At 47.4% G+C, this 70,157-nt stretch overlaps 2 protein-coding genes across 2 annotated transcripts; one reads left to right on the forward strand and one right to left on the reverse strand.

Moving 5' to 3' along the window:
• Positions 1-686: 686 nt before the first annotated feature.
• Positions 687-7,447, reverse strand: ADPRM (ADP-ribose/CDP-alcohol diphosphatase, manganese dependent). The gene is made up of 4 exons (XM_086624334.1): positions 7,278-7,447; positions 2,075-2,631; positions 1,473-1,589; positions 687-1,216 (listed from the first exon to the last, which is right to left on the reverse strand). Exons 1-4 carry the CDS (start codon positions 7,445-7,447, stop codon positions 921-923), a joined length of 1,140 nt encoding a protein of 379 aa, XP_086480460.1. The 3' UTR covers positions 687-920.
• Positions 7,448-25,518: 18,071 nt separating this feature from the next.
• Positions 25,519-51,676, forward strand: LOC104377717 (myosin-3-like). Its single transcript, XM_086624278.1, has 41 exons — positions 25,519-25,547; positions 25,636-25,688; positions 26,268-26,479; positions 28,711-28,854; positions 28,941-29,097; positions 30,024-30,051; positions 30,134-30,242; positions 30,774-30,866; positions 31,189-31,252; positions 31,334-31,432; positions 32,749-32,852; positions 32,933-33,071; positions 33,622-33,740; positions 33,939-34,088; positions 34,542-34,712; positions 35,348-35,657; positions 35,833-35,903; positions 36,914-37,001; positions 37,093-37,210; positions 38,944-39,067; positions 39,162-39,298; positions 39,375-39,630; positions 39,813-40,055; positions 40,426-40,602; positions 40,683-40,828; positions 40,914-41,004; positions 41,377-41,766; positions 41,876-42,002; positions 44,242-44,360; positions 44,870-45,066; positions 45,275-45,458; positions 45,696-45,861; positions 46,488-46,612; positions 46,820-47,128; positions 47,214-47,417; positions 47,552-47,677; positions 49,014-49,184; positions 49,282-49,386; positions 49,463-49,558; positions 49,682-49,819; positions 51,653-51,676. The coding sequence occupies exons 3-41, from the start codon at positions 26,276-26,278 to the stop codon at positions 51,674-51,676; spliced, it is 5,823 nt and encodes a 1,940-aa protein (XP_086480404.1). The 5' UTR covers positions 25,519-25,547; positions 25,636-25,688; positions 26,268-26,275.
• The last annotated feature ends 18,481 nt before the right edge of the window (positions 51,677-70,157 follow it).

Here is a 70,157-nt window from a genome sequence, read left to right on the forward strand (position 1 = left end):
GTGGCTGGAGAGCTGCCTGGCGGAGAAGGACCTGGGGGTGTTGGTTGACTACCGGCTTGATATGAGCCAGCAGTGTGCCCAGGTGGCCAAAAAGGCCAATGGGATACTGGCGTGTATCAAGAATAGTGTGACCAGCAGGAGCAGGGAAGTGATCCTGCCCCTGTACTCGGCACTGGTGAGGCCGCACCTGGAATATTGTGCCCAGCTTTGGGCCCCTCGCTTTAAGAGAGATATTGAGCTCCTGGAGCGAGTCCAAAGAAGGGCGACTAAACTGGTCAAGGGGCTGGAAAATAAAACTTATGAGGAGCGGCTGAGGGAGTTGGGGCTGTTTAGCCTGGAGAAGAGGAGGCTGAGGGGAGACCTGATTACAGCCTACAAATACTTGAGAAGGGATGGTGGGGAGGTGGGGGAAGGGCTCTTTACATTAGTGATGGGTGACAGAACAAGAGGAAATGGGTATAAGCTTAGTCAGGGGAGATTCAGGTTGGATGTTAGGAAGAATTTCTTCTCTGAAAAGGCTGTCAGCCACTGGAATAGGCTGCCCAGGGAGGTGGTTGAGTCCCCATCCCTGGATGTGTTTAAGAAAAGGGTGGATGTACTGCTTAGGGATATGGTTTAATGGGAGATTAGGGACGGTTGGACTGGATGATCTCTAAGGTCTTTTCCAACCTAGAAATCTATGAAAATTCTGCATTCAAGTATATTTATTTCAAACATGGTTACTGGCCTCCTCTATTCCTTACGAAGAAACTAGATCTGTTTTCTTACAGAAACACAATCTCTAAAATTCTGTATCCAAATGAAAAATGTTTGAGTTAAAGCTACAAGGACCAGTCATGCACATCTTTCTACAAGCAAATAATAAGCTGAATCCCTTGCATTTTCGTCCCAGTACTTCCTGAAGAGCAATATGTGTTTGCTTACCATTTTCGGAAATGCATAACTCTGTCTGAAATTCTGCCCCTTCCCTTTAGTATCATCTTATCTTCATAGACATAAATAGTTCCAAAGGCATTGCTTTGCGGTGGAGTTTCAATAACCCCCTCCAAAGTCAGATGATGAACTCCATGAGAGTCTAAACAATAGCCACCATCATGCAGGTGTCCTGCAAGAAAGCAGACCACGCACTGATGGGAGTGTATGACCGAAAGGGCGTCTTCATAATTCCATGCAAGGCAAACTCTGTTTGAAGCATCTGGATGAATGGGCACATGACCTGCAGTTGAGAGGGAAAGGAGCAGGAGAGTTACTTTAAGCATAACCAAACTCTCCCTTCTTTGCTGGGGAGTTCAGGCATCTAACTGTATACAGAAAGCTCACCTGAGTGTGAGAGCTGGTTACTATTCTACTTCACAGGTTACCTGTGTACCTCAGTGGAGCTACACAGCTGCTAAATGTTTTGCTCAGCTAACACACACTGGCTATATAACATTTTGTGCATACATCCCCATATATCTCCCGTACCCACCTACCCGTAACTATAACTTTTTCTTGGTTTTCGTCAGAGAACTTGAGGACTTCATTGAACCAGTCCAGCTGGGCTTGGCTAAATCCTCCGTTAAACTGTACAAACCAAGGTTCTTCAAGTCCTGCAACGAAGAAGGTTAGGCATAGGTTCATACACCTCTTGTGGCTTCCCTACTTGCTTGCCTTATGTCAGTCTGCTCACTCTTGTTTTTATTTGGTTTTTTTTTTTCATCTCTTGGATCAAAACTCCAGCCTTCTTGGAAAAACAAAATAAAATTGTTAGTGTTTTGGGGGGTTTTTGGTCATGCTGCACACTTAAGATTTCCACTCTTGGGTTCACCCCCCACCGGCATGGGATAGGTTGGGCATCAGCCAGCGCAGTAGCAGCTGCACCAACAGCCACCTTTGGTTCTGCTGAAGCAGGACACACAGCAAACATAAACCCATCCCAAAAGCACCGCAGTAGCACGATGGGTATGGAGGATCATCTCCTGCACCCACCTAGAGACCCAGGCTGGCTGTCAGCCCCCTGGGAACCGGCGGCCAGCCCCAGGAGCTGCCTTGCCACCCCAGGAAGCGGCGTCCCGGAGGGCCGAGCCGGGGGTACCTGCGGGGCTGTTGAGGTCGTCGTTGGGGTTCTTCTCCCGCAGCAGCTGCAGGGACTCCCGGTAGCGGGGGCTGCCCGGCTCCCGGCCCAGCACGCTCAGGTCGTAGGCGTCGAGCAGGACGACGCGGAACGGCGCGGCCGGGCTGAAGTGGTAGGCCTGGCAGTGCCCGGCGGGCGGCCCGGCCGCAGCCCCGGCCGGGCGGCTGCTGAGGGCGGTGTGCGCCAGGCGGGCCCGGCTGAAGTTATAGAGCTCGTGGTTCCCCCACGCGTGGTGCACCGGCACCGGCAGCCGCCGCAGCACGGCCAGCACCCGCTCCAGGGCCCCCTCGGCCCGGCTGCCACGGGCGTTGAGGCCGTCGATGCAGTCGCCCAGCTGCAGCACGAAGGCGAGCGGCGGCCTCTCCGCGGCCCACGCCTCCACAGCGTCCCGCAGCAGGTGGAGGCTCTGCCGGTAGTACCGCCGCCGGCACCCCTCGAAGTCGTACCCATCCTCCGCGTCCGCGTACTGGATGTCCGCGATCACCCCGAAGGCGAAGAGCGGCGGCGCCGCCTCCCCCATGGCGGCCGCTCCCGGGCGGGGGCGGGCGGAAGGGGCGGGCGCCGCCGAGCGCGGATAAGATGGCGGCGGCGGCGGCGGCGGGGCGCTGCGGGCGGGCCGCGCTGCTCTGGCGGCTGCCGGCCGCGGGCCGGGCGGCGTTCGCCGTGCCGGGCGGCCGCCCGCTGTCCCGCCTGCCGCCGGGCAGCGGCCCGCGGGCGGGCGCGCGGAGGGTGAGTGAGGGAGACGGGCCGCGTCCCTCCGCGGGGCGGCGGCGGGGCGGGCCGCGCCGCGACCCCTCTCCTCTCCGGTCACTAAACAGCTTCTCCTCAGCAGCTGGTGTCGTGGCGCTCGCTGGCGGCCACCTTCGTGCTGTGCGGGGGGCTGCTGGCCGCCATGAAGGCGGTGAAGCGGCGGAAGGAGGAGGGTGAGTGCGGCGGGCGGGAGCGGCCCCTTCCCGGGGCGGCGGGGCGGGAGCGGCGCGGTTCGTGTTCAGGTGACGTGGTTTCTGGTGGGGATGACGTGGTTTCTGGTGGGGATGACGTATTTTTTGTGTTCAGGTGTGTTTTCCCCACTTGGACATCCCGCTGAGTCACGGCATGCTCCGCGCCTGTGCGTGTATAAATGCCGCAGAAAACCTTCAGAAATTAAAAAAAGCTTTCAAGGATCAGCGTTTTGACATTCTTAAATGTGGTTTTACTGCCGGAATAGTCGCGTTTGGGTGTGCTCGGTGCCGCAGCACGGACACGGGTGGGCTGCTCCGCGCACGTTGGCTTTCGCCCGTGTAGTGCACGTGTGTGTCTCTGTCCTGCAGTAACTGCCCACTGGCTTCATTTTCATGCTTTTAATGATGAAAAGCAGCGATATTACCACTTTTAGGATATGGTCAGTTTGCAAAGGATGCTAATCTTTGTGACACCGCACGAGGTATCTCTCTCTTTTTTTTCCTCTTTTTTTTTTAAATAAAAATACAATCATGTGATAGTGTTATGTTTCAGAGGAGTTTAGCGGTATATTTGATTTTGACCAAAACAGAATGCTTTTTGGAAGTCTTGTCTGCACTGAGTAGTTGATATTTCAACACCCAAGGTCGTGACTTGGCGAGGCTGCCTGCCTCCTGACTGCTCCTGAGACTCGCCAGGGAAGCAGCGTGGATCATGGCATGGATGTGATTTGTTCCTTCTTATTTTTTGTAGAGCTGGAGAGGGAACGCAACCGAGGCATTGGGAAACCGCTGCTAGGAGGACCCTTCTCACTAGTCAACCATGAGGGACAGCCCAAGACCAACAAGGACTACATCGGCCAGTGGGTGCTGATCTACTTCGGCTTCACACACTGCCCTGACATCTGTCCTGATGAGCTGGAGAAGATGATTGAAGTGGTGGATGAAATTGGTATGGGAATTCGGTCGGCGTAGTGGTCTTTTTTATGGGAGGTCCAGGTTGATTGTGGTAAAGAATTGCAAATGGTAATAAGTGGTGATATTTCTTCAAAAATGCTGTAGACCGCTATTCAGTAGTTGAATTAATTGCCAAGTGATACATACATCAATCTACTTGTCACTAGGATCTGATATTTAGAGCGTGACAGCACTGGTCTTTCTGCAACAGGGGATCTCTTGGTAATAAAACATGACAGTGGCAGGTTACAGGGAACAGTGCTTTTGCGTTTTAATTTTTGCCAAGAGGTGGTTGTGGGATCTATTAGAATTTTTTTTCTCTCTGTTTTATTCATTCTGAAAACAAACCTCAGAGTCTCTTCTGAGAGTGACTGTGCTGTGGAATGGAGATTGGGGGAAGGATGTGTGATAGAGGTGTTTTCTCAGCCTGCAGGCCCTGAAGAGGAGCCTGGAGCAGGGATAATAGTAACTTAGCAGGTGGGGACGGGACTAAAGTGAAGAAAATAGAGTGAAAGCTGTGGCTGGAACATGACGGAACGAGCCCAAGTCACCTATCCCCCTGCTGCATCATCACAGACATGCTTTCGTTGTGTCAGCCGTTGTGCCTTGATCATCAATGCCATGGCATTTTCTGCATCAGAGCCAACTTGTCATCTCTCCTAAGCAGGGCAGGGTCTCCAGCTGAGAGGCTGGAAGCGTAGCTGCACCCAGCACAAGCACAGAGCGTTGAATTCGACAGCATTTGCTTCCTTCACAAATTACATAAATGAAGCTGCACAAAATGACCTTTTTTTGTCACTTGGGGTGGCCTTGGATTGATGTTACAGTAGCTTGGCTGTGAGCTTGTTTGAAAGGAGGTGAGAAAAGATTTTTAGTTTTCTAAGATAAATAATAATTTTTAATGTCACAGATAGAATCTCATCTTTGCCTAATCTGACCCCACTCTTCATCACCATTGATCCTGAGAGGGACAACGAAGAAGCCATTGCCAGATATGTTAAAGGTATTTCTGTTTTCTTCCTTGATGTTTTATAGCATGCACTACAGGGCACTGGAAAGGAGACTCGTAATGGGATTATTTTCACTGAAATGTCTAAATGTCCTCTTTCTGTCTAGAATTTTCTCCGAAGCTGATCGGTTTGACTGGTACCAAGGCACAGATTGACCAAGTGGCCAAAGCTTACCGTGTGTATTACAGCGAAGGTCCCAAAGATGAAGACAGTGATTACATAGTAAGTAAATGGAAGGCCTTTGCCTAATGAAAGACTTTGGATAAGAGCAGGATAAAGATTTTAAAATCAGAAGGCAGCTGAAGGACTTCTGTGCTGAAGTCCTACCTGACAGAGCCCTGTTCCCCCAATGTGTTAAGCTCTGTTTTAGAGGTCTCAGTCAGAATCAAGGTACTTTCTTACAAGCTCACTGAAATGTGTTCTAAAAATGTACAATCTCAGTCCTGCATACTAACAAGCCTGACAGTAATTTGAACTTTTTTCTGTTGTGTAATGTTTTTGCCTGTGTGTTTTTGCACATATTTTCCTATGTGCTCAAAAGTGAAAACGGAACTGGGAAATTAAGGCAATAGGAAGAGGGGAAAAATGAGTTTCCCTGCCAAACTGAGACCAAGGAGTGTGGTTTTCCTGGCAAGAGACTTTGATGATGCAAAGTCTTCCTGCAGATTCTGTGTGTTTCTTCCTGCTATGTCGAATGTCCTGAAAGAGAGAGCGTCTTAATGCTGAATTAAGTGGGAATAAAGTATGTAGTGTAATAGTGTGAAGGGAAAAGCTGAGGTTTAAGTGAGGCCAAACTGTGTAGTCAAAGTCTTACTCTCTGGAAGGGAACAGGACTGATCACAGGGCTCAGAGCTGCTGCCAAGGCCATGCTAACTTGCCATATCCTGAGCAGACTGCAAAAGTAAAGTAGGTACAAGTGAGGATACATGTTATAAGCTCTTCATTGTTTTTGCTTCGTTACAAGAATCAAGGGCACCAGAGAAAACTAAAAACAGGTTCAAAAGGAAAGGTGATGGTTTTTGTTGCGATTGACGTGTGAGAAGTGGAATCCCTCACTACAGATGCAAATGGTAGAAGCTTATGGGAGTTCACAGGGAGAATTGTTGGTCTTTGGGAAAAACCATCTGTTGAGGATTATGAAATGTACAGGAGCCTCACCTAGCTCAGAAAGCCCGTCAGGAAAAATATTTGGAAACTGGGAGGTAATAGAGGAAGACAGCATATTTTTGGTTTTAGTTTTATGCTCTTCTTTAAAGCAACCATTGTTGGCCACTATTTGAGGTAGGATGCTGAGGCAGACTGGTTTTAGTGTCATCCAGTATTGTCTATTCTTAATCTGTTTTTAAAAACTACCTAACTGCAGCAAATAGATTATCCACATGGACAAAAAGATTGGTGGGACAACAAAGTGGTGCATAGGAAGAAACAGCAAGAGCAGCACATGATATCAGGAGAGAGAAGGTGGAATCGTACTGGTGATGTGCACTGCTCTGCACTGCTAGAAGGGATGTGAAGTGGGAGGTGAAGAACTTGTTTTAAGTGGCAACTCAATAGCTACAGAAGTCTGTGTCTAAGATACTATATTTGAATGGAGGAGAGAAATTTGCTGGAGAGATTCAACACCAATTTAAATAAATGGAGCATCAATCTGAAATCAACCTAAAAATACTGTTTAAAAATGGATTTATAAAAGGGGGCTGGTGGAAATGCAGGAATAGGCTATAGGAACAGGGTTGGCAAAGGATGCCTGCTCAGGAGAGGGAAAAAATCAGTAGAATCTGATGCTAAATGAGTGAACTGAAGTTGAGGAGAGATGATGGAAGGAGGCCAGGAAAGCTGGAGGGGTGCTGCTCCTTGTGAAGTAAACCACAATTATATTCTAGCAAACCATACCTGGATTCTGGCATGGCTGTGAAGGGAAAGTACAGGGGTTTGGCCAAGGAAAATAACTCCATAGGAGACAGCAGCTTAGGGGGGGCTGGAGGGTGAATACAAGCAGGAGCATGTGACTACAGATGTACTGAAGCAGGAGAAGGGATCCAGGATCCAGGGAGAGCGTACCGCTGATCTGTTCTAGGGTTGTGAGTCTGAGCGAAAGGAAGAGCAGGGAATAAGAAAGGCCGGTGAACTGGGAGCAGGAGAGCAGCCCGGGAGCCCCGGATGTGGTGCCAGGGAGGAAGAGCATACCTGCATCTCTTTGGGATTTACCGTGGGCTCTTGGTTCGGAGAGGCAGCGAGCTCCCTGTGCTCAGGGCAGGAGGGCCAGAGGGCACCAGTCTCTCCGATACCAAATGGGAAGAGGGTAGCAGCAACAGCAGACCCGGGAGGCAGAGCTGGAGGCTGGTTTTGTGCCTACCTGAGACCTGTGCAGGTAACTGCTGCTCTGTCATTTCTTCCAGCAAGGCTTTTTCCCACGGTATGTCCTGCATGGACCTGTCGTGCCCGTTGGGGGTCAAGACTGTGGCTTGTGCAGGGGCAGGTTCTGTTTCCCGTGCAGGCTGCTGGGAGGTGGGGAAGAGGAAGAGGTCCACTGCAGCCAGTTCTTTGGCAACAGCTTTGCCACTTGTTATGACTTGGAAAGAGCATTGAGATGAGCATTTAGAAATTATAATTTCTAAACATCTGCATTTTTCAAGTATGACTCGAATATTACCAGTTCCTATTTAATAATCTCAATTTTATAATTCTCAATATCAGAATTTTGAATTTACTTGGTTTATTCTGAAGTTTAGAAGCTTGCATTGAGACTCAGATGAAGATCTGATGCGCGTGCCGTGGGAACAGTGCAGGCTTCAGGCACAGCCTGGAAAACTGCATTTTTCCACACAAACCGCGCTCCATCCTGGCGGTATTTAGTCTTCCACAGGCTGCAGAGTTAAGATGCTCTGAGCAGGCTACTTGATTTTTTTTTTTTTTCCCCCACTAGTTTCCAATTGAAGGATCTAAATTGTTATTCAGATTTCTTAAAAAATTGTGTTCTAGAACTTGATTTTGTGATCTTATCTTGAACATTTGAAACCGGATGGAAATATTTGAATTAAACCTTCAACAAAATTTTGAGAAACATTCTTTCAGTGGCAGAGAGCCCATGAAGTTTAATGCATCCTTTTAGCTTGTGGTTCTGGAAATGTTTATATGGTTTCTTAGTTTCAAACACAGTTGTAGTCTCAGGACTAAGGAAGTTTTAGGTTTTTCTCTCCAGTAGCAGTGAGACCATGTAGTCACTCGAGCAATCACAGCTCCATGGCCTCTATTTTCAATATTTTGTATCTTTGCTCATAAAGATGTTGTCATAGTTTGATGCAGACACTACTTGCAGAGGCATTTAAAATAAATACACAATGGAGTTAGTTTTTATGTAAATCAACTTGGAATACCTCAAACATTCAAGGAATTGTTACCGTGAACATTTTTTTAGGTTATTCCCATTCGGACAGCAGAGGGAGTCCCCTCCCAGCACACGCATTTCCCTCTGCACCAGCTCCTCTATCTGCAGCTCCTGTATCCCAGCGATGCTCTCGGTCCCGTTGTTTGCACTGACAGTGAACTTGGTTCAATGAAATATCTCTGTTTACGTTGGATTTACATCATATTAGTGTCAGGAGCTTGAATACCTTGTGGAGGTCATGGAGCACCTGAGAAGTTGAGGGAAACTGGGCAAAGTGAGGGGAAAAGACCATTAGCCCGGAGATTTGCCCCAGCCTTGTCCGTGCTGCGGGAAGGGCACCAGCAGCTTAGGCCAGACTTGTCTGAGTGAAATATTCCTTCACACGTTCTGAGGTTGCAACTAGTTTTCTGTTTATTTTCTTGGATAAAACAAGGAAAGGTTGCCGAGGGGATGCTGAGGTTTTCCTTATCTTGCTTTAGCTTGTCAGGCAGCTGAACCAAAAGCTGAAGGGGATGCTGCTGCTGCTGACCGAGATGTGCAGGATCTTTTTTACTGAGTTGTGATGTGCTCTCTTGCAGGTGGATCACACAATAATCATGTACCTCCTCGGGCCAGATGGTGACTTTGTGGACTATTATGGCCAGAATAAGAGGAGCACTGAGATTTCTGCTTCTATTGCTGCACATATGAGAAAATACAGATCCTAAACCACGAGATCTTCAAAGACTGATGTGAAGATCACCTGTAGGTTTGGCTGTAATTGGGCATTGGAGTTAAAGCAGAAACACGCAAGAGTAACATCCTGTCACCATTTGCCTCCTTTTTTCCAAATAAGAAAGGCAACCATAGTTCTGCAAGATACGATTTTCGAAAATTTCTATAGAGCCTTCCCCATGGGTGTTATTTACAGCAAGATCTGGGCTACAGAACAAAATTTGGGACTTCTCTGAAACATTGTTGGGAGCAAAAAGTGGAAAACGCTTTTCATTTGGGAAGAACATGTGTATCACTGGTAAAATTAATCGGTATCCCGTGGCAAGACATCAGCGAAGGACGGTCGCTGCAGGAGGATGAGTACTTGATGAAAAGCTGTGTGGGACGTGGCATTCTGAGAGGACCCCTGCCCTCTTTTTTTCAGCAGTTTTGCCTTCTGGGAGAGGCAGTCACAATATTATAAGCAGGAGAGCCTTAAGAGTACTTCTTTACCCGGTTAAGAGGGTGAAGAGCACCGAAAACATCAGCAGCTTCCATGCATGGGACCAGCCCTGTAGTGTGCCTGATCTCTTCTTCATTTGAATGCAGGAATGAAATGTTTTTTTGTTGGCGATTTTGCAGGTGAATGCTGTTCACGTACAAGGAAATGAGTAATGGGTTGCAAATAATGTTTTCTTCTGGTCTAAATGATTTTAAGTGCAGTTGGCGTGATTGTGTTGTGCTGAATAGTGACCTGGGGAAAGCAAAGGGAGCCTGTGTCCGTGCACGGGGCTGTCGATCAGATCAACTTTATGCAGTGCAGCATTTGCAAATAAAGATTGCTTTGTATAAGCAGTATTATTTTTTTCCGTAGTTAGGTTTGACTAGAATATCGTCAGAACTTCGTGTGCTGGTTAAGCTCACTGTTCTTGCTCTGTTTTTTCTCTTTTTAGAAAGCAGTGTTTCTCTGTGGTCGTGCAGACCATAATCTGAAGGTGCTGTTCTAAAGTAGCTGAACCCCAGAGAAGGACCCACAGAAGACAAACCACAAGAGTTCTTGGTGCACGTCCCAGAGTGTTTCAAATTGAACACAAATGTTCCTACTGGTATTCTGAATGTGGGGGTTGGAAGAGAACATTCCTGTCTGAGGGCAGGTGTGATGTCTATGGTAAATTTCCATCTTGCCAAAATCCTGAAAAACAGTAAACTTAACCTGTTCCAGTGCAGTTATAAAACGTGATGAAGTAGTGTAGGTCCACATCAGCTGCCCTGTGCTATAGTGACATCCCGAGGGTGTCGGGAAGGTTGCAGTGGTAGAGTATGTCTTCGACTGCACTCTCCTGATACAGCTCTGTCAAGGAAGGAAGATTACTGAAGTTCCAAAATACTTTTTTTTTTTTTTCCTCTCAAATACTACATAGTTTAAAGAAGTGATTTTTTTCTCTTTTAAAGGATCAGCAAGGATTTTTCTGTATCAGTTTACAGCGGGAGTTTTAAAAGGTGTTTTAGTGGAATTAAACTAAACAGCTAAAAAGGAATGGTTTTTTTTCTTCTTCCTTGTGCTGCCTGGCTTGATTGCAGTAGGTGATAGGAGTGGCTTCCAAGGGAAATTTCACACTTTAAAGTCTTCTATTGATTAGAGGCTCTGTCAGATCTAAGGTGTTATCAATAATATTAGTGTCTGTGATAAGTGGCACCTTGGTAATAATGATTTTATTTCCATGGAGTGGTTGCAAGTGTCAGCATTGTTTCCGAAGAGCCTCTCCTTGCCTTTTGTTGTTCCCTGCAATCCTGGAGGTAATTTATTTTAAAAACTTCCCTTACAGGGCTGACTCTTGGCGCTGCGTTTCTTCATCCAGGTGGCTGTGCAGCAGTTCCTTTTGAAACAAGACAGGCCATGGCGTGACCTGCTGGTGATAGTCCTGTGGGAGGCTGGACAGGAGACCTCTGGAGCTACCTTCTAACCAGCACTTCTGTGTTTCTGTGAAACGTGTCTTGTTGAGACTATACTCACTCAGTGCTCTGAGCCTCCCCGCTCCAGACGAGTGTGTGTCTGTGTCCTTTTTCCATTGTGACCTTTACCAGGGAAAGCCCCCTCGTTGTTGAACTTCCGATGCAGTAGTTTTGAGGGTGACTTCTGCAATGCAGCACATTAAGATCTGGAAGGTGGAAAATACATTTATCTGCTCTTGTGATAAAAGCAACATCAAAATACCACCTCGAGAGTTTCGGTGGCCCAACGCTCTGGCTGTTCAGTAGGGTCAATCTGTAGTTGGCAAGTTGTGCACATTAACTGGTAACGACCAGAAACCAGCAGTGAGCACTGCTAGTGGAGGTGGTGTTTGGAAGTGCAGGCCTCTGCAGCTTTTCTTCGTGCCCTCTCATGTGCTGTAATTCCCCAAGTTCTTACTTACTTGCATTGGGGAAATACTTTTTCCCCTTTTTGAACAAGTCAGAAAAGATGTGAATATTTTCCTTGGGGGTAGAATTGTCCTGCCTGTCTCGCTGCTGCTTCTGTCTTAACGAATCCGTCCCTCTCTGTTCTGTGTTTCTTGAAAATACGGATGTAGAAGACCTGGTGGGAATGCAGCTAAGAAGTGGAGCAGCTGATCTGGGAGGATACTGTGTTTGCCTCTTTAAAGTCTCTTTGAGCTCTTCTTGATTTCTCCCGAGCGCTTAAGATACGCTGTGGAGAAAAGATGAATTTTAATGCTTTACAGTGAATCATTAGGGACTGAAAATAATAATACATGTTTTTCAGCTGTATCTGTCTTCCAAAAGGGATGGGAAAGAGATGATATTTCAAAGCTAAAAATGCAGCAAGTTGATTGTGGGGCCTAGGGAGAGAGGGTGTATTTATTTTAAACCCATTTTACTTAACACCAAGGAGAGGAGTGGCTCAGATTTGATGTATGCAGTAGCCTCTGCCGCGATCGGGGCTTGGCCTGGGGACCTGTCTCTTCTGGCAGTGTGGGTGATTTCCATCAGCAGCAGTCACCGAAATGCCAGGATTTCGGATTGTGCCGTGCGGGGTTTCTCCCTGCCATGCCAGTGTGCAGCCTCCTGGGACTGAGGCTTCCCGTTGTGATTGGGGTCTCTTATTGCCCCTCCGTTTTCCGTAAGGAAGCATGTGTGAAAACTTAATAGTTTGCTTGAGTCTTCCCCTAAATCTCTGTGCTCATGGTGGTTTGGATGTAATGGAAGCATAGAAGGGGCACGTGCGTGCTCCCCAGCGGGAGGTGGTCTAAAGGGAGCAGGTGTAACCGATGTAAAGGGGACGCTCGTGCAAAAATGCGATGAGAGGGGCTGGGCAGATGGCTTGCTTGGCACGGTCATCTGCAGTAGGTTCTGGTCAGCCGTTACTGGCAGCAGGAAAGAAAGAGCGAAAACTTGATTCCTGTTCCTGAAGGGTTGCTGGATGATGGTAAAATGCCATTAAACACCTACTGCTCACCTCTCGTATCTCTGCCACGCAAACTGGCTCCGTAGTGGTGTCAGTCATACCACAAGATGCTCCTTTTTCCCGTTGTGTGACTCCACGTTACATCTCTCATACATTTATACATAAGTCGGATACTTGGTCTCTGGACAAAAGGTTTTCATGGGTGACACCTACAGGTCTCTCTTTCTTTCTTTGACCACTCGTGAGTTGTTTGTGGCTGTGGAGACTCTGCCCCATCTCTTGTCATCCGGTGGCAGCACTTCTCTACGCCGCATCCTTTGTCTGTACTTCTGGAGGTCTCTGTGATGATACCAGGCTTGTGTTTCTTTGTACTGCGTCAGTGTGTTAGTGACAAATACTTCATTCTGCACGGAGAACTATCTGTAGAAAACTAGAGTTGTATGAAGCAATGAGAAGTAAAAATAAAACAAATCAGCCAGAACCACCTGCTCAGAAGGAAAAAATTGGTATTACAGCTAAACTGAGTTAAAACAGATAGAAATCAGTAGAAGCTTGGATGAGCCAAGCCTGTCCTGAGGCCTTGCAAACTGGGTACAAAGCCTGTGGGCTGCAGCATGTGGAGGGTCACCCTGTCTCCATTTATTTCCCCAAAGCTGATTTGCAGCTGGCTCCTGCTGCACAGACAAATGTAAGGTTTCTGTCTTCTCCCAGATGTTGTGGCGTGTCATGTCCGTTCACTTGTTTTTGTGTCCTGAAAGGCAGAGCCGGCTGTCGGGGAAGCTTGTGGCAGCCTGGGGGCCCTGTGGGAAGGGCACAGAACGATTTTGGATGGAGAAACCGGCTGGTGGGCCGTGTCATGGCACTCAAGCGTGGGCCTTGCCTCCTGGCAGTGGGAGCAGCTGATGCCCGGCTTCTTTCTGCCTCTCAGGTTGACTTTTCCCTCGGCCTTTCCCAGGAGGGAAACTTTCTTTGGAAGTGAAGGGGGTGTGTTTCATGTTTGGTTTTTTTTTTTGTTGTTAAAAAAGATAAATCCGTTGTTTAGGCCACTGTTAGGCTTTCACTGTGCTGCCATGGAGCACAGCTCTGTTCCCTTTGTGTTTAGAAGGACCAAGGGCTGTGCTGAAAGCTCACCAGGAGGAGGCAGAGCTCTTCAGGGGGTGGGTATGTAGTGGGGGAAAAGGAATATGCTGGGAGGGCTTGGAGACCCTTTGTCAGTGGATGTCCAGTATTTCTTCAGTATTAGAGCAAACTGCCCCTGTGTTCATCACACCCGAATGCCCTGTGCCCCGGGGTGCAGTGCCTGGCCCAGAGCGGGAGCTCGGGGCTGGCAGGGGACGCGTCACGACATGGCTCCTGCTCGTGGCTGTGCTGAGTGTGACTGTGGCTCGGGATGCCCGCTCCCTGGGCGCGTCTCCCCGGTTTCACTTGGGGATCAAATCGGTTGGAGTCTGGTGCCGTGAAGGTGAACCTCTGTTACCTCAGGCACACGGGGACCCTGGGTCCCCTGCGGACAGACAAACAGACTGTGGGGCACGAGCCTGGCCGAGACCAGCCTGCAGAGCGTTGCCGTGCGTGCCCACACCACAGCCAGCCCCAGCCTGCTCGTCCCGTAAAATTCCGGTGGAAAATAGCATCTCTTCAGAGCAGCTGGCATCTGTAATACCCACGGCAGAGCCGGTGCCATCCCAAGCCGGGGACTAGTGACAGGATGTCTGAGGAGTGAGGGATGGCTCCGTTTGGCTCCACGTTGCTCATGTGCTGCACATGGAGGAGCTGAACCAAGGAGTGATACTTAAGCCACATGGGTGAAACTGGCTATTTCAGGGATGTTCTCACCACCAGCACGGGCAGAGCCAGGGACTGAAGAGGTGCCTTTAAACATCTGCAAAGCCCGATGTTGTGTTTGCAGTGCAGATCATGGAATAACTCAGATCAGGAGGAACCTCAGGAGGTCTGTAGTCCAACCTGCTCAAAGCAGTGGCAGCCATCAGGTCAGACCAGGTTGCTCAAGGTTTTGAAGAGCTAGGGCTTGAAAACCTCCAAGGGTGAGGGCTGCACAAGCTCTCTAAATGGGTAAAAAAAATGTGTTTCCTACTAGAGCAACTTTTTTCTTTGCATCCAGTCTGAACTTTCATTTCAACCAGCATTTTAACTCTTGTTCTTTCACCATGCTCCACGGTGAAGAGTCTGACTCCGTATTCTTGATAACCTCCTCGTGGGTACTGGAAGGCTGCTGTTAGGTCTTCCTGAAGCCTTCTTCCCAGGCTGAACAAGCCCTGTTCCCTCAGCCTCTCCTCGTGCTGTATGTCATGGCAGGCTTCAGGCCTCTGCCCATCTTGATCTTGGATTCTTCTCCACAGACTGCCACCTGGCCAGTCCATTCCCAGCATGTGTTTCTGCAAGGATGTTTTCCTAACTGGGTGCAGGACTTTGCATTGGTCCTTGCTGAACTTCATAAGGTTCCTGTCAGCCCACCACTCCAGCCTGTCTGGATCCCTCTGGATGGCAGCTCTGACCTGGAGGGCATCAGCTGCTCCCCCCACTATATTGCCATCTGCAAACTTTGTAAGCAGGTCTGTCATCGCCTCTGCCAGGTGGTTGGTAAAGGTGTTAAACAGGAAAGCTCCCAGCGCTGACCCCTTCACACCTGGCCTCTGAGTCTGGTGGCCCAGCCAGGGTCTTTAGCCATCTGATTGCCCACCCATCCAGACCATAGTCTCCTAGCTTGGAAACAAGAATATCGTGGCAGGTGGTTTTGGGAGCTGAGGTTGGGCAGCATCCACTGCTCTCCCCACATCCGTGGATCCGGCCATTTTACCGTAGAGGCAATTGGGATGGTCAGATGGGTTTTACCTGTAAAACTTAGTAAATCCGCACTGACTGTCCCAGTCACCTTTTCACCAGTTTGTGCTCCGAACACATTTCTGTGTTTTTTCCCTCTTCATTGAAATTTTTTTTCTGTGCTTAAAAAAGAAACCTATCAGGAATGCCAGGCCTGATTTTGGCTGGTGTCTCTGGAGAGGATGTGAGAGCCAGACTGGGCATCGGTCCACAGTCATCAGGGCAAAATCCGAATCAGGTTTTATTTTTCCATATTCTGTCACGTGTGTACTGCCAGTGTGAAAATACTTCATGTGCCTGCCATGGTAGCCAAAAGGGCTCATTCCAAATCCAGTTTTGATCTTAAGGAGAATTGACCTGGATCAAATGCCCTGTAACACCGGAATTTATCTGCTCCTCAGCTCCGAAACCGCGTGTGCTGCAGCTGGCAAGCTCCCTTGTGCCCGGAGGAGGCGAGTGCAGCAGAGAGGACGTGGCTCCCTGGCCTGATCAGGCAGTGCCTGGTCCTCAGCAAACAAGGAGGATTCAAGGATCCGAGCAAAACAAGGATCTTGTTTTGACCAGGAGCTGCTGAACAGCCCTGCTGTCCACTTGTACTTAGCTTGAGCTGTGCCCCAGGTGCTTTTGGAGCGGATCTCCAGCATCAGCCCATGCCTTGCGCTTGGGCAGTGAGGACTACCCGGGTCATGCTTGTTCATACAGTGCTGTGGCTGCAGTCCCGTGGTGTATCTGAATGATGGTAGTGTCTTTAACCACTCAGGGCTGTCCCCAGCCAGAGCAACCTGCTGTGCCCTGGAGGGACTGTCCAGGACGTTTCTAGGGCAGGTATTTCCCATAGTGCTGGATTTACCTGCTGCTTCCAAACCAACTCCCCATCTGATGGAGTAACTATCACAAGGGAGGGAAAATAAAGGTTTCTGCTGTCTGGAAACAAGATACGGTGTCTTAGTAGGCTCCAGATCCACAGACATCAGTCATCTTCCTTGACCACTTATATTCAGCACATGCTTCCTGATGGTGCCAGCTGGGCCCCTGTGCCTCCAGGGGGTGATGAGTCTCTTGACTACGAGCTTGCTGGCCTGGGGCCTGCAGGGTGCTCCTGGGTTGCTGGTTGAGTAGTCACCAGCCATGCTCTGCTCAGCACAGATTTGTACCAGCACCTTCTTTGAGAAAAGACAACCTCAGGAGCGCTCCCAGGCCTCTTCAAAGTGTGAACCAGCCAGCTTGACTCAGAGGCAAGCTGCAGTGACAGTGAGAGAGGGCAGGGAAGGAGGGCTGCAGAGCTCAGGACAGGTCTTCTGTGCTTGTTGCAGTAGCTCCTTGACTGGAAGCTGCCTTTGTGTGTCAGGTCCCTCTTCCTGGGTATTGGGGGTACAGGGAGGGAGCAGAGGAGGTTGCTGCAGGCACAGCAAGCTTAAGAACAGGCTAGAGCAGGTTGTGCAGAGGGCACCAAAAAGTGCTACCGTGAGGCCAAGAGATGGGGCAGGCTTGGGGCAACAGTGGGGTGCATGGAAGACCGAGGCATGGACCTGAGCTGACACCTGGCCATGTGGCTGTCACTGCTCCTGTCTCCTCCACTGTGGCTGCCACATGCTCTGCTTCCCCCCAGGCTCTTCCCAGCCCTATTGCTTTTCCCTGCCCCCTCCTCTGGGGTGAGCAGTGCTGTGGCTGCTCACACAGGAGTTCAGCTGATGGAGACTCAGGCTCCTGAAGCACTCAGGGTTCACGCTCCGTAGTGCCGATAGAAAGGGCACAGCCAGCCTTGCTTGGCAGCGTTTGGCAATGACAGACTGAGCAGCATTGTTGGCCAGCACTGGAGAGCACTGCATGTTGTCATGGCAGTCCTTCAGAAACTGCAGCCCGCGGCACTGAGCTTCAGTGGCAAAGATGCCTGGCCGTTGCAGAAAGCTGGCTGAAACTTTGCGTCCTCCTGCAGCCACTCAGAACCATTTAATCCTTGCTGCTTGTTGTCTGTTAGCAGCCTGAGGAAGAAAGCAAGTCTTCCTCATCCCTACCTTGGGTCAAGGCTATGTGTGGTTTGAGATACTGTAGCTCTTTCTCCTTTTCTCCAGTAACTTTGCAGGTACCTACGTTTTTTGAGCCTTTTCTCGCTTCATCAGGCTTGTGTGGTCCAAGCATTGACCTTGCGTGATGAAGATCCGCTCGCATCAGCCCGTAGCCAGGACTGTGGGATGGATGAGGGGTCTCGTGCTCTTTGGTGAAGTACAGGATGGAACTGAAGGCTGAGCATTGAGTTCGGCTCTTCACTACCGAGCTGCAAATCAGTAGGTGCCTTCAGTCAGGTAAACCAGGCGATGTGCAGACTGCTGGGGCGTCAGACAGAGCTACGAGCAGCCTGACGTGATGCACTGAGGTTGCTGCTTGCAGCCAAGGCTTTCCAGTCCCTGCTGCTGAGGTGAGGTGCTCACCTGGAAGACCCAGCAGCGGTGGCTGCAGAACAGTGGGTGCTGGGACTGCTCAGGAGCTGCCCAGCCTTGGGGCAGGGAGTGTGTACTTAGGGAAGCAGATCTGTGCTGAGCTGTGGGGGCAGTGGCCACGGTCGTTGCTATTAGATGTGAACTGATAAGCAGGTCAGTTTTACTGGGTTGCTCTTGGGTTTGGTGGGCTAAAAAGAAAAGCAAAAAGCTAAATATTCCCCTCCAGAAGAGAATTAAAAGGTTTGGTTTGGTTCAAACGGGAGCTGATTTTTTTAAAACAAGCTGTGCTGCTCATGGAGTATCTAGCGCCTGACTTCGAGCAGCTCTGCGTCAGCTGTCCGTGTTCCTGGGAGTGTGAGGATCTGTGCTGGGGAGACTTGGGCAGGGATGACTGCATCTGTCTCTGTGCAAGAGCCAGCTCATTCCGTGTTTTAAGCTGTGTATTACGAGTTTAATAAAGTCGGTTCCTTCAGCATGCCAGGGAACTTACTCAGCTACAGCTTACGAAACCTCCTTGTTCTCCCAAAGTTCTTTGTGCAAAAATAGATAAACACCAACCAGTAAATCCACCTTTAATTTGTGGGGGTATATTGAGCCATGAGTGCCCTTATCTGAGTGAAGGGCAGTATTAAAAGCTCCCAGGACTAGAGAGCCTTGCAAGGCAATGCAGCTTGCTGTGATAGCACCCTTGTGACCTTCACCTTAGGACAGCTCTGTGTCTGCAGATGATGTTGGCAGCATGGAGCAACAGCTACAACTGCAGCTGCTGTTCCCCAGGGCTGTTTGCAAGTAGATGTGCACCTACATATGTGCCCTGAGGGCTTTTTGCAGTGCTCTGGGACACTTTTGGTACTAAAGAAAGGTGCTTCACTCTTGTCTGCCTGTGAGAAGCTGAAGCAGGGTATTGTTGGCCTGGGACTCACCCTAATCTAATCTTTTCCTGGGATATGCCTGCCCAAACACCAAGCAGCAGAGCAGTCCTGGCTGTGGGTGGGATAGTGTCAGGGCTTCTTTGCAAGGGGCAATCTCGTGCCCTGTTGGGAGGCAGCAGCCCCCTTGTCTGAACCCCATGTGCAGTTGGCTGGTTCACAGGAGCGATCTGCTGGCACTGCCTCTGGCTTCATGGTGGTGGGGGGGAGGCAGGGTGACCCTGGCCATGGATAGCACTGAGTCCAGAGGAGCAAGGAGTCGTAGAATCATAGAATGGTTTGGGTTGGAAGGGACCTTAAAGGTCATCTAGTTCCATCCCCCCTGCCATGGGCAGGGACACCCTCCTCTACACCAGGTTGCCCAAAGCCTCATCCAACCTGGCCTTGAACACTTCCAGGGATGGGGCAGCCACAGCTTCTCTGGGCAACCTGTGCCAGTGCCTCACCACCCTCAGAGGGAAGAATTTCTTCCTTCCAGAGCTCTGAGCTAAGAGAGGAGATCCAGGCACTCAGCAGGTAAAACAGAAAGGCTGCTTTTGCCTGTCCAGCGCTTGCAAGGCCAAGAAATAAGCATCCTTTGCTTTTATAAGAAAATGCTGGGAATGAATGTTGCCCAGTCTGTGTAACAACACCCTTGGCTCCTGTGTCCTCTGGAATGGCCTGCTTGTGCTTAGACATTTCTTTGTTACGGTTAGCGTTGTGTAGGAGCCCTCATGTTGTAACAGTGGAGCTTGAGGTGTAATTTGCTGGGATTTAGCCCTCTCATTTTCCATACCTACTGGGGCACGTTGCAGTAACCAGCACCCTGGGTGGGCACTGTTGTAGGTCCTCCAGCAAGCTGTGGTCCTCGCAGCCCTTTCTGGGTCTTCCCACCAGTTGCTGGGACAGATGCAGGAGATGCCGCACTGCCAGCCATGACTCTTGGGTGCAGCCTCAGCCAGCTGATGAGCCTCTCTCCTGGCCAGGTCCTGCTAGCTGCTGGACAGAGGAGACCTGGCACCGTTCCCCTGCCCACGCCGTGCATGGGGAGCTGTTCTGGGGTGTCCCCCTGACTCCGGGGTATGAGACCTACCCCCCACGCGCAAGCCTAGGTCCGTGAAATGAGCCACAGAGGCACTCATCAGCTTGCAAGGTGTCCCTGGAAAAAGAGAGGCAACCCCAGAGAAGGGTGGAGATGCCGTGAGGTCTCTGGAGGAGGGCTGGGCGTTTAGTGGGTGATCGATTCCCCATGCTGGGTCCCAGGTTGGTGCTCTGGGTTGGATGATCTTAGTGACCAAATCAGAGAGAAGGGCTTTGCAGGGACATCAGCATGGCATAGTCTGGTATTGACACTGACTCTCTGGTCTTCATTTTGGTTTTGAGTCTATTTTTCCCTGTGGAAAGGACCCTGGCCTGCTCTTGGCTCTGCACGTGCGCAATGTGCCCCCTGCAGCTCCCTGCAGCACACACGCTCCAAGCGTGTTCTGGACCGAGAAGGTCCCAGAAGTCGTGGATGTATTTTCCTGAATTCTTCATGAAAACTTTCATTGTAGACATCTGGCAAGGAAAAGGTCAGCCCAGTCCTTTTATATTCAAGAAAGCTGAAAGTAGTTGGAGGCAGAAGCGAGCGAATAGTGACCATTAGGAGGAATGCAGCAATGAGCACCTTTCCTTGTGGCAGAAAACACTTGGCTTCAGTGACAATTTGCCTTAGTTGCAATTTGGTGCACGTGTGATCTGTATACTTTATTCCAGTTGGTTTTAGTACCTGGGACTTTTGAAACAGCAGCTGTAATTGCAGAGCTGCAGTGCGGAAGAGGGTGTGACAGTAGCCTCTGGCTTCCTTAGAGTGCTTGTTTCTAGATAATTTGTGTTTCTGAGAAAAAAAAACCAGCAGATTTACTTACAAGCTCTTTAATTAGACCTTTGCCTTCACCAGGGTAATTTCCAGTGCTGCATAAGACCAGGTTGTTTTTGGCAAGGCCCAGTAGCCCCATTTCTGCTGGTGCTGCATACCCTGACCTGCTCACGTTGGGCTGTGCCTGTGCTGCTCCTGGTGCCCTGCAGCAGTGGAGGGATGGTGCTGGATCGAAGCGTGTCTGAGAGCCGCTGCAGCACCATCACCTCTGTGCTGCACCAGCTCGCAGCAGCAGCAGTGGCTCCTTGAGAACCCATGTGTTAGATGCAGGCTTGTGAGAAGGTAAGACATCCCTCCTCCCCCACTGGTCTCTCCCTTTGCACCACACCATTTCTTAGTTTATATTTGTAGTGCATTTTGATCACGTTTGAAGAGATGTCTATTAAAGGGGGCCATTGCTCTGAACACGAGTCTGCAGCTAAGCCCTCGCTCCCAGGCCACAGGCACCCAGATTGACATGTGGAGCACCACGATGACCTGGGCTCACAGCAGCAAGCCCAAGGGCTGTGCTCATCTTGCTTGGACCCTTCAGCCCCAGCAGATGCAGCTTTGGGTTTTCCTGAGGGCTAGCAGGATCCTCCACAAATGCAGAGACAGCACTTGTGCGTGGCCCGTTGTAGGCTTTGTGGGTAGGAGACTAATCCTGCATGATCCTGGGATTTAGGCAAAGTGGTTGAGATGTCCTCCAGCCCTGGGAGTGCAATAAGGAGTATCTCTCTAGAGGAATAGGACCAAAACCCAGACATTGTACTGGGAGCAATGCGTCAGCCAGCTGAGCCCTGGCACCTCCAGACTTCAGCCAGGTTTCCTCTGCCCCTGCTTCTGACATTGACTCTTAACATCTGCCTCCACTTCTTCTGGGAAGGTGAGAAACGTCAGCGGAAAATCCCCAGGCTAAGAAAAGGTTTGATTTTGGGTCTTCTGTTTCCTGGCTGCTGGTCCTGCCGGGGGTGACCAGAGCCAGCCCAGTCAGAGGGGCTCCACTCAAGTTCTCCAAAGGCATTGACAGGCTCTGGGACCGATGCTGAAGAGCTGGGTGCTCAGCTCAGGCTAAGCAGATCCCCTTTCTTTCAGCAAATAGAGTGTGTGAATTGTCCTTCTGAGGTGCTTAGCACTCCTCTGCACAGCTCAAGGAGCTTCACATCAAGCCCCTGGGGTCTGGATTTCACCCTGAAATCCAGTACCCAGAAACCGGCATCCAGATGTCCACAGCCTGCTTTGAGTCTGGCCCCTTTCCATTAGAGGGGGCAAATCATTCATGAGTGATCTCCTCTGTAGAGTGGGAAGAGTAGCCACCTTGCCACAGTGAAATATGGAGTGTTTCTGAAGTAGTTGCTCTCTGGAAAACTCCAGACACAGGGAATAAAATGCCATCTTTCTTCAGCTTGCTGAAATTCTGGAATTTCCTTGGTTGGGTTGAAAGACCTGCAGTGTCTCACTCATTCAACTCCCATAGTCATTTAGAAAGAGATTGAAGTTTAGCTCTATCATGACACTTTGTAATTTTCATTTGCAAGAAGCTCTGTCATCCCTGTTCATCCAGCTTGTCAAACATTCAAAGGCTCCAAAGCACGGACTAGTCTAAATACAGAAAGGTTTGTACACTTATTTCTTGAGAGAGAAAGATCTAATGCATGTCCCTAAGACCAAAGGAAAATAAAAACAACAACAAAAAATCTAGATGTGCAGATTCATCTGCACTCCCCAAGCCTCTTGGCATTCCTGCTTTGCAGTGCAACAGGCACATGTTTATACCTCAGCCCTTGCTCCAGACTTCCTTCTAATAAGGTTTTAGAGCAACTATTATCTTGATAAATGTTTTCATAGAATGATGGAGAGCTGCTAGAAATAAGAACGTGGCTGTTGTAATGAAAAGTAGGGCCTTTTCAAATAGAAGGTGTGTAATAGCAATGGCTGTTGTAGCTGGTTGTGTATGATCAGAATGATTTAGAGATCTGGAAGTGATTAATGTGTATTTTTTTAGCTACTGACCCTTGCTGGGCTGGGGAGAACATGAGATGATACTTCAGCTTGTGACCGTACTGAATGGCCCTGATTTGAGGCAATGGCTGCCTGCAAATGGGCTTAAACAGTGTGCTGTGTTCTCGGTGCCCTGCTTAGCAGGTGCCTGTGACTAGTTGGCAGATTGGGCTACCTGGGGGTCGTTGCTCATTGCTGATTGTTTTTCTGCACTCTGCTCCCAGGGGGGCACCTGAAGCAGGGAGAGAAACCAGGGAGAGAGGCTCTCGCTGCCTGCATGTGCTCTTTGCTCTATCCTACAGCGGGTGAGGGGGGAGAGTAGGAGCCATCCCCGTTGCTTTTGGGCATGGCCGGGAGCAGGAAAGGCCCTGCCCGAATAACACGGACAGTTCAGCATCAGGACAAAGCCCCAAGCTGATAGCTGGTCTGGTGTGTCTCGGATTTTTGCAGACACTTAGTACATCCACTGTGCCGAGTTCAAAGGGCCGATCACAGGGGGTGCTTGCTAAAAAAAGCTTTCCCTCATCCTCCAGGCTTAGGGAGATTCTAGGAATTCATGGTTCATGAGATATGTGGCTGTGGTGTCCATTTTTAGTGTCCTTAAATGAAATTAAGGGCAATGTGGAACATGTTTGTCAAAACACTAGTGACAATGACACTCCTGCAAGACCACAGAGTCAGCTTTCCTCGGGCAAACACAAACAGGACCTGGCCACTGCGTCTGGAAGATGGGGTAACGTCCTCCAGGCCGCAGAAGCAGCTGCAGGTGCCCCTGGGTGCTCCAGCTGGGAGTGGTGCTTTGGATGGTGGCAGGAGCTATTTGGCGTAGGTTTCTGGCTTCACGCAAGTCCTGTAGGCTTCTGGTGAGAGCAGGCTGGTGCTGCAGCCTGGGATGAGTGTCCATGCAGTGCAGAGGGCGAACAGGAGATAGTGAACAGTGACAGAAGGTCACCAGACAGGATATCTTGAGTCGGAGGACGAGGACATCCTTCTGCTCGTGCATCAGGAGCACGAAAGCTCCCATTGCTCTTGCCAGCTGCTGTCCTCACCTGCCCGGCCAGGTGAGCTCAGTTTGCAGCCGCTGCCTGTCTGCTTGGTACCAGCCAAGTAGAGCGTTTGGGAGTGGAAGACCTCCATTCAAGCCCACCCTGGCCTGAAGCAGGCTCATACCGCCTTTGCAAGAGTTCGTGAGTTAGCTTTGCAAGAGTTTTGCAAGAGTCAGTGAGGGATTTATCTCGTTGAAAATGTGCAACTGAGAACACGGGTTGTTGGACCAGAAAGACCGTAACCCAGCAGAAGACTGGTTATGCTGCCTACTGGTCATGGTGCTTTGCCCTGAGGTGGGAGAGCTCAGCTCTGGGTCCTGCCTGAGCCCCAGCCTCTCCTGCAGAGCTTGAGAATTGGGCTACATTTTTATTTTTCTCCATGCTAATTCCCACTGGTTTCCTGTGCTTTTCAGGGCACACACATGGGCTTAAGTGGATTCGGTGATGGTTTGGCAGTGTGGTCCTGGAAGCCTGTGGCGCAGCCCTGCTCTGGGGAAGGGAGAGGAGTGTCTGAGCCTGTGCTGGCCATGCCTTGCTGCCAGTCCGTGGTCTGTGCCCCCCAAGCAAGAGTTGCATAGCTGTAGTGTGCCCCTGCACAGCCTGCTCCTCCTCCGACACTGCGCTGCCTTTCCCCAGGCACGGCCGAGCCTGCAGCCCCAGGGATTCACATGGAAGTGGTGCTCTGGGTCGCAAGTGCTCAGGATTGAGCAGAGCTGCACTGTGCTGTCTGGCATGCAAAGGTGGCTAGTGCCCAGCGTTTTGGTGGCTACTGTGTCCCCTTACCAACATCCTTCTCACCTGGGAGTTGCAATCAGCTGTGTCTAAGAACCTGACAGCACAATGTGACATGGCTTCTGCAGCTTCTTTTGGCAGTGAGGGCAGTGAACGTCGTAGGCAACCAAAGAGGTATTTGAAGCTAAATTTTTGTAGCATATTCAGGGTTTGGCATTCATAGAATCATAGAATCATAGAATGGTTTGGGCTGGAAGGGACCTCAAAGATCATCCAGTTCCAACCCCCCTGCCATGGGCAGGGAAACCCTCCACTACACCAGGTTGCCCAAAGCCTCATCCGACCTGGCCTTGAACAATCATGAAACATCTGTCCCTGGCTAGATGTGGGTGTTGTTCTTTCTGGTTAGCCTCTATTTTGTCACGGTTTGTCACATCATACTTCAGTCACAGACTCTCCTCCCATCCTCCCTGACCCATGCAGTGATGGGAAGCCACAAGAATTGACATGACTGGTCCTACATGAATCCTCATCACCTTTTTCCCTTCCTGTGGCCTTGCCCTCCACCCCATGGGTAGCTGCTTTGCACTCCTTTGCTACCGTGAAGCTCTGCCCCGGCACCCTGTGAGCAGCAGCAGTGGGGCAGGTCCCTTCTGGACTGTTATTTCTTTGACATGTAGGTGAGAGCAGGTATGAGTGAAGTGCCAGCTGTGGTTGTAGCTGGCAGGAGAGCATGTTCCCAGTAGAGGCAGTTCTCCCAGCAAAGAGTCTGCAAACCACAGTTAGGTCCTGGAGTTACTAAAATTGGAACAAAGAGCGGCTCCTTTCTGTATACACTTTATATGGCAGAAAATGAACAGGAATTGGTGAGCAGGCAGGACTGTTGATCCCTTCCTTCCAAATATAGGGAAGGGGCCGAGCTAAGGGAAGGGCTGAGCCCATAAAAGCTGGCAGGGAGAAAGCCCTTGCTGGTGGCTCCTGATGCCCTGGCTGTGCCCATGGCCATGCTGTGACCTGCAGAGGGGTGGAGGGCTCCTGCCACAGCTGCAGTTCCTCGTGCCTGGAGCTTCATGAGGCTGTAGCACTGTGGTGGGAAATCTGCTGTTGATTCCACGCTGGGCCTTTCCGTGGTCCGAGAGGACTGGTGTCTGCACTGGTCCTCCGCCGAGGTGGTTGCTCGCAGTAAGTGAGACCTTTGGAGAGGTTGTATTGGGCCTTTGGAGAGGCTGTAGCTTAGCCAGAGTCTGATCTTCCACTCTTTCTGTTTCAGAGATCAGCGATGTCAGCCCATTCCTTCCCTCTTTCTGTTGACTGATGGTTAAGGTGAGAATTTAAGCATGAAAACTAATAGCTTGCCCAGGCTGGCAGGAGCGGGCTCTTCCCTCGTGCTCGCTGTGGGCAGGTTCCCGTTCTCCCCCCTGCATGAGCTGCTCTAATGGGCCATGGCATGTGTCTGTTCCTGCCTGCTACAGCTGCCCACCAGAGGAGTAGGACAGGCTCCATGTTAAAAGGGAGTGGGGGAAATCTAGAATGAAGAGGAGAGCTGGAAGAAAAACAGGCTTCAGGGCTTCAGTCTTACTAAGGACTATGTGAATCCTTCAGACATCCCTCCCCTTTGCTGCACTTTCCCAGGGAGCCCTCTTGCTCCTTCAGACACAGATCCCCTTTCCATGGGGCTGTGAAGGGTGGCAACTCTTCTTTGTTGCTTTTGCACAGTCCAGCTTTGAAAGGCAAATACCTGCCTCAAGCCCTTGAGGCACGCGTCTGAGAGACGGGAAGGGTGTTCAGGAACCCGCTCTCAGAGCACCCACACAACCTGGGAGAGCTGGTGGGCATTCAGCTCTGCTCTGCCCAACTTTAAGGACTGCACGAGGGACCACCACAGCAGGTTCTGTCTTTCAGGTTCAGCCATGAGCAGAGACGCTGGCATGGAGGTGTTCGGTGAGGCTGCGCCGTACTTGCGCAAGTCGGAGAAGGAGAGAACAGAAGCCCAGAACCAGCCGTTTGACGCCAAGACCTGCTGCTTTGTGGCTGATCCCGAGGTGGAGTACACCAAAGGGAAGATCAAGGCTGCGCAGGACGGGAAGATAACTGTTGAGACAGAGGATGGCAGAGTAAGTGTATCCCTCCCGACCCTCCTCCCTGCCCTTCTGAGGGCCCAGGGTGTCTGCTGGGGAGGGCAGGGAACACCGAAAGCACTAGACTAGCTCTGGCGAGAAGTCTGCGCTGCCCAGCATCTGCCCTGCCCTCTGGCTGGGACCGGCACAGCCTCCAGAGGAAAGTATTGCTCTGGGTGCTGGGACGAAGGGTAATTATTGGGTAATTATTCTTGGTTTAGACTTTAAAGATCAGGCAACGCTCTGAAATAGGTTGGGTTGTAGCCTTGCCAGTCTTAGTGTTCCTCAGCCTCTGCTTTTAACCCTTTCTCATCTATCACCTTCATATCCACTGATAAATTCCTTCCTTTATTGGCAGCAAAGCAGGCAGCTACTTTGAAAGTCCCCTTTGCATGTGAAATTATTATCAGTGTCACTGGCTGCAAAAAGCTCCCTAGAGGAGCCACCAAGTTGTTGTCTTGCAAAAATGCTGAAATGTCTTAGCAACTTGTGTCCTGATAACTTTTGTAAGAATAGCTGCAGTAGCCCAAAGAACCACCTCAACCAACATGTTGACAGTAGGTGCTACCAGATTTTTGAGAATACAGCAACTAAAGAACGAAGCAGTCATCCCTTGGTTCCCCCCTGGCCTCCTGCAGCCACAGGTACGTCACTGAGCAGAGGCAGCAGCCTGCTGCTGTGTACGAGGACCTGCTGTCCTGGGGGCTGGCTTTTTTATATCCATTTGAGCTTTTTGCCTCTGTAGTGTCCTGTGGGAAAGATTTCCACAGTTTGAAATTGGGAGTATTTGTAAAGTGCTTCCTTTTTCTGCAATATGCAGCCTGGTAATTTCTGGTTATTTTTTCACAAGGAGAAAAAACGAGTAATTCTTCCTTGCTATGGCCATGGCTGTCTCTGCCCTTCCTGACTTTGCAAACTTCAAAAGTATCTCCTTTTCACTCCCAAATCCCAAACAAGTTACATTCTCCTCATAGAAAAGCTGTTTCATACCTGTGACCATCTTTGATTCTCTTCTCTGCATCATTTCTAGTACTACATCCTTTCTAAGAGGTATGTTCAGTAATGAAGTGCGAAGGAACTGATGGACACATCCTACACAACAGTCTCTTCTTTTCTCCCTTTTTTCCCCTGGTTATTCCTAATATTCTAGAGCTTCCTACCCTCTTCTGAGCACTGAACTGACACAATGCTAGAAACCTAACTGCATGAGTAGCAGTTAATGTACAATCTCTTATTCTCTGTGGAGACTTTCCATGAATCCTAATTGCTCAAGTGCTTGAATGCTTTAGGAAGATATTTAGGGACACATATCACAAAGCTGCTTTTGAAACCTGTACCTGTAGTTCTTGCTTTCTCAAAGAAGCCTGAAATCATTCCACTAGTCAGGACTTGGACTTGGAAATGGTGTTCAGTCTTTCTGAATCAAATATGCTTGCATTGACACTATTTCCTCCTTGGATCGGACTAGTCAGCTTGGGCCAGTCTATGGGAGTAGTAATTGCAGCATAAAATCGATGGGAAAAGCTGTCTGCAGAAATGACAACAGGATTTTCAAGCCCCTTCGTGGCTCAGTGTGGCCGAGATCAGCTGCTGCCGTCTGTGCCCATCTGCCTTCCTGCGCGCTCGCCTCGCTGTACCCCGCACACGTCCAGGGGCTCTGGCCGTGTGACGGGACAGTCGCCCACCACCTGAGCCCAGCAGACGGTGCTGTTTGGCAGGGCCAGAGCCCTTGTGTGGTTGGGAATGGCCGCAGGCAGGAGTGGAACAAATCTGTGCTAAAAATGATTTGCTGTGGGTGAATCTCGTGCTGTTGGTGCCCTGTCTCTCCAGCATTGGGCAGCGTGAGTCTCGGAGGCTGAAGGGTAGACTGGCCAGCAGTCGTGCCCTGGCTGTTACAGCCACGAGCAGCAGCTGCCTGAAGTTCATAAGCAGCAATAATGTGAAGAAAAATCTGATCCAGCACAAATTATGTCTGTGTGGTTGTAGCAATTCCAGGACAGTAAATGTACATCCTGTAGATTTGCCAGTGTTGTAGAGTTCCCAGCTGGCAGCAGTGTCTGTCCCATAATAGCTATATCTTGTTTTGCAACTTAAACAGAAAGAGAAGTCTGATTTGGAGCAGCCTTACAGATGTCATTACTTTTCTGTGTTTGTGTCTCTGGGTGTACACACGGAAAGAGCATCGAGAGTTGCAGAATCAAGGTTAACTCTTTCTTTCTGAATTACAGACAGTTGCTGTCAAACCTGAGGATGTATATGCCATGAACCCACCTAAGTTTGACAGAATTGAGGATGTGGCCATGTTGACCCATCTGCATGAACCTGCTGTCCTCTACAACCTCAAGGACCGCTACAGCTCCTGGATGATCTATGTAAGTTCCCTCTCAATGCAAAGGAGAAAATCCAGCTGCCACGGAATTGACTTCACTGACTCTCCTGTTCTCTTTTTTTCCTGCAGACCTACTCAGGTCTCTTCTGTGTCACTGTCAACCCCTACAAGTGGCTGCCGGTGTACAACCTGGAGGTGGTGTTGGCCTACCGAGGCAAGAAGCGCCAGGAGGTCCCTCCACACATCTTCTCCATCTCTGACAATGCCTATCAGTCCATGCTGACTGGTGAGCTTTTCTGGTTTGACCAAACTCATGAGAAAAAAATGTGTCAGAAACACTGCTTCTGCCAAATGCCTTTCCTTTTCTGCCATGGGCTCAGCTGCCTTTGCCATCTCTTACAGTGTGCTACCCCAATTCCTTATTCTGTGTCGTGTTGCAGATTATCTTCTTGGGCTCCCAACTATTGTATTGTGGAATTAGATGTGCCTGTTTTATCTTTAGGTGATGCAAAACCAGCTCCAGACAGTTTTCCCTGTCTCCTGAAACAGGTTTTTCATTTTTAAAGTGCTGTACTACTGTACTGCACACTGTGTGCGTTTCTGGTCTAAGTACTAAGATAAGCACCATTAACAGGAACCGCTGCAAAGGGCAGTTGCAGTTGGGTAGGACACACTGGGAAATCTCTAGTCAGCACACCAGCACGTGGCTTTGAGCAACAGCAGGTAGGTTCAGAACAGAGGTGGAAGGTATATTATTGCAAAAATGCATGACTTTAGTCTGAATCATAGAATGATTTGGGTTGGAAGGGACCTTAAAAGTCATATAGTTCCAACCCCCCTGCCATGGGCAGGGACACCTTCCACTACACCAGGTTGCTCAAAGCCTCATCCAACCTGGCCTTGAACACTGCCAGGGATGGGGCAGCCACAATCAAGTCCTGTCCTGTATTCAACAGTAATAAAGGTAAAGAATAGGAAAGACAGAAGTAAAGAGAAGAGTGCAGGATGGAGCAAAGTTGAAGGAGAGAAGAAAAAAGTGGAGTAGAGGGAGGGAAGGGAAGGAGAGGAGGAGGAAAAGACCATGCATCTTTTCAGTTTTGCTTGCAGAGAGTTTGTTTCTTTCCCTTCGATGGATGCTATGTCGTGGGTTATCTGAGAACCAGCACTTTTCTCTACAACTTCCCTGACTGCAGTTATTTTTCTCTTTGACAGATCGTGAAAATCAGTCTATCCTAATCACGTAAGTATTATCTGTCACTTTGAACTTTGTCTCCAACAAAAAGTGGGCAGATAATTCTTTGCTCTGTGCGTTCTTTCGACAGCGGAGAATCTGGTGCCGGGAAGACTGTGAACACGAAGCGTGTCATCCAGTACTTTGCAACGATTGCAGCGAGTGCGGACCTAGCCAAGAAGAAGGAGTCCTGGAAGAAGGTGTGAGGAAGAAAGGCTTGGCAGAGGGGCAGTTTGAGATGTTATCAACTCGTGGCTGCGGTCAGCACTGGTGACAAACAATGGCCTCCAAACATGAAGTATCTTTTATTAGCTTCAGTCACTCTCTCAAAAGGCAGTAAGACCAGGGGCTGGTTATGGCATTAGGATCACAACAAATACAAGCCACCAGAGCTGCCACTGTCACTGCTTAGGTGTGTCTTCATCTGGACTGAAACCAGGTCTGGGGGGTTGGTGTCCAGGAAGAATCAGAAGCTCTGTACCTGTGGCTGAGAGATGAGGCTCTGACCGTGGGAGAAATTCTGAATAAGAGGAAAATGAATTATTTACCACTTACACACAGTGTTGGTTCTTGGTGCTGTAGTCAAGAAGACGCTGTAGTAACGCTGCACAGCTGAAATGAAGGGCATGGGCACGTGGTTCCGCATGTAACCAGGCGAGCCACAATACAGTCACTTTTTTCTACCACATAGCCCATACTGGTTTTCAGTAATTATTCAAATATTCTTGCAGGGTACACTGGAGGATCAAATCATCAGCGCTAACCCGCTGCTGGAGGCCTTTGGGAATGCCAAGACTGTGAGAAATGACAACTCCTCGCGCTTTGTGAGTTGTGTTTCTTTCTTCCCTCTTGCATTTCTAATCCTATTTTCCTGCTTGTGACTTGCAACTGGGAGCCACTGGGCTGGGAGAAATGTTCTTGCTGACGAATCTCATGGTGGTTTGTCAGATGCCAGTGTGTTTACAGCTGTTTCATGCTCATAGCTGTGTGGTCTGAAAGAAACTGTTCTCCTTTATGTATCTTTGAATATCTAAGACAATTCAGACTGTTTTGGAGATGTTATTATGGCGATTCAAGAGAGAAAACCACTCTGGCGTGTTACCCTAAGAATGCTGCACTGACCACTATCTTTTGTCTGCTTGACAGGGTAAATTCATTCGTATTCATTTTGGTACTTCTGGAAAACTGGCCTCTGGTGACATTGAGACCTGTAAGTAAATGAGGGGGGCTTGCTGGTTTACTATAAAGTAAAGAAGAGCTTGAAAAATGTGCATGTGCATATGTATTACAGACTTGCTGGAAAAGTCCAGAGTCACTTTCCAGCTGAAAGCTGAGAGAAGCTACCACATCTTCTACCAGATCCTCTCCAATAAGAAGCCCGAACTGCTTGGTAAGGACAGCCATCACCTGGTGACGTTTTACAGTAAAATCAATATGGGAAACTTTTCCCTAAATATGCCAGCTCAGTGATGGTGGGTCCAGTGGCACTACTGGTGCTGTGTGCCTCAGGCTGTGCAAAGCTCTGGAGCTTTCATCATGTGCTTGTTTATGTCATCCACATTCCAGCATCGGTGATGCCTGAGTCACCAAAGCTGTACACAGCATTTTTATCTCTGTGTAACAGTGTCATGCTCCACCTCCAATTTCTCTTCCCTGGGTAAGTTCTAATGCAAACTGTGTGCCGGTGAGGGATGCGAGTGGCTAATTTACTCTGCCTTACACCTTGCTGTTCTTGCTGGTGTGGAAAGTCCACCCTATATGGGCCAGATCCTGTGAATGATCTTCAATAGCAAGGTGAGAAATTCCCTGGGTGCAGGATGGCCAGATACCCTGATCTGCAAGCCATATGTCTGAACTCTTCATCATATGGGCAAAAGTTCTTCTGTGTTTCCATTACGGACCCTCCAGCCTTTTCCCCTTTCCCACAGCCATGGCATACCCTACCCGTGCCCTGCAACTGTCCCAAACCCTTTTGCCGCACACTCAACTACTGCACTTATCCTCACTCCGCTCTGCCCATCCGTCCCACCTATCCACAGAACATTTCCCAAGGTGGAGCTCCTACCCCATCCTCCCACTACATGCCCTCCCAACGTTTACAACCTCCCTTCCCAGAGAGACTGCTGGGTGCCAGGGGACTGCACGTCTGTACAAGAACACAGATTTATCTTCAGTGTGTGGAGGGCTTCCTTTCCTGCACGATGCACAACCCCACTGCACATCTACACACCTGCACTTCTCTTATGCCACCACCGGATTCAGAACTGAAAACGAGTTGTGAATTCTGACCTCACTTAGGTGGAGATACACACATTACTTATGTGCACCAGCACATAACCCCAGTGGGTGCAAGGGGCGTTCAGGAGGGACTAGTGTATATCATGTACGCGGACAAGCACCTACGAGTCTTACCTAAAGTTGCTTTCTTAAAAGCTGTTTCTTTGCATGGCCCTTGTTCCTTGACTGCCAGTGCTGAATGTTCAGCTCCCAGTTCACAGCATATTAAACTGGTAGGACTGAGAACCTGCCTGGGACTTTCCGCTCATCCAGTGGAAGGCAGATGAGTGGCTTTACTCTGTCTTTCTTGTCTTTTAGTAGAAAACCGAGAGTTTGGGGATGCGAAAGGAAAAAGAGCCTGTGAAACTTTGCTGAGCCGTTGTTCCTCACTGCCAGTATCTGGCTCTCACTTCTTCGTTTGCCTTTCAGAGATGCTCCTCATCACAGCCAACCCGTACGACTACCCCTTCATCAGCCAAGGCGAGATTTCTGTGGACAGCATTGATGACCAGGAGGAGTTTGTTGCCACAGATGTGAGTACATTTAGCAAGGAGAGACAGTGTCACTTTTGTCATCACCACCTTTATAACCAGCTGATCTCTCTGGTGTGCAGGCAGCCATTGAGGTTTTGGGCTTCAGCCCCGATGAGAGAATGGGGATTTACAAACTGGCAGGGGCAATCCTGCACTATGGGAACCTGAAGTTCAAGCAGAAACCACATGAAGAGCAGGCAGAGCCAGATGGCACAGAAGGTAATACCTTCATGGCTCGGAGAGATGTATTTCCAACTGTTTTCATACCATTTTTAACTAGAAATGTAAAGAGTCTTCCAGGAAAGCAGCAGTTGTCCCTTGATGAACATAAAAAGGAGGTTCAGCCTTCAATTTGCCATCTCCTATAGAGTCACTTTATACATCCACTTTATTCCACGTGGCTCTGCTGAAGGACCTTGTGCCTGGGAGATGTTAATGCAGTGTTTGCCAGTTTCTGGTAACACATCCAGACTTGTTCTACTTAGGTGACATTGTGAGGAAGTGGCTCAAAGGGAAAACAATCTGTTGTCCCATCATCAGTGTGCTTACTGGTTTTACCACACCTGTTGGGGCTGCTGTAGCCACTCAATTGTAAGTGCCAGCCCTACGAGACTGTTTGGAAAAGTAAATGAGAACATTGTCAAGCTTTGTGGAGAGAGTAAAGCCAACCAGTTTGCCAGGTTTCAGGTGAGCTCTGGCTGGCTCCAGTGCATTCTGTCTGCCCTAGCTGAGAAGAAAGTCTTTCAGCTTGAGTTTTTGTGTTTTACAGAGGCTGACAAAGCAGCGTACCTGATGGGCCTGAACTCAGCGGACTTGCTGAAAGCTTTGTGCTATCCCCGGGTGAAAGTGGGAAATGAATACGTCATGAAGGGCCAAACAGTGGATCAGGTGAGTGTCAGGGAGCAGCAGGGACTGTTCTTGCCCTAAGGGGCAGGAGTGGGTGCAGGTCACAGCTGAGGATGGTCAGGATCATTAGGGCCTATTAGTGCACTTCGTGGGCTGACAGTGTGCATGGTGGAGGGGTGGTTTATTCTGGTGGTGCACTGGCAGTGCCCTGACACAGCTGTGTGAACCATCTCCCTGCAGGTGCACCAGGCAGTGAATGCCATTTCCAAGTCTGTCTATGAAAAACTCTTCTTGTGGATGGTGATGCGAATCAACCAGCAACTGGATACAAAGCTGCCAAGGCAGCACTTTATCGGGGTCTTAGACATTGCTGGCTTTGAGATTTTTGAGGTTTGGTTTTACATAGCACTCTCAGACTTCTGGCTGTCTTTAAACACTTTTTTCGTTTTGTTTGGCTTTTCTGACCTTTCCTCTTCCGCAACCCAGTGCAGCCATCAAGAGCAGGGCAAATCTCTCTGAAGCTGCTTCTGCCTTTGTAGATCCGTCACCCACTTTGTAAGAGAAGAATAACAGCAGAAGCATAGCCATGAAGGGGCTGTCCCCTCCCCACAGAATCTATAGTTAGTGACATTAGGGTCCTGGAAAAAGCATTGCCAATGCCGGCTGCATCAACCGTGTGCTGCACAGCACAACTTTGCTGTAAGCCTGAACCACACGTGATATATCCTTTACACTATTATCAACAATTTCAGGGATAGTCTAGCTGACCTTGCCTTCACACCTCTATGAAATAAATTGATTTGGATCAGTTTAACAATATTAACACATTTACTCAAATATTAGTTCAACAGCTTTGAACAGCTGTGCATCAACTTCACCAATGAGAAACTGCAACAGTTCTTCAACCACCACATGTTCGTGCTGGAGCAGGCGGAGTACAAGAAGGAGGGAATTGAATGGGAGTTCATTGACTTTGGGATGGACCTGGCTGCCTGCATTGAGCTTATAGAAAAGGTGAGTTTCTTACGTACCTGGTGCAGTCACACAAATCAGATCTGGAAGGGGTTCTCAAGAGTGTTTGCACTGAGTGCCTTCAATACATTCTGTGAAGATTCCAGGTCTCCTTACCTCCTTCCTTCCTTTAAACATAACCCTTGTGATTAATTATCCGCTGAATGGAAATATATTCTGCCTTCTAAAAAAACATTGCTTTTATTTCTCTGTTCTTTCTTCCACATCATTATAAATTGTCATTTCATTGTCATACTTACCCCAGTAGCCTTCTGTCTTTGCACCTTGGTTCCTCCTCAGCTTTTCCTCTCAGTTAAATTCAGATGTTAGAAAGCCTCATGTCTGCTTGCTTTTTGCTTCTTCTGGATAAGTCACTACTGTATGGCAAGAAGTTACTGCATAGTTTTTGTTGGCTTTCTTTGTTTTCCAGCCAATGTCTAGGTAGTTCAAAAACCTATTTATGAAAATCTGGAGCTTTTGAATATCTTGCCAGCAGTTCACAAAAAATCTTATTTACCTGCTCCTCCCAAGCTAATTCTCTATAAAATACCTCCATTACTTTAATTTTAGCATTTCTTTCACTCCATATTATTATAACTTGAACTCATCTTGTTTGAAAACACCTTTTTTCTTTTCAGCCCATGGGTATCTTCTCCATCCTGGAAGAGGAGTGCATGTTCCCCAAGGCAACTGACACCTCTTTCAAGAACAAGCTCTATGACCAGCATCTGGGCAAGTCCGACAACTTCCAGAAGCCCAAGCCTGCCAAAGGCAAGGCTGAGGCCCACTTCTCCCTGGTGCACTACGCTGGAACAGTGGACTACAACATCACTGGCTGGCTTGAGAAGAACAAGGATCCCCTGAATGAAACTGTTGTGGGGCTGTACCAGAAATCATCTATGAAAATTTTATGCAATCTTTATGCCACCTTTGCTTCTATAGACGAAGGTAAGATCAGAGGATTATGTCTCCTGTCTGGTGTTTCCAGCTGTAGCTATCACCCGGCTCGAATCAGTGTTTAGTCAGTATTTGTGCTCTGTGTATTAGATGCACAGTTATTATGCTGTCAAAGAGATATGCAGCAGTGCCTCAGTTGGACTGTCGTCTCATTTTCCAGCTGAAGATGTTGGTATTAAGAAGAAAGGAACCAAGAAAAAGGGCTCTTCCTTCCAAACTGTCTCTGTACTCTTTCGGGTAGGTGTGTTCTCTGGCTCAGCACGGGCCAGCTGCAGAAAAGGCTGCGGAGGCAGTCCTGTCAGACCTGTCGGCACTAGCTCACCATTCCCACTTTCTCTGTTGCTATACGATACTGTGGAATGTTACCTTTGAGATCTGGTAAAGGTTAATTTGAGTTATGCTTTGCTGATGAGGTCTAGTAGGATGGTGGTGAAGAAGGGAAGTCATGCTTTGAGCAGGTTGCACAGTTTCAAGACAGCCCAAAGGCTATCTTGGCTTTGACCTTTGATGCTAACAACATCCTTCCCTTATTTGACTGTAATTGGCTTCTTCCAGGACGTGCCTCTCTGAGTACAGGGTGTTGTGTGGCAACCAGTGCCTTGCAGTCAGTGTGGGAAACACAAATTACATGTTGCAGCCCCTTGGTGCTGCTGTGACACATCTATATCCTGAGGGCAGGAACAGGCTCAGGCCTTCCTGGCAGGATGGGGAGTGCAGCATCCACCTGGCTGTGATGTGGGCCGTACTCGGAGTGTGTCCTTATTGCAGGAGATGATTAAAGAAATGCAATGCTAACAAAAACAATATTGCAGAGCAGATTATGAACATCGATTTTGTGGCTCAGTTCTCTTCTAAGTACACATAACTAACATATCTAATAAAAGCAACAATTCAACCTGTTCATTCATTTGATCAACAGTTCATTTGATCAAGACAGATCGCCACTGGTATCTCGCAGTATCATTAATTTCTTTCCATCCTCCTCCTGTTTAATAGCTCTTATGATTAGCTTCCAACCCCTAAGGACACATTTTCATTTTAAGACGAGGAACAAGTTGTTTATCAGTTGTATCCACTGTTAGTAGCTATTTACTTTGCTGATGCCTATATAGGATTGTAGAACGTTCACTAGAAGACCAAGGAAAAACTTCTGAATTTTTATTTTTCATCAGAGTCAAATCGTATTGAGATTATTTGTGTTATGTCTTGAAGTAATGTAGAGATTGCAAATGATCTGTTTTTTACAGGAAAATCTAAATAAGCTGATGTCCAACCTGCGAACAACTCATCCTCATTTTGTGCGTTGTATCATTCCCAATGAAACAAAGACTCCAGGTAATTCATAAAACATAGGTTAGCAATTGGCAGGAAGACCAGTTGACCAATGCTAGAAAAATCGGTTTATCCCCATGTCGCTCTGTTATAGGCCTGATGGATCACAAGCTTGTTCTGCACCAACTGAGGTGTAACGGTGTTCTAGAAGGCATTCGAATCTGCAGGAAAGGATTTCCTAACAAGATATTATATGGGGATTTTAAACAAAGGTCTGTAATAACATTCTTGTGTTTTCATCGAGCCTAGTTCACTTAAGAGAAGAGTCTTGCTAAACAAGTCAATGATATAGTTCTTAGGAAAAGACTCTTTTAATATTTAACAACTATGGAAAGTATGAAGACATATCTAATAGCAGTGCCCACGCAAATGCATTCCTGAATACTGTATGCCAAAGCCTATTTTCACTTCATTCATGTTCATCTGAATGTTTGGATATTATTTGCTTAAATTCTGAAATTTGACACAAGCATGCTTCAGCAAAAATATGAATGGTGGTCTGTACCTCATGCCATATTTAGCCACTATCTAGTATAAGTTCGAAGACTGTTGTTCAAATAATTCTAAATAGAATGGTTTCACTGAAAGGAAATTGTGTTAAACCTGATATCACTTTTTTGGTGAAATTACAAGCTTGACTGGAAATGTAGCTACATCAACAAAACAGCCTTCAGCAGGACATCTAAATTAGTTCCATGTGGCACTCTCATTTTGTACAGGGCTAGCGTTCCTGCATGCTAACATTTCTACAGCACCTTAGCTACATTAATTATAGATTAAGAAAAAAAAACCTCAAACAATTTTAACTCAGGAATGCCATGGAAATAAGACATTTATAAAGGGTTGCTAAATTTAGGGCAACCCAGCTGGGGCCATCTGCTCATTGTTGTATTTGAACAAAGGCAACTGTAGGGTTAGATCTCCAAGAACAAAGAAAGTGCACCACAGTTACAGTCCTGGACAGAGTATCCTGGAGAGCAGGGATATTGAAAAGGGTGGAAGTGGCATTTTGGGCACTAACAGAAGAAGCCTTCCCAAGGCATGTGGGTGGGCAGATTTCTGTATGGGTAAAGAGAGGCATGCTGAAAAGAATAGGAGGTGCAATGATCTCTCAAAGTAGGATTAGGAAGTCCGTTGCTAGATACTGTGTCTAATTCTGGTTTAGATGCTTCAGGAGGAATGTGAGAAGCTGGATATGGTTCAGAGAAGAGATGCAGGTTAAATTTGAACTCAAATGCAGTGAGAGTTTTCAATCAAACAATCTAACTCATGAAACTGTATGTTGAGATGATTTGTTTGTGGTGTAGAGAGCCTACAGGTGTAAAGATTTCTGAATATGCAGGAGTCTGCCATATAAGAGACAGACTCAAAGCAAGAGCCCAAGGGTGGGACCTGAGAAAGGATGCTGCCAAGATAGAAGTGAAGTACACCTTTCCTACAGTGAGGGTGAATAGCTTACCTGGAACACTTTCAAGGTTTGAAGGCTTCAAATAGATTGAAATTTCTTTTTGAAAAAAAGAATGTACTAGATTAATCACAAGATGGGGGCTGGATGAACAAGGCACTGGGAGGACTGTATGCCTGTGTTATACGAGACGTCAGATTAGATAATTGCAACAGTCCCCCTGTTCTTAAAATCCGTTAATTTTTTGAATTTATAGCTAACCCCATGAGCTGGCCCCCATGATTAGTGTAAATGACTGGGACAGAGATGAGCAGAGTCTGTCAGGTCCAGAGAACAGACTGTCCATGCCTTTAGTCTCAGTGAGGGCTGTAACACATGCTGGGAACATACTGAACTGCCCTGCTTCTTACTGGTTTGCTGTTTAAGGCTGGAGGTGTGAGTCAGACTCAACGTTTCTCTGTATCTTCAAAGCGACAGCTGTTCCTTTAGCATCCTGTGAAATGATACTGACGGTTAAGCTTTTTTGTTTTATTTTGTCAGATACCGCCTTCTGAATGCTGGTGTCATTCCAGAAGGGCAGTTTATTGATAGCAAGAAGGCATGTGAAAAGTTGCTGTCTTCTATTGAGATAGATCATACTCAGTACAAGTTTGGACACACTAAGGTAAACGTTTAATTTTTCCACACAATGAGAAGTCATTCCTTGCATTAAAATAAAATAAGCCCAGCCATGACAGATCTCTGTTCTTTGGTTGCAGGTGTTCTTCAAGGCAGGTTTGCTAGGTGTCCTGGAAGAGATGCGAGATGATTGCTTAGGACAACTGATCACGCAGACACAGGCTTTATGCAGGGGATACCTTAGGAGACTTGAACTGAAAAAGATGTTAGACCGAAGGTGTGTGTCTTCTGTGAGGTCTGGCTTCTCAAAGATGTACTTTTTTCACAGTACTGAAGGATTGCTTTGATTTCAGGGATTCTATCTTCTGCATCCAGTACAACATCCGTGCATTCATGAAAGTCAAGCACTGGCCTTGGATGAAGTTGTACTTCAAGATAAAACCCCTCTTAAGAAGTGTGGAAACTGAGAAAGAAATGGCCGTGATGAAGGAAGAGTTTAAGAGAATGAAAGAAGAACTGGCTAAATCAGAAACTACCAGAAAAGAACTGGAAGAAAAAATGGTGACTCTGGTGCAAGAGAAAAAGAACCTGCAGCTGCAAGTACAGACTGTATGTAATTTAAAACCATTTTTGGCTCCTCAGATTACATCAGTTTTCTCTGAATGTTCAGGAAAGGGCTAAATGGAATAATTCTGTTATTTCATGTTCCGATTGCATAATGAACAGATGATTTTGGCAAGTGTCAGTTTCAGTGTGTGACAATGAAACACCTTTCTGTTTTCTATAAAAAGGAAAATGAAAATTTGGCTGATGCTGAAGAAAGATGTGACCAGCTGATCAAAGCAAAATTCCAGCTGGAGGCAAGAATAAAGGAGGTAATGGAAAAACTGGAGGGTGAAGAGGAGATAAATGCTGATCTGGCAGCCAGAAAGAGGAAACTGGAGGATGAATGCTCTGAGCTGAAGAAAGATATTGATGACCTTGAGCTAACACTGGCAAAAGCTGAAAAGGAAAAGCATGCCACAGGCAATAAGGTGCTTTTTATTTCTGCTATTTGGATGTTTAGTAATAGTTGGTCTGTTTATATACAGGATACGAAGGTGCAGTCAACTTGAACAGTAACACGATGTTGTATAAGGAAATCTATGTTAAATTTGGACACCTCTATTGTGCAGGAAAACCAACCCATAAGCATACAAAAATGCATTAAAATGGAAGTTCAGAATTGCTTTGTGATTCAGAAGGGTTGATATATAAGCAGAGAGATTGTGTAGTTTGACAATATAATGCAACTAATTAAATCTCTTTGGTAGTCTGGCAACGTGTTTATTGTCTTTGTGTGATCACTAGCCTATATAAAAGCTGAAATTATTAGTGACCTTCGAGTATTTTGCCTTACAATAGGTTAAAAATCTAACTGAAGAAATGACAGGCTTGGATAAGACTATTGCGAAGTTAGTCAAGGAGAAGAAGGTCCTGCAAGAAGCCCACCAGCAGGCACTGGATGACCTGCAAATTGAGGAGGACAAAGTTAATACCCTCACAAAAGCCAGGATCAAGCTGGAGCAACAAGTGAACCATGTGAGCATGTTCAACGCAAGGAGAAGGGTCAGATTCTTCAGTTATTCCATCAGTCATCATTATATATGTTTATGTTACAGGTTGAAGGATCTTTAGAACAGGAAAGAAAAGTTTGTATGGATCTTGAACGAGCAAAGAGGAAGCTTGAGGGAGACTTGAAACTTGCTCAGGAAACCATAGTGGATCTGCAAAATGATAAACAGCATTTAGATGAAAAATTAAGAAAGTATGAGAAAAAAATAGTGACAAATTTACTATTTATTTTTAACTGGACGTGCTTTCTTTTTATTAAAAGAACATTTCCTTCACAGGAAAGACTTTGAATTTAACCAGATGCAAAATAAAATTGAGGAACAGCAGAATTCAGGTATTCAATTGCAGAAGAAGATCAGAGAATTGCAGGCAAGAGACTTTATCATTACTTCTTCTTCATCATTACTGCTTGCTTCTGTAAACTGTAGTGGCATGAGTAATGGTTGTCCACAGTTGGTAACTGATACAATCTCTGGGCCAGTCACAGTAATTACCTCAATACATTGTCATCATTTTCTCCATGCAACAGAAAGCTGTGATCTGAAGTTGATTCATAGATCTCTTCCTGTCGGTAAGCCTTCGCCTATCGTGGCAGAACAATAAAATTCAAAGGGACTTTGTTTTGCTTATAGTCTCCAAAACAACGGGCTTGGTATTCTGCTATGACAATTACGTGGTAACCTAAGCACTGAATTATCTGTTTCCTCATTAACTGCTGGTGTCTGCTTCCTCACTATATAGGCCCGTGTTGCAGAGCTGGAAGAGGAGACCACGAGTGAGAAAGCAATGCGGGCAAAAGCCGAGAAGCATTGTAACGAGCTGGCTAGTGAGCTTGAGGGAATCAGTGAAAGACTTGAAGAGGCTGGAGGAACCACCACCGCTCCAACTGAGCTTAGCAGGAAGCGCGAGGCAGAATTTCAGAAGATGCGCCGCGACCTCGAAGAGGCCACGCTGCAGCACGAAGCCACGGCTGCCGCCCTGCGGAAGAAGCACGCGGACAGCACAGCTGAGCTTGGGGAGCAGATCGACAACCTGCAACGAGTGAAGCAGAAGCTGGAGAAGGAGAAGAGTGAGCTGAAGATGGAGATTGACGACTTGGCCAATAGCACAGAGACCGTTACTAAGTCCAAGGTGTTTCTTGATGAATGAAATCCTTGAATTGGCAGTATTTCTGTCTGGTGGGAAGTTAATGCCATACAAACATGCATACACAGATTCCTCTTTCTTAACTCTCTTTCAGGCTAATCTGGAAAAAATGTACCGCACCCTGGAAGACCAGATGAGAGATATGAAAGCCAAATTTGAGGAAAACCAGAGAAATATGAATGAGATGATGACACAAAAAGCCCAACTCCAGACAGAGGCCGGTAAGGAAGGCACAAAGATCTGCAGAGGAGATATTTTTTCCCTTCAGTAGCAGAGAAACTCTCTAATGTGTATCATGAGTGAGATCTAATTGTTCCCAAAGTGCATTTTCTACTTCCAGACTCGTTGGTACACGCACAGATAACATCAGAAATAAATCAAAGGAAATGAGTTGATGAGTGACACTTCAAAGTTCTCATGCCAATTGCAAGCGTTATTTGCTTAGGTAAATAATTCCCAGAATGGTGTGACGTAGCTCGCTGATTCCATGCAGGGGGACTGAGGATTTGAGACAGTCTCAAATAATTTGAGCAGCCTGTTAGAACTGCACTTTCTTCTCCAAAAGTGCACACTGTGTGTACAGTACCAATACGTGTGCTGCACTTCTGAAGCTTGTTACTGCTCCCACACAGACTTCCTGGAACAGTGTGAGTGACAACTGTGAATCCTCCTTGGTCTGGTTGACTGCAAGGCCAGACATCTCAAGTTAAAATGGCACTGAATTGGCTTAAACTAACCTTCTGAATTTCAGTGATTTTGCACAACAGCGGATCAGGCAGTGCTGACATATACTGTTCTATCAGCTGAGCTACACTTGCCATGAATATCCTTTTTATGTGAATTTATATGAATTGACAAGCTCTATAGGTACGTATGTGTGTGGATGGAGATATAGTTACAAGGAAAGAGCAGACCAAAGATGGCATAGCATGTGAAAGTCTCCCAACATCTGGTCATCTCTGGAGGCCAGTGGTCCTGATGAATCCACAAGAACTGCCAAACTCAGAACACCAAGACATGCCAAATCAGCCCAAGGCGGCCGGCAAACACCAGCATCAACGACAGGTGGCTGTGGAGCCCTACATCCAAGAGGGTGGTGGCTGTCGTATGCAAAGACTACAGGATTATACCCACCATCTGATGAAAACAGAAGCCCTTGAGGGTCTTTCTGACCAAGCACTGGCCTGTCAGCATGATCCTCTGCTTCTGAGCAAAGAACTGGGGTTGGCCTTCCAGGTGCTGCTCTTACTAGGGAGATATGGGTGAATGTGTGTGTGTGAGTGAGCTGTGAGGAAGTACGTGAACGTGTTGTGTTCGAAGTTGTCTGGCATTAAAAATAACAGCTCAAGGCTGATAACTGTAGCAACTTAATTAATGAGAAGTCTTCAAATAAGTACCGATTGTGATCTGTGACTCCCTCATCTCCATCCCTTATCAGGGAAAAGGGAATTTACAACACCTTTTGATGGGGAATGTCATGTGGGAACACACAGACCATAACCGAATTCTTTCTTCTGAGTGATTTTTTTCAAGTGATTATGTTTGCAAGATGAGTCCATAGCGCACCTCACTATATATTGCAAACGCCTGTGTGGAAAAATGTAGGGAAACCTACCTGGAATCAGTTGTGGAGATAGTACAGAATATTACTAAGTATTCTGAAGTGGGTTTAGGAGAAAAGGAAGAAAAGGGAAAAAGGAGAAAGTTCCTTATGCGGGCCAAGCAGGACCAGAGACTTACAGTAACCCAGCAGTTGAACAGCAGAGATGAGGAAGTTTCCAGAGTGGACGAATGGAGAAAGGAGAGGTCAAGCAAACATTGATAACAGTCAGCAAAGCAGAAGAGATGGACTAAACCTGTGCAAAGCAGTGGAGAGTATTGAAGTGTTTAGTAGAAGGTACGGTAAAATGGAATGGAAAGAAAACACAGAATGAGCTAGAAAGAGCGATACAACTTGAAGAGAAAAGTCTATACCTAGAGACAGGATTGCCAATTTCACTAATGTTCTTTTAAAAAACGGATGTCACTATAGAAGAAATTTAGAAGAGATAACAAACAAGAAAAAAAGAGAAAGGAAGGTTTGAAACCGCAGGGAAACAGGGTGCTATACACTTTACTTAAAGCTGTGGGTTAACTATGTGTATGTGGAAGTCTGAATGAACAGTAAAACTCGTAATTAAAGCAGAATAGGAGTAACATTGAGGGAGATAGAATAGATAAGTGTTGGAGGAGACTTATACCTGTCTCATAATTTCGTTACTAAACCCTGCATGACTCTAAGAGTAAAGATGACATGGTAAAAAATACATGCAATGAGAATGGTGAAAGTATATACATGAAGGTAACAACTGATAAGGTAAACAACGTTGTGTGATTCCACTTGTCTGTTGCTGGTTACTATTTATGTTTCCAGGATTCTTAATCTGGACAATACTGGAAGCTTGTCTTGTCCTGTCACAGGTGAATTAAGCCGTCAACTCGAAGAAAAAGAAACCGTAACACTGCAACTGTCCAGAAGCAAGCAAGCAATTGCACAGCAAATAGAAGAACTTAAAAGGCAGCTAGAGGAGGAGATCAAGGTAGTGCCAACTGCTGAGCACATGCTAAAGCTTCAGAACCTATCAGGGCCTCAGTTCACTTCAAAAGACTTTTGGAAGTTTGTAAGTTTTGTTGCCTAGAGTCTAACAGAATAAAATTAGTACTGGGCAGGATGGGTACAGTGAGCACTGAGTTCAAGTGCTTTGCTAAGGAGGTCTCTGACACGTTAAAAGTGGTTTCACTTTTGGTTAGGTTTTTTTGCCTGTTTTTTAACTTTAAAGCCATGGTCTATGTGATTTCTTTTGCTTCTGTAGCCCCAGGGAAGAAAAGCTACAGCATATGCCAAGGTGAGAACATCACTATGGGTCTTTTTTAGTGGTAGAGCTGAGAAAAGTTCATTGCAGCTGAAGGTAGCTGCCTGAACACTTATAAACCTCTGGCCTTTGTCTTCTGCCCAAGCTGCAGTGACCATATTTGTAGTGCGCAAAGTCATGGGATCACCTGCTGGTCACAGCTTACATAAATACATGATATTATGGGTAATTTTTAGGCCAAGAACGCCCTGGCTCACACCTTGCAGTCTGCTCGCCACGACTGTGACTTGCTCCGGGAACAATATGAGGAGGAGCAGGAAGCCAAGGGGGAGCTGCAGCGTGCCCTGTCCAAGGCCAACAGCGAAGTGGCCCAGTGGAGAACCAAATATGAGATGGATGCCATTCAGCGCACGGAGGAGCTGGAGGAGGCCAAGTATGTGATAGATGGGATGAACGGTCCAAATGTTCTGTACATTGTGCAGAACATAGATCCACTTTGGGTAGCCTGACCTAAATTGTTTTATTGGGGTTTGCGTATATGCTTAATTAAAAAAAAGACTTCCAGTATTGTACTCATTAAATTATGTACATAATACATTAATTTTTGGAATCGTATGCTTGTTTTATTTATATTACTTCAGGAAAAAACTCTCTCAGCGTCTCCAGGAAGCAGGGCAGCAGGAGGAGACGGTGAACTCAAAGTGTGCATCTTTGGAGAAGATGAAGTTGAAGTTGCGGGGCGAGGTGGAGGATCTGACAGTGGACATAGGGAGAGCAAACGCATTGGCAGCTGTCCTTGACAAGAAACAGCAGAACTTTGATAAGGTGATAAGTGAGCACAGTACCTTTTAAGTCTGGCTTTCCTGGAAGGCCAAACTAATATTCCCTACTTACGTCAACACCGAAATCAAGTTGAGTCTAACATTTATAAGCTTTGCTAGAGCATGGCAATAAGAAGTTGTCTTGTTTTCAGAGATTGCGGTATTTACGCAGTACAGAAAATAGCCACAAATAAAATAACATTTTCAGCACTAGCAGGGAATAAAACACAATGTCTTTCAGGTGATGGCAGAATGGAAGGGAAAGTATGAGGAGAGCCAGCTGGAGCGGGAAGCTCTCTATAAGGAATCGCGCTCGGTGAACACGGAGCTTTTCAAAGTGAAAAATGCCTATGAGGAAACCTTAGATCAGCTTGAAACAATCAAACGGGAAAACAAAACTCTGAAGCGTAAGTGTTTGGCTCTGGTTTCCCATTAGCTCTTCACAGTCCTACCACAACATGACAAGCTCCACAAGCATGCTCGTGTCTGCACAAGGTACACTAAGTTACAGGGCTCTGTCATTACTCTTCTCTCCATTTTAATGGAGAATATAAACGTCTCACCAAAAGTTGTCGAGCAAGTTTGTAAAGCAACTCAGCTACTAAAGTAAATGTGCTGCAGAGACATAAGATCAAGGGCAATTAGGTGCCACTCTCAGATAAAGGTGGTGCCCTCAAGAGGCTGTACAGCTTGTGAAAGTTAATTTTACAGATACTCTGTGAACAGATGGTGACAAGACCTGTAGTGTTCTGCTGGTGGCCTATCTAGAGACATAAACACACGCAAGTGTCTTCCAGGCTCTCTGTAAGGAGGGCTATGAAACCACACCAATGCCCCTGCGTTTCTGTCATCCTGCATGAGTTGTCTGTATCTGTTTTTATCTCTACATACATACACATACACATACACACATGTACAAACACGTATACGTATGTATCCGTGTGGATATTCCAAAGAGGTTTTTATCACAGTCACAGAGCATAGAGTTCAGTGTCTCTGGCTACCACGGGCTGATGTCATTCTTATCTCGCAGAGGAAATAGCTGATCTGACTGAACTAATTACGGAAAATGGCAAAATGATCAGAGACCTTGAGAAAGCCAAAAAGCAAGCTGAAGTAGAAAAATCTGAGTTGCGGTTGGCTCTGGAAGAGGCAGAGGTGAGTTAGTTTAAATGTTACTGGAAAAAGCAGTTGCTGTCGAAGCAATCTGAATGGCTTTCTATTCTCTCTCCTGGGCAACGGCTGTGTGCAAGGCTGTTTGCCACAAACTTGAGGAGTTTGTGTGAAGTCACTGAGTAACATCACAATGAGCACGTTCTCTGAAATGTTACTTTTGTGTTTGTTTTCCCCCTTTTTCTTTTGAAGGCAGCTCTTGAGCATGAAGAGGTCAAGATCCTTGGTGTCAACCTAGAACTGACTCAGATCAAATCAGAAATTGACAGAAAGATTGCTGAGAAAGATGAGGAGATCAGCCAGTTAAAAAAGAACCATCAAAGGACTGTGGAGACAATGCAGGGTGTTTTGGATGCTGAGATCAGGAGCAGAAGTGAATCCTTAAGGCTGAAGAAGAAGATGGAGGGAGACCTGAATGAAATGGAGGTCCAGCTGAGCCATGCCAACTACCAGGCTGCCGAGGCACAGAAACATCTGCACAGCATCCAGGGAGTTCTCAAGGTTTTGGTTTACCTTTCTGGTTGATTTATTTTTAAGCACAGTATCTGAGAAATTCATTAGGATGAAATTGGCTTTTCATATTTAGGATACGCAGCTGCACTTGGACGATGCTCTCAGGACACGGGAGGACCTGAAGGAGCAAGTGGCCATGGTGGAACGCAGAGCAAACCTGCTGCAGGCTGAAGTTGAGGAGCTCCGGGCAGCCCTGGAGCAGACGGAGCGGTCGAGGAAAGTGGCCGAGCAGGAGCTGCTGGATGCCACTGAACGTGTGCAGCTCCTCCACACCCAGGTAGTTTGCTTTGCTAAGACAGACATATTTTTACGTGCAGACATTCACAGAGGACGAACAAATAATAATTCATGGTCTCTATGTGTAAGGGACCAAAGACAGACACTCAAAGCCTCTCTTTTTCTCCTTCGTAGAACACCAGCCTTCTTAATACAAAGAAGAAGCTTGAAACTGATATGGCACAAATCCAAACTGAGATGGAGGATATTACTAATGAAGCAAGAAGTGCTGAAGAGAGAGCGAAGAAGGCAATCACGGATGTGAGGATTTTACTGTGTTTTTCTCTTCGAATTTTCAGGGCGTCCCAACAGCATTGCTGCTGGGAGTTAATGTAAATGTTCTTGTCACACGTTGGACAGAGAACCAGTCTGTGGGCCTGGTTGGAGAGTATCAGAGGAGGGTTAGAGCAGCAGGGAACTTGTCCTGCTGACAGATGAGTTACTGGGACTGCTGTCATCATAACGAACTAACCCCACATTTAGTCAATCTAAACCAAATAACTTTCTCCATTGCTGCATGAAAATGTAAACTACAAAAAAATCCTACAGTATTGAAACCAGTAAAGTGTCTAATGTATTTAAATATTTATCTTTTCAAAATCATATTTAAGAGCTTTTCAAATGAGAATTGTGAATTTCCATTCAAAATTGGTGCTATATCCTGCTGTGGAAGGCCAGTGAAGCTCAGCCAGGCAATAGAGCCTTGGGTACCATGGTGCCCAAGCTGCTAATGATTTTTGATGCATAGGATCAAAACAAAATCTTAACACTTAAAAACATTAGTTGGAGTTGAAACAGATGGAAAATTTCTCCACTTGCTCATGAAAATGAAAAAAAAAAAACAGTAGGTAATTTGTATTCTGTTTGAATAAAACAAATAGAGCATTACAATGAAATACACACACGCACGTATATTTTTATATATATATAAAATTTCTAATGCCATTATTTTATTCTCAGATTTTTCAGGTTAGACTTTTTTGAATGTTTTGCTGCCAAAGCAGTTTGTTGAATTTTCCATTATTTGTAAGTAATGTCACTCAATATTTCACCAAAATGCTTAATTTGGTTGTGTAGGAGTCAAATGTTTGAGAGCAAAATGTATCCCAGCTTGGTCTTAAATAACACGGGCTGTTTTAAACTGTTTTCTGCCCTATAACAGTAGCCATCCAGGCTACTGGGCAATAACAGGGCACGCACCACGGCACAGCACACAGGCTCCATCGCGCTCCACGTGTGTTACGCAGAGCCCTTCAGCTGTGCCATGCCCTGCTCCCAAGCTTTGCTGTGCCTCCTGTTCCACCCCACGATACTGGAGTGTCAATGAGGGTCCCAGTAATGACCCTACCGTGGGACAGAGCATTTACCATTTCTGCCATTCGAAGTTCTGCGTGTGCAGCAAGACAGATTTCTTTCCCATCCTTTTCCCTACTATTTCCTTTCATGTTTGTGCCACTATCATGTCACTGAAAAAAATGAAGCAGGAAATGCGGTGGCACGAATGGTCAGCAGGAACCAGGAATAAATCCTCAGATGGTGCACAGCATGCACTGTTCTTTCACATTCTTCCAGTTTTTTCTGTCATCTCCCTTCCAAGGTGGCCATGATGGCAGAAGAGCTGAAGAAGGAGCAGGACACCAGTACCCACTTGGAGAGGATGAAGAAGAATCTGGACCAGACAGTGAAGAACCTGCAGCACCGTCTGGATGAGGCTGAGCAATTGGCACTGAAGGGAGGCAAGAAACAGCTCTTGAAGATGGAGGCCAGGGTGGGTACCATGACCATCATGAACACTGGTGTCAAAGATAGCTTTCTTTTCCGAGTCCTGTGTGAGGGCTCAAGCCAACTGTTAATTTATTCACCAGATCCAAGAGTTAGAGGCTGAGCTGGAAGAAGAACGTAGACAATCCACAGAGGCTGTGAAAAACATCCGCAAATATGAACGGCGTGTCAAAGAGCTTACTTTCCAGGTGGGCATAAATAGAAAGCGATTCTCCTGATATTTTGTCTCTCAAGGACATGTGATTGCACATTGGCTTTCCACAGAATGAAGAACACAGGAAGAACATGATGAGATTACAAGATCTGGTAGATAAACTGCAGATGAAAATCAAATCCTACAAAAGACAAGCTGAGGAAGCTGTGAGTCACTAAATGGAAGCAAATACGTACTTACCATTTTCTAGGACTGTCAGTTTAAAAGTTGGTTCTATGCCCCACCAGGTTGCCAGGTGGTTTTTAGTTCCTGTTGTTTTGCCATTTCAGGATGAACAAGCCAATACTAATCTCTCCAAATTCAGAAAAGTGCAGCATAAGCTGGAAGAGGCTGAGGAAAGGGCAGATATTGCTGAGAGTCAAATAAACAAGCTCAGAGCAAAAACCCGAGAAGCCCCTTCTACAAAGGTAAGCCTTTGTTGCAGGAGACCCGTGTGCAGTTGGTACTGCTTGCTCAAGCAAGTCAAGCAGTAGATTTGTGCCTTGCCGGTGGGTATAGCCATCATTCAGAAAGGACAGTTCTGGAAGGAAGAGACTTTGAAGACAGGCTGAGAGAGTTGGGTCGGTTCAGCCTGGAGAAGAGAAGGCTCCAGGGAGACCTTCCAGCAGCCTCCCAGTACCTAAAGGGGCTACAAGAAAGCTGGAGAGGGGATTTTTACCAGAGCCTGTAGTGACGGGACAAGAGGCAATGTTTTTAAACTGAAAGTGAGTAGGTTTAGGTTGGACATGAGGAGGAAGTATTTTATGATGATGGTGGTGAGGCATTAGAACATGTTGCTCAGAGAAGTTGTGGATGACCCATCCTTGGAAGAGATCATGCTGAGGTTGGACAGGACTTTGAGCAGCCTGATCTAGTGAAAGATGTCCCTGCCCATGGCAAGGCTTTTGGACTGTATGATCTTTGAAGGTCCTTTCCAGTCCAAAGCAGCCTGTGATACTATGATTCTATGACTCTGGCTTTTCAGGCTCAGGTGCTCAGCATGAGCTTTCTGGCTAATTCCTTCACATTAGTTTCAGATTTAAGAAACTGCCTCATAAAGTGAAAGTAATGAGAGCCAACCTAACTCTGAACATTCCTAAAACAACCTTCCTGTAAGCCTTAGGCAGAGTTAACATTCTGATTGAGAAATATGCAGCAGCACTGTGTCCTTAGTTGAGCTTCCCAGGCAGTTGTCTATCTCCAACCCAAGACTGTTTGGTACAAGAGCTGGAGCCTATTTTTCCTAGTGTGATCTGAGCAGGTGTCAACACCTCTTGACTGCACTAGTCTAGCTCAGTTTGTGGTTGGAGATAAAGTACCTTCAGTCCACGTTTTGGAAAAAATACTAGTGCCTAGAGCACATATCCAGGAAATGGAGAACCTTGGCTCCAGGCTGCCTTCTGCTTACCCACAGCATTTTCTTACTCATAGAGCGTTTCAGCTCCAGAAGAGACATTATGGAGAACATGCTTTCTCCTGAAGGCTCTGGCCTGAGACTCAATAGACAATGTTGGTTCTGCCGCAGGCTGGTATGCAACTTTTTGAGTCAGTGCCATGCTCCAGTAAAAGGCTTTGACTCCTCAGTGCTTATCTTGCCAAGACCCCGGGGAAGCACGTGAAAGTCTGAGTCCAGGTTCCTGAGCAAAGTCTCTAGACATGAGGTTATGTTATAGAGTGAATGCTGAATGTCTGACTGAATTGAAAGCCCAGACAGGGGCAAGATTTCAGATAACTCCAGGTAAAGGCAGGTTGGACATGCTGACTATGGGCAACTCTCTGCAATACACTGTAGTTTTAGATACTACTTTGAAGTGCCTGATACTGTGCAGTATATACAGAGCCTGGGCACCTGGCATGAGTTCTGGATTCTGCTCTGCGAGGCCTGAAAATTAAGTGTTGTAATGCCTAAATCTTTTAATAGATCCAGTGTATCAATACATCCTTTTACTCCCATCCAAGCTTTACATTCACTTTTGGAAATGCTGGGATACTCCTTGTCCCAGAGGATGGACGTGTTGGTTGTTTAAGCACTGCAACAGCAAACTAGCACTTCAGAAAAACCAACAGATGTTTCTCCATTTCAGTGCATCAGTCTGACAGTGTGACATTTGATGATGTGGTCTTAAGGGTTACAGACACTGTCACATTGACCTGGGCTCCACTTGCACATCCTAGCTGGATGGCGCATTGAGACAGATGATTTTAGGGAGCAAAAGACTCATCTTGACATGTGTGGACTAAACTAAGCCTCTTCTTTCCAGGTGGTGTTAGGAAGTGAAAAATGAGCTTCCTCTGGGATAACCAGAACTTACACAAAGTATCTTTCCAAATGTGGATTTGCAGTAGCTAGAGCTACACTGGTAGGAAGTAATCTTTCATTCACTTATGGACACAAACATTTACTGTCACTCTGCTGCTGTACCAGTGTCAATAAAGTAGATATGTGCAACCTGAGATGCTCCAGATGTTGATGTTCAGATGAGAGTTATTTTCTTTCTAAGTTAAGCATAGTCAAAACTGTGGATTCAAGTCTTACTGCTGCTATGATCGTGTTTGAGCAATTTTGTCCTGACTTTAAAATCTAGGTGTTTGACAGGCTTCCTCCATATCTTCTGCTTGAAAGCAGATATCCTGACCTTGTTAAATGAAGCTGAGAATAAACTACTATATGAGCAGATGTGGTATACGAAACATGCAGTGTGAACAAAATTACAGCATTAATGCTTAGTTTCACTGCTGTATCTCTGCATGGGAGAGCAGGATTGGTCCAGCCTGCGAGCCCACAGCCATCTGTGTGCATTACATATCAAATTCTAATCTCCTTGTAGTCAAACTGCACTTCAGAAAGTTGGCCCGCTTCTGAGCTACCCAGTGTTGCAGCTCCGAGCAGATGAGGACTTGAGCTTAGGCGTCTCACATATTTGCTACATTGGAAATAGTTATCAAATGGTCTGTAATGTTAGCAGCAAAATCTGAGTAGCTGCTTGAAGCTTATCTCCCCAGTGGCACTGGGCACCATAATTCTGCTTGGTGTTTCACAAAAAGAAATATGTGTTCAGCTACGTTGTGGTGCATGTGTGGTATAGTCGAAGCTGCAGGATCTCAGGTAATGAGAAAACCCAGATACTTTGGCACTGGTGAAGACTGCTGAGGAGACATACCTGGCAGCACAGTAAGGGCTAGAGAATGAATGGGATACATTTGTGCAGGCATCCCAGCGCTCTGAGGAGATGGATTGGATTTGGCACAGCACTAGATGCTGGGAAAATAGGATGGTTACACTGTTGGGAAGTTCCAGCTGACTACTTCAGGTATGTGTGCCTACTAAATGTATATCCAAATGGATCTCACCTTACCTGGCTCCAGGACACAGCGACACCAGCACTCAGGGAGCAGTCTGGCCTGCTTCCACTGTCAGGAACAAGGATGGGAGAGGAGAAACCCAAGATGTTCTGTCACTCCCGCCTGAAAAAGAGTGATGGGTTTCACCTCTTCCTCAGTTTTCAACTACAAAGAAATTAATAAAACCAGCAGATATCTGTCCCTCCCATGACACCTTTAAAAATATCACCATGGCTGCCTGTTAGACTCCCAATTTTTTTCATTATTCCTCATCCAGTGCACTCATACTCCTTTGCAAAGAGTCAGGATGGCCCTACCACCATGGTCAATGTCTCTGCCTAATCCTTGTCAGTCCAGCATTACCTATGTATGGGCTGCTCCTGTTCCATGGCAAACCTGTGTTGTCCATTACCACAAAATAATCTGGAGCCTTAATCACTTGGCTGCCACCACACCAGGTCAACAGGTCACTTGTTTGCAGCACTGCACTGTACCCTTTGCACTGAGATCCTATGTGCCAGGCACATCTGTCCCACCTGACCTGGCACTTGTACTTGTGCGTGCAGAAAGGGAGGTAGAGCTGCGCTATAGATGGGACCCACTGCTGAACACAACCTTGTCCAAATGAACAGTCCCCTGCTGCAGCCTGTTGGTACATCACTCCCTTGCATCAGATAACCTGGAGGTTCACATCCGTAGTTCTAGCTACATGAACGATAAACAGCGACTCAGTTTGAGGGCAAAAACCTTGAGAAAGTCAGTGCCAGATGCACCATCTCGGAACCACTACAGAAACTAAGGTGATGTGGCACAGCTTCCCAGGTCGGCAAAGACATTGCCATGCCTGCAGAGCACAGCAAAGACAATTGACCCAGCGGTCCATCGGTCCAAACCCCCTCCCATGTCCCATCGCTACTGTCCTGGTTTTAGCTGGGACAGAGTCAGCTCTTCTTTTTAGCAGCCAGAAGAGCTCCGTGTTCTGGTTTCACTCAGAGGCTCGCTCTGAGAACAATGCTGATAGCAAGCTGGTGTTTGTGGTTGGCACTGAGGCCTCAAGGACTTTTCAGTCTGCCGGGTTCTTGCCAGTGTGCAGGAGCACAACAGGATAAGGGGGGAGCATGGCCGGGACAAGGGGTCCACGACTCTCCTTACGATTTGTGCCTGAGTTTAAGATTGAGGCCAAACTGGCCAATTAGTATTCCATATCATGCAGCGTCGTGCCCAGTATAAAAGTGAGGGTCAGCCGGAAAGAAGGGCTTTTGCCCTTCCAGGACTCTCAGAGTGTTTCCTCTCTCTCTCACTCTCTGTCTCGGGGCCTCCCGTTCATCCAGGATCACGGTATCGGGATTTATCCGTTTCAGGATTGCAGCTTTGGGAAGAGACAGGCCTCGGCCAAGGGGTGGTGAGCAATGACACCGTACATCACTCGTTTGGATATGTTTATCCTTGTACATATCTGTACATAAATGCATTGGTAGCGGTAGTGGTAAATTGTTCTTATCTCAACCCACGGGTCTCGTCTCTTTTTCCTCTTTGATTCTCTCCCTCATCCCTGGGGTGGGGGAGGGTGAGAGGGGACTGTGTAGGGTATAGCTGCCGGAGCGGCCGAACCCACGACAACTTCCCTCTGACCCGCAGTGGAAACACAGTGTATGTAGAAAGTGTCTGATTTTTCATTGGTTCTAGCAAAAGCTGACAGCAAAGTATTTTCTAGCACAGATGTTTCTCTCGTCATGGACAGTTCTCCCTGCTGCCTGGGCCCTTCTGTTGTTCGCAGACACAAGCTCAGTTTATTTAAGCTCTTTAGCCTGCTCTCTAGGATGGGGTTCACAGGACCCTGCCCCTTGTTTCTTCTTTTATATGGCTGCCAATGAACTTGTGATCACTGACTGGATTGACTGGTACTGCGAGGTGGGCTCCCAAAGTGTGGGAGTAGGTCTCAGAATCACTGGGACAGCGTCTGCAGTGCTTCAGTGTGTTTGCTAGGCTCTGACCTCACGACTCTCTGGTGGGATGTGCTGTTTCTTGTAGCTTCACACAATGAGGAGTCTCTCAGGGGTTCCTTGCTAAATCTAGATCTGGTAATTACTGCTGGAGTTGTCGGAGTTTCAGCACCACACAGCATCCTTTTCTAGGTAGTTTAGTCCACTGGTGAAATTTTCTTTTTGTTTTTTTTCAGTTGCAAACTTAAAGCATCTGATATTGGGGTAGGAGGTCTCTCAGTTACAATTTCCTTGGCATCCTTTAATAGCTGGGGCATTACAAGATGGCAGGTGAAATCATGAAAGCTGGACATCTCATTTTTATCTCCTGCATTCAGCCACATCTTCTTGTGTCCTTTCTCAAATCCACACTCCAGGACACTGATGAATTGCCTTGTTTCTGAGTTAGCAAGTCCGTGCAAGCATCACACTTATACAAGGGAATGGAGCTGTGAGTCCATCCATTTCCACCTTTTGTTACCAAATACATCAGACTTATACATACCTGCGGAGATATGGAGGGCCCATACTGCCACACGCTGGTATCCAAAGTGACTGTACTGTCTTTCATATATGAAATGTGGTTTAAGATAGGTGGGGGGTTTTGGAACAGTGGACACTTCCAGCATTTTTGACTTCTGAGTGAGTTTAATCTACCAGTCTAGTTGGGAAATGAGATCTCATTTGGATGGTCCAAACTATGAATCCACTCTCATACCCAGATATTTCTCTGAACCCACTGGGACAATCATGTCTAGTGCTTTGGTTCTGTTCTCAAACTTTCACAGCTGTTCATCATGAAGGAGTCAAATGCCAAGGTGCTCTAAAGCCTGTGGCACTTCCTTGCTTGTGTCCTCAAACCAGAGAGCTTGCAGACCAACTGCTGTCATCAGTCAAGTTGTTCATTCTGTCCCAAGACCTGAGGAGCAGATCATCTGCAAACACCACTACAGGAACTCTGTTTTGCTCAGATAATTAACTATTGGCCTCAGATTCCTGGTCTGAGATAAACAACTATTGCCAGGTTCAGCAGGGTTCGGGGTTGCCGATTTCTCCTCTCACCTTGTTCTCCAGAGGTCTGTAACTGCTGTCCTAGTTACTCCGTAGAGTGTTTGATGATGATCATTATACAATGGCCCAAGCTTTCCTATCACTCTGCCCAAAAAATAACCTCATGAGATACTGAGTTGATTGATACCTGAACTGCAAGATCTTTAGCTTATCTGAGAAACCTGTAACTTTGATAAACTTTCTCAGTCAGTCTAGCCATTAGTTTCCCCAAAAACTGTCCCCGCACCATGATCCTTTCAAGAGACATCTCCATCCAGTTATGTTATGTGTGATTTTGGGGAATCAGAATCGAATGCTACTTTTTCACACCAGCTGGGACAGATCTGGATGTGTTGCTCTTTTGCTGTCCCAAAGGATGACTTCTGTTTCAGCTCCTGCTGCCCAAAAGCAGAACTTTCTCAGGAGACTACCTGCATCTTGTTCTCAGCAGCTCACTGCACATTGCAGTGCTTCAGGATGCAATCCAATGTCCTGCTTTGCTCTTGGGTCACATCACTGAGCCTCACCAACAGTGTCAAATGACTGGTTGCACAGTACATTAGTCTACTTCATAGACCTATGAAAAGATGGCTGTAATTTGTTTAGGAGTAGCTGTGCAAAACCAATGGGAAATTACTAACTGCTAGGGAAGTCTAGCAACCCTAATCAGAGGACTGTCGTTAATCACTCCAGAATATCCAGGCATCAGCTTGGATATGTCATGTGAGCCTCAGTCCTCTTTCCCGCTTTTGGTACTGTTTGCTGATTGCTCTTGCTACACAGTCCCTGGTCTTCTGAGACTCTTTCCCACCTGCTCAAGCACAGTGAGCAGAGCAGAGCAGCCCCAGCAGTCCCCGGGGAATGGGGCTTTGCGAGGATGTGGCTTAATCGCTACCCTTACCCCACCAGCTGCTTTCTGCTGACAGTGGAGCTCTTTCCCATTTCGAAAAGGGGAATCCACTTTCTTTTGGTTTAATGCTTTGGCTCTGACTCATGACGAGATTGGCTGAATGGCAAATGGAAAAGCCAGGCTTTCCCACCTGGCAGCCTTGATTCCCCGGGTTAACCGTATCTGGAAACCGTAGTGCCTGCATTGGCATAAAACTCCATGCGTGTAGATCTGTCTGGGTAGTTTGACGGTGAGGATCCTGAGAGCACGACTACAGAACTGGGCTCAGGACCTGCTGATACCAGTGCAGCTCTGTGGAAAGCTGCTTTGTGTACTGCCAATTTCATGCAACAAGAATAAAACGAAGTGAAAGAAATGCATGGCTGTGGTCACAAAGCCTCACAGCTTGAGTTACTGCAAGCAAGCTTAGCCCCTGCTGAGCCGTGATGGTTCAGGGCAGCACGAACAGGAGCACTCTGCTGCTGGAGAGCCTCAGAGGAGCACACAGCCCTGTCTGACATCCCCATTACACAGCCTGCCACACGAGGGAGAAGGTTTTGAGATCTTGGTTGAGTCTCCACCTGTCAAGGCTGCTCTGTAGGAATCTGAGCCTCATCGCATGGCACCAGGTGAAGGGGTAAAGCCTTTCTCTTTATCACCAACCTGATCTTTAGGTGAGCATCGGAGGAGTTCACACTGCCCACACCCAGTTGTAGTGTCTTGTGATAGACACACGGGGATGCCCAACTAGCGTAGAGGTGCCTGGCAAAGCCAGACTGCTGGAGGTTCTAGGAGGAGTCAGTTTAACTTATTAGGCTGCTGGAAAAATAACTTGCCCGTGAATGGATAGTTGTGTCTCTGGGCTGCCAACTGAGTCTTCATCTGCAGGAGTGCTGGACATGCCTGGGAAGGGCTCAGAAGGCTTGGACTGTGCCAAGGGGCCTTCTTCCAAGTGCTAGCATCAGATCCATCCCCTAAGGCTGTGGGACTGCATTTAGTGGCAGCACTTTATAAGCTACCTAATGCACATTCAATTCCCTGACCAGTTGTTCCTGCCTGCTAACACTGCTGCTGTGCATCGGTCCAGCTGAAAGTGGAGTCGCGACAGAGGCTGACTTGGCCAGTTGATGCAGATGGAAAACTTTTCTGGGAGGGTGTTTTTTTTCTTGTCTTGTTTTGTCTTGTTTTGGTTTTTTTATCCAGAGAGCTTAATGTGCAGATCCATTTTTTCACAAAGCTGTGAAAATGAAACAGAAATGAAAAATGAATGAGACATAAAAATAAATTAGAATGAAAGAAATCCATACCAGGACAAGAAAGAGGATGTTAAAAGGATGAGAATAAGTCAGAGAGGGGATTTACAATGGCTGGGAAGAGGAAAAGGGTCCTCTCAAACATCTATCATGCCAAAGAACCACTCAGAGATAGAGAGCTTCAGGTGGTAAGAGGTGAATGCCCTCCTGGCTGCAAAGGATTTGTGTTTCACTTGCACGCAGTTACACGCCCTCCGGTATCTCTCTGGCTCTCAAGGACGTGGTCAAAAATAAAGCCGGCGTCCGTGTGCCCTAAGCTCAGGGACAGGTGCACCCTCCGGCAGGACTTGCCGTCAGCGCTGCGGGGCAGTGCCGATGGGACTGAGCCCTGGACTGAGCTGGCAAATTCACAGCTCCTTCCTGGCCCCTTCCTCGTGGGCTCTGAGGTCCCACCAATTTGGCCACCAGTTTTCCTGAGAGTCATTCCCAGAGGAGGAGACCACGGAGAGCTTTGGAGTTTGCTCACACCGGGAGGATCAGCCCGTCATCTGTCTCCCCTTCTTCCTCGCTGCCAAAAGCCCAAAATAGCCCCGCTCTTGTGAGACTCCTGCACGGGGTCATGCCTGCTTGTGCAGATGATCCGCTTCCATGAATAGCGCCTGAAGACATTCCTCAGCGGGCAGGTTGTCTTCTATCTCTAGGAGCAACGTGCTGCCACGTAGGAGCTGGACAACTGTGTTGTGTCCCAAGACGGCAGATGCTATTCTTGCCGCAGAGAGACTTGCTCCAGCACAGCTCCTTTCTCAACTGAAATGTTAAAAATCAGAAGCAGCCCTGAGTGTGCTCTCCCTGGAGAGATATAAATCTGTCCGTGCCGTGAGGCTGTGCCCATCAGCGCCCGGGTGCTCGCCATGCCCTCCTGGGACGTGCTGTCCTGTGGGGAGCACAGCAGCTGCCCAGGTGCTTCCAGCGGTCAGCTGGGGCTCAGTTTGGGGCGGATGGGGTGTCACTTCTCTTGGACGCTGACAAATTCAAGCAATGCCTGTGGACCTGAAAGTCCATTTTTTGCTGATCAGCAAGAGGCCTCAGTCCCTGAATCCCTTCCCTGTGAGGAAGGCAGAGGCAGAGCTTGCTCCAGGACCAGCAGCATTGCAGAAACCATGTCCCCTCTCTCAGCTAAGTGGAGCAGGAGCAGACCATGAACATGCTCATATCAAATACAGAGCTGGGGCCTCAGGGCGTTAAGTGTGATGCGAGCAGCTGAACTTGCCTTCAAGCAACTGTTATTGCAGAAAAATTAATAAGATGGTAAGTGAGAGAGGGTGGAAGTAAGAGTAACCACAGTGCTGAGGTAGGCTTGAGATTGTGCTGGGGAGTGCAGGGAGGCGTCTGGGGAGAATCAAGTGAGATGGACGTGTCTGAGGAGAAGGAGTGAGTGGTAAGATGGTAGAGGATGTGGGGGTGGAAGAAATGACAACTCAGCATCAAGTTTGGGGAAGAAAGGTCAGGAGGAATCTGAGGGGAAACTGCTGGGAAACACTACAGTGATAATCTGCAAATGACAATCTAACTCGTAGCCCACCTCAAGAGAGCTTTGTAAAGCTTGATTTCAGTTTCAAAGAAATAATTGACTGTATTTAACCCATGAAGTAAAGTGGTGTGTTGTTTCATCACTACTGCACGTGGCACATGGCTCATGGCTCACGTCTGCACGCCGTGCTGCGGGGAGCTGGCTGCACTGTGCAGAAGAAGGCAGCCTCAGGCAGCATTTCTTAAACCCAGGAGCACAAGCTGTGTTGGGAGGAGGCAGTGAAAACCCGTACCTTCCCAGAGGGTTGGAGGCTTCAAGGACTACTGGCAGTCTCCAGTTGGACTCTGGAAGGCCCCAAACATGGCCAGACCTCAGCTGCCGCAGCCTGCTGCCCAGGCAGGGAAAGCAGCCCGGGTTGAGGTCCACTGGCCCCAGGAGCTGCTGCGCTCTCTGCCAGGGCATAAGTGGATGGGGATGGTGCAGAGTGGCACATGGTTTGAGCTGCTGCTGTGGCCGACTCCACAGGGACCTCACTTGTCACCCTGTGTGGGCTCAGCCTGTGGCTACCACCCATGCATATGTTTTTTTTTAAGAAATTTCCAGGAAAAAAACCCAACCACCCCAGGAGTGGAGAAGCAGATTGGAGCAGAAGCTAAGTGTATCTGAGTGGAGCTAGACGCTCCTGCACCTAGGAGGAGAGAGTAGATTTGTAATTGGGAAAGGAAGGAATTAGCGGTTCTGAGCCAGGGGAGGATGCATGCAGGAGGAGCAGAGGCTGGGAAAAAATCCCCACTGGCAGCCACTGCTGTAAAGCCTGCTGGATTATCAGGATCAAAGTGGAACACTGATGTGAGGAAGATGACTTGCACACCACTTTATGGAGAATGAGGGTCATTTTGCATTGACACCCTATCTGTGGAGTGAGGCTGCCTGTCACCTGATAAGGGCTTGTGTGAAGGTCTTGAGAAAAACATCAGTCCGTAGTGGCCATAAACGAACATCTCTGAGAGAAAGTTTAAAATAGATGCAGCTGATGGGCTCATACAGAGCTGCTGTCCCATGTGGATGGTCAGAGATTTCCTGAGCTCAAATGCAGCGTTCCAGTAACAGTAGAGCAAAAGGTTGAAAACATTCCCCTTCAGAAGCTCTTTGTCAATAAAGTAAAAATCAACAGTTCACCCTGTTAGCTCCTGTCAGGAGCCCCAGGAGAGGAGGAATCATCTGAGCCTTGCCGTTAGGACTTCATGGCTGTGGTCTTACAGGTCCTGCCTCCCTCCATCCCCACTCTCTTGCAGGCAACACAGCCCCCATGTCACCACAGCACTGCTGGGAGAAATGCAATTCAACACATATGAAGGCTTTGGGATCAAAGCCCAGAGAGGTAAAGTCCAAGCTTAGCTAACGAAGAGGCAGACAGCAGTGTGGGACCATGGGATGAGTCTGCTGTGACACCCCGTGAGGCACCCCACAAGATACTGCCCACCTGGAGGCACTTCTCAGGGAGCAGCAGGCACTTCGAGAGACCTGAGGGACCGACTCGGAAGGAAAGCAACATACACTTGTGATGCTCAGCAAAGCAGTGATAGGGTGAAGCTGGCACTGCATCTTGAGCTGCAGCAGGCATAGGATACGTTTTCTCAGGCCACAGTCCTGATTGAGATGTAAAACACCCCGGCTGCTGACTATCTGGTGGCAGGTCCATCATTGTCTTCTGCTGGAGCTGTTCTGCTTTACACAACTGATTTGTCCTTCAGGAGGAGCAGGGACTTGTATTGTTCTCTCGACATCTCAGATGGATGCAGACAGCAATTAAGGAAACGTTTAGGCTGACCACCAAGGGAATCTATCTGCCAATATAAAATAATGAGGTTGTCGACAAATTTCCTGAAGGTGCAAAAGAAACTTTTCTGCAACATAAAAAGTTAGTTCAGAAAATGCCATTAGAAAATTCTGCTACATATCCTGCTGGTAATTTCACTGCAGTGATTCTGGCACTTAGAAAATCCTATGGTAATCCAGTGGGCTGTCTTAACCCTGAAAAGTCTAATGCTTCACGTGAACAGGTTTATACAAATTCCATATCAGTATATTTCCATTTACAGCACTGAAATCTGCCCAGAAGTGGGATTTGTGCATCTGTCACAGAGGAGCGTCAGCCTAGGAAGATATCACCTCATTGCTCTCTTTTTTAGGATACAGTTGTTGCTAGTGCTAATATTACGCACCTAATCCTGATTTTCCTTCCCTTCCCGTCCCTCCCCCTTTTGCCACTTGCTCTCTTTTTTCTTTGTCTTACCCGGAGGCGTCTTAGCCTGCCCGCCGGCTCCCCTGCTCTGTAACAGGAGCTCCTCAGCTGCTTTGGTGGGTGACAGAAAGGGCATCCTGAATGTCACCTCCTCGGCCAGCTCTTCCGCTGATGTTTGCTGGGAACACGAGGAGTCTGATGGCACAACTCTGATACTCAGTGAAGAGCTGCTCACTCCCAAATAAAAGTTGGCTGCTTTACCTGTCTCTCCACTGCTGTTAGCTGGGCTGTGCCACTCCTGAGTCTCTCTCACGGTCATTTTACTGAAAGCCACCAAGAAAGATGTTATCCTTGTAAGGCAGACTGTATAATCATCAGTCATGAAAACCCTTTATGCAGAAAAAACAGAACATCAACTTCTTGGTCCGTACGATGGCTCTGATCCATACATAGATCAAACCCTGTAGAAATTCAGTCTCTGAAAGGAGGACCAGGATTAGGAGGTAGGAGGACTACCAGAATAGTGAATAGTTGCCTCCAAATGTCAAGTCAGTACTCACTGCTGGCCACAAAAGACAAACAGAGTGTCAGGAATTATCTGGATCAACTGAGAACAAAACAGAAATCATTGTACCAAGCCCGCAAACCACCTGCTATTTGCAATTTTAGCCTGTGCAATTGGGAAGGGTACAGAGAAAGATGACAAAATGGATGGGAGCACTGGGCAGACAATCTATCTGGACTATGATCTTTCACTTTCGGAAAGGAACAACCAGGTGGGAAGATGATGTGCTTATGTGACATTATAAATATTATGGAAAAAGTGAAATCGGATTTTCACCAAGCATTCAGTGTACAGCCATGCACAAAATACCAGCTAGATGTCTGCTCTAGGCTGATACAGCTGGCTGCTTATTCTCAAATTTATGAGACTATCTTTGCATGACGCTTTTTTTCTGCTCTGGCTTTCTCACAGCTGAGCAAGCCTTTCAGATTCTCATTGTTTTCAGCCAGGAGATGGACGCACAGCTGCTGTTTCTTTTCAAATGGGCTGAGGTTAGGTTTTGCATAGCAGCTGGAAAAGCACGTTATTTGAGAGTAAAATTCTCTGAAGACCTGGGGAAAGGGAAGGAAGGGAGTAAAACAAAACCCTACTGTTTAAGAAAAGCCTGCTGTAATCAGCAGTTCTCAGAAGCAGGGAATAATAATCACGTAATGATCATAGCAAAATGGTTTTATCTATGCCAGAGCTCTGCAAGGCCAGATTACCACTGCGGGAAGGCACACTGGAGCAGTGGGTAGCACTAAATAGCTGCTTCCAGAAACGACAGCCACAGCTTTTCCCCATCTATCCCACTAGCTGCAAGATTGGAAAGTCAGCAATCTTCCTACACTCACTGTTCAAGCTCAGCCACCTCCACCTTCCTCTGCAAAAGCCTGGCATTGAAATAGCTAAAAATCCCCTTTCCTCAAAGGCTGTTTATCAGATAACAGGCAGGAATGCAAGCGAAGGGATAGTTTGAAGCAGCGTCAGACTGTCTTTAATTAGGAAGCATCCTAGTGCTATAGAACCTATAGAATCATAGAACGGTTTGGGCTGGAAGGGACCTCAAAGATCATTTAGTTCCAACCCCCCTGCCATGGGCAGGGACACCTTCCACTACACCAGGTTGCTCAAAGCCTCATCCAACCTGGCCTTGAACATTTCCAGGGATGGGGCATCTGTCTGAGGGAATTTTGTCAAATAAAAAGAAAGTGAAACTGATGTTTGTTCTGAATGGGTTTTCTATGAAATCGGTTTCTTTCCTACTAATGACTAGGCAGGATGTTCTTCCTCTGGAGATTTTGGGGGAATATATGCTAATTCCTCTGAAAATAAGTAACAGATGCAGCAGATGGACAAAAATATTTGAATTTCTCAACACCAGATCATATTTGGTCAATATAAATGAGAGGAACCTAACTTCAGAAGCATGGCCCAACAAAGCTGCTTGTCACCAAGTGTCACCTGTGTGACATCGTATTTAGAGACAATTGATAACGTCTCTAAAACATTGATGTATATGTAAACACTGAACAGATGTATATAAATTCTATGTTATAGAATGTTTACAGTGTTTCATGAGGGTCTGGACACCAGTCACCCAGCAAGATGATTAGACTGAAGCAGGGCAAAGTAATCACTAGAAATTGCCTATCATAGGCAGGATTACTTCATGTCACCTTAGCTCTAGTGTGTGCTCAGAGGAGCAGCACATCCATGCAGACATTTTCAGTCTTCAATGGTCTCCCAGTTCCTGGTCAGGGGATCAGGGACCCCAATCACTGAGGAGGAGCCGCTGAAGTGACCCGTCCCCAGGCACAGGAGACACTGTGATCTGCGTAGGTACCTGACCCCGCTCTCAGGCCGTCAACCCACAGGAGGAGGTTTCCTACTGGAGCAGAAGCTGAGCAGCCCTGAGCTCTCTCCAGCTTCCCAGGGCTCACTAGCTGGGTGTGCAAGGGGATCCCTGCTAAAGGGGATGTCTGCTGTATTCTGTGAGTATTACAGGCTCCATGCAGGGGGACAAGTAGGTCACTGAGACCTGAGAAGGCCAAAGGCTTCTTCGGCTTCATATAGACATAGTAGGAATGTGCTTGTGCTTCTGTCTTCCGTTATTGGCAGTGACACAGAAAACGCACTGTTGTTTTCAGCACCGTTTCCCATGTGTGCCTTGGTTTTGCTCCAGTAATACGACATTTTTCACCAGCTTGAGGTGATTTGTGCTCTAGAAGGCTTCACCACATGGGTGGGACATCGTGCGGTGGGTGAGTGTCTGGGGAGACTGGGATGATGAACAATGTCTCAGGTGTGAGAGTCTACATGTTCCTTTGATCTCACTCAGTACAGCTATCTACAGAATCACACAGAGTCACGGAATGGTTTGAGTTGGAAGAGGCCTTTGAAAATCACCTAGCCCAGCCCTCCTGCCGTTGTCAGGGACATGGTGTAATCTTACTTCTTTCAGTGTTACGTTATGGTTGGAAATAACACACAGTGGTGATGTTAGCTGCTGTTCACTGTATCATACACATATTTTCTGACAAACAGTACCTAGAGACTCAGAATGAAAAGAGTTTGTACTAGATCCCTAAATTCTTGGAATGGGGCTGGGGAAACGCTTACCAGCATACTAATGCCATTGTGCATGTGTCCAGCCTGTGATAAGAGGACCCTCCCACGCTCTGCCTTCCCTGCTGCTCCTCACCTGGTGGAACTTCTTTCTGATGTGATGTGATGCACTTTGCTGCCCCAGTGAGCTTCATTTCACAGTTCTTTGATTCTCCCTGCACGTCACGCTGTTCTTCAAGGTCTGAAAATCACCAAAACCTACTGCTGATGAGGATGTTTTCAAGATGACATACTTGACAAGCAATACTCCGGAATCAATATCTGGAGGCATATGATTTGAAAAGTTGCATGGAATAAACTGTCTCCCACATTGCAGTGAGATCAAAGATTCATGCCCAGTGACCCACTTGAGAAAAGATGTTTTTCAGAACTCCAGGAAAATTTCTGTTTCTTAGCACAAGACACGAAGATGCAGATATCTCCTCTGCTTAGCTTTGAGCAATTGTCTGCTTTGGATGGATAGAGAGAACCTCCACATTAAAGACACAGAGGTTGTGAAGTGTGCTGGCTTTATGGGAGGAGCTGCCGAAATGGCCTCTGTAAATAGCTGTGAGAAGCTTCCCTGGCTCCAAAACCAGTTGGACTGGCCTCTGGCCAGATGAGACCCTCCCCATCCCCTCAGGCCAGGGCTGAGCCAGTCAGCGCCTCTGCGAATGTCCTCTTTAAGCCAGGGACAAAGGAGCCCGAACTGAGACTGGACCTATGCTGAAGAGAGAGGAGAAGCGGGGGGCTGCCCCCAGGTCTCCCAGCTGGGTTGCTGCCCACGGTGGGCCACTGCTACCTGACTGGAGATGACTGCAGCAGCACAGTTCGGAGAGCTCCGAAGTGCCCCGCTCCCAGGGCACACGCTGGGAGGAGTTCATCCTGCCGCGATGTCCTCCTGCTGAGGCTGGTCGAGAGGACTGAGACCTGAGAGAAATGGCCACACAGACACCACGGACCGTGAAGATGGGATGGGAAGAGGTCTACTGGAGCTGGGATTCCCCTGCGGCCCCCCTGCAGCCTGTGGAGATTAACAGTGGAGCAGAGATGCACCCGCATCTCTTGGAGAACCCCATGCTGGAACAGAGATGTCTGTGCCTGAAGGAAGTCAGGCACTCCGTGAGCTGCTGGAGACTGATGATGAGGCAGAGAGGCATCTGAAGCCTGTGGAGAACCCCACGCCAGAGTGGGTGGTAGCTCCCTCAGAAGCCGTGACTCCATGGGGAAAGAAGCCCACGCTGGAGCAGTCTGATGGGTAAGGATTGCATCCTGTGGGAAAGACTCACGTTGGAGAAGTCTGTGGACTGTCCTGTGAGGAGGGGATCCACTGGACCAGGGGGAAAAGAGTGTCAGGAGTCCTCCTCTTTTAAGAAAGGAGCAGCAGAAACAGCGTGTGATGAACTGACCTGCAACCCCCTATTCCCTGTCCCCTGTGCTGCTGGGGAGGAGGTAGAGCCCAGAAGAAGGGAGGGATGGGGGGGAAGGTGTTTTTGAGATCTGGCTTTGTTTCTCATTATCCTCTCTGAATGAGCCATTAACAAATTGTCGTGGTTTTGTAATAAAAGGACTGAGGATGGAGACAAGAACAGAGGGAGAACCCACCAACCACGGTCCCCGGCAAAACAGACTTGGCTTTCTTAAAGCAAAACGATTTATTAACAGTTGCTTAAAAGGGCAAAGGGAAACAAAACCTGTTACTTGAGAGGATAAAGAGAAAACAAGGCCAGATCTTAAAAACAACACCTCCCCATGTCCTTTTCCTTTCGTTCCCGGCTCTACTTCCCCCTCAGCGGTGCAGGGGGACAGAGAATGGGGGAGTGCAGGTCAGTTCATCCATGTTGTTACTGCCGCTCCTTTCTTAATGGAGGAGGAGTCCTTACACCATTTCCCTTGCTCCAGTGGATCCCCTACTCACGAGGAAAACGCCACAAATTTCTCCAGCATGAGTCCTACCCGCAGGACGCAATCCTTCCCCATTGGATTGCTCCTGTGGGGTCTTTATCACAGTCTTGGATTCTTAGGGAGTTGTGGCCACTCGCTCCGGCGTGGTTCGTCCCACGGACTCTAGATGCCTCATGACCTCGTCGTGCATCCCAAGCTCCATTATTAACAGTTACTCGTCGTGCATCCCATGCTCCACGACCTCTCTCAGGCTCAGGCATCTCTTCCCCAACGTGGGTTTCTCCACAAGCTGCGAGTGGGTCTCTGCTCCACCGAGCCCATCTTGGCTGCAGGGGGCCACCTGCCGTCTCGCCACCAGTTGCAAGGGAAAACTCAGCTCTGGCACACCTCCTCCCGCTCCATCTTCACTGACCTGGTGTCTGTGTGGCCGTTTCTCTCAGATCTCAGTGCTCTCTGGGTGAACTTGGCCCAGCGGGCACCCCGGGAGCGGGGTGCTCCCCGAGTTCCCCAAGTGGCTCCATCGCCGCCATTTTGAGTGGGTAGCGCTGACCCGGCGCGGGCAGCTGCCTGGCCAGAGACCGGGGAGCGAGGGCAGTGCCCTCCTCCCTTCTCCTCGCTCCTGGGCAAAAGGCACCTTTTCTGTTCCATTGTCCCAACTTAAATAGGGCAATTCGCAGAGGCGCCGATGATTGGCTCAACCCCGAGGGGGATGGGAATCTGATCTGGTGGCACAGGGAGCAAATCCCCTCTCCTATCACCACAACCCCCTCCCACACATCGAACTATCACACGAATTAAATTGATTTGTCCCCTCACCGAGTCCGTTTTGCCCGGGGCCATGATTGGTGAGTGCTCCCTCCCTGTTCTCATCTCGACCCTCAGGACTTTGGTGATATTTTTCTCCTCTCCACCCCACTGAGGGAGAGGAGCGATTGAGTGACCTCGTGGTGGTCTTCAGTTCAGTCTCCCACTTCAAGCAGGTCTGTTGCCGATGTTGGTCAGATCAGTCGTGGCTTTGATTAGCCAAGCTTTTCAGACAGAGAAAACACCTCACAACCTCTCTGGGTAGCCTGTGCCATTTCTGCATCACCCAATGGTCAAGTATTTTCCTAATGTCTAAAGGGAGACTTTCAAGCAACAATTTGTGGTCGTTGCTTCTTGTTACATTGTCTGCTACTCATGAAAAAAGCTCAGCATGTTGTCTTTGTAACTGCTTCTCATGTACATTAGCCCTTTTTTCCTCAGACTAAACATACTTTCAAACTGTCTTCATAGCACAAGTTTTCTAGACCCCTGCCCATCTTGCTAGCCTTTTGCTGGACTCTCTCCCATTAGTTCACATCCCTTTTGAAATGGGGAGCCTAAAACTGGGCAAACCATTTCAGATGAAGACTCACCAGTGTCAAGCAAAAGGGATAATAGCTTCCTGCAATCAGCTAACCACACTTCTGCCACCATATGGTCCTTGGTTCGTCCTGTTTGCAGTGAGAGCACTCATATTGATATCCATCATAACTCCAAAGTCCTTTCTCTTGGAGGACAATCGGTTCTAGTTAGAGAAGCAGAGAGCCTGAGAGTAGTTCTCAGGGTGAAAGATTAGAATTACCAAACTACAGTAAAAGATTCCTTTTCCTACTGCAAAACCTCCTCCCATACAGGAACATTCTCATGTTTCCAAGTCATGAGCTTGATGACCCTGAACACACACAAGAGGGAGGTTCCCAGTAGCCAACATACAGCAGTCTGTAGGCACTTCCACTTCCCCTCACCAGTCTGGCTGTGCTGCCTAGCTAAAAAATTCCTTCTCGCTCCTTTTCTCTCAGCTAACCACAGAGATCAGAAGAAGAAAATACACATCTTAAGGGCTGGCAGAAAGGGAGGCAGCTGCCTGATCTCTGTCTCAAGAAAGATCTATTTTTGGCATGACTGAATCTTTTCTCCTCCGTGGGGAATGCGTGCCTTGCCGACACCACATTGCTGTGCAGGACAGTCTGTATCCAGAGATGGCTTTCAGTCCACCTCTTCTCTTTTAACTGTGCTGTGGTTTGCTTCTGGTCCCAGTGGAATCCAGCCCTGCAGAGATGGAAATAGGATTGACAGAATATTAATGGCTGGCAGGAAACATGGCATTCTTCTTTTTGCATTGAGGCACTTGCGCTGCTTTCAACAGACCCCTTCCTGGACGGATCTCTCTTTTGCTATGCTTGGATGTAGGAAGCAGGGCAAGGTTTTCCCTGATGTAAGTTACTGGGATCTACAGAGTTAAACTACAGAGAAATCTGGATCATCTACTTCTGATTAGAGACTGCTTCCTTGTAGGAAGCTTTGTAAGAAGCCACTATGCCAGTGTCATATAAGTGATACCTGGGTGGGGTAGACGAGCTTCATAAATCAGACTAAATCCAAAGCAGGTGCTCAGTAGCTTGCAATTCTTTCAAGGATGCTTATGCCAGCTGGCCAAACACTTCACTTTTCTTTTCATGATCTTTATGTCATAAACTAAAACATTGAACGTTGGGTTATTCTCCCAACCTTTTTTTTTGCACTTTCTCCTGCCTCCTCTTCCAGATTCTGCAAACTTAGTCCAGTTCTCAGGGAAACATTCACTGAGTTCATATACTACCTGTGTTCACAATACATGCTGTTACAGCTGCCATTGCTTTAGCTCAAATTTTCCTTCAAAAGATATTTTAAAACTATCTACTGAAAACACTGAATGAGAAGTTCTTATTTTGCATGTTTTATTTAGTTAATGCAAAAGGAGAAACAAGGAAATAGATCTGAATTTAGAGTTTTCAAGCGAAAGTAATCAATGCTTTAACATCTTATCTTCTTGTTCTGACCGTCTGAGTTTTTCTAATGCTGGTTCTTCCAGAGGATTTGCTAGAATAGCCTCGATATTCACTTTGAACAGCACTGGGCTGTTTAAATGCTGAATTCAGTCAGGCCCCTTCACCCTGTGGGTCTAAGCCACCAAGACAATTTTTGTAGTACAGTGCAGCTGACAGAAAAGTAAGCAGACACACTTGGTGTCATCTATGAATGCTGCTTCATGGTGGAGGTAGTAGTATTTAACGTAAAGTATGTAAGTTTTAGCTGAACTCGGTATGCAAATTGTTCTTAGCATGAGAGCTATGTCTCCATCTATGTCTAGATTTCAGTAATCCTTCAAACTTCAGAGTGGTTAATACCAAGCACCTTTCAGGGATTTCACTCCGAGATACCAAGCAAACTCCCACATGCTCACATACTCATAGTCACATTCTGCTAACTTTGGGGTTTATACTGGTACTGAGGTACTAATACAGAGCGATTAATGTAGACATAGATCCATACTTCTAATGGGCACAGGAATGTAAATTAGGGATCCACAGTGACAATAGTTTCTTCTTCTTTGGACTGAAGTCAGCATATATAT

The sequence above is a fragment of the Tauraco erythrolophus genome, chromosome 20, assembly GCF_009769465.1.
Source record: "Tauraco erythrolophus isolate bTauEry1 chromosome 20, bTauEry1.pri, whole genome shotgun sequence".
NCBI classification, from domain to species: Eukaryota; Metazoa; Chordata; class Aves; order Musophagiformes; family Musophagidae; genus Tauraco; species Tauraco erythrolophus.

Excerpts from the sequence above, each read along its gene's own strand:
- ADPRM (XM_086624334.1), bottom strand. The coding sequence starts at position 7,447 with ATGCAGGACATACCGTGGGAAAAAGCCTTGCTGGAAGAAATGACAGAG. Across the intron at positions 2,632-7,277 it reads AGACTGGTGCCCTCTGGCCC|GGGGGAGGCGGCGCCGCCGC; the intron begins TCCTGCCCTGAG and ends AGCGGCCGCCAT. Across the intron at positions 1,217-1,472 it reads AGAAAAAGTTATAGTTACGG|GTCATGTGCCCATTCATCCA; the intron begins GTAGGTGGGTAC and ends TCTCAACTGCAG.
- LOC104377717 (XM_086624278.1), top strand. The coding sequence starts at position 26,276 with ATGAGCAGAGACGCTGGCATGGAGGTGTTCGGTGAGGCTGCGCCGTAC. Across the intron at positions 29,098-30,023 it reads CTATCAGTCCATGCTGACTG|ATCGTGAAAATCAGTCTATC; the intron begins GTGAGCTTTTCT and ends TCTCTTTGACAG. Across the intron at positions 49,387-49,462 it reads TCAAAGAGCTTACTTTCCAG|AATGAAGAACACAGGAAGAA; the intron begins GTGGGCATAAAT and ends GGCTTTCCACAG.